The sequence below is a fragment of the Pituophis catenifer genome, unplaced genomic scaffold (genome assembly GCF_029215685.1).
Source record: "Pituophis catenifer annectens isolate HBS135680 unplaced genomic scaffold, rPitCat1.0.hap2 SCAF_5, whole genome shotgun sequence".
In the NCBI taxonomy this organism is placed as follows: Eukaryota; Metazoa; Chordata; class Lepidosauria; order Squamata; family Colubridae; genus Pituophis; species Pituophis catenifer.
The window spans coordinates 64,798,699-64,859,646 of NW_027256885.1; the positions used below are offsets into that span (position 1 = coordinate 64,798,699).

General features: G+C 41.3%; 1 protein-coding gene across 1 annotated transcript; it reads right to left on the minus strand.

Moving 5' to 3' along the window:
- Window positions 1–30,962: 30,962 nt before the first annotated feature.
- On the minus strand, window positions 30,963–60,066 carry MSL1 (MSL complex subunit 1). Its single transcript, XM_070944404.1, has 8 exons — window positions 59,264–60,066; window positions 48,284–48,507; window positions 45,958–46,334; window positions 39,695–39,759; window positions 34,595–34,662; window positions 33,141–33,265; window positions 32,924–32,996; window positions 30,963–31,190 (listed from the first exon to the last, which is right to left on the minus strand). The coding sequence occupies exons 1-8, from the start codon at window positions 59,939–59,941 to the stop codon at window positions 31,100–31,102; spliced, it is 1,701 nt and encodes a 566-aa protein (XP_070800505.1). The 5' UTR covers window positions 59,942–60,066; the 3' UTR covers window positions 30,963–31,099.
- Between the last annotated feature and the right edge of the window lie 882 nt (window positions 60,067–60,948).

The window sequence follows — 60,948 nt, forward strand, 5'->3', positions numbered from 1 at the left end:
GTTACCTTTTCGCCTGATGCAATGGCCCAACAAATTTGGGCCCAATTGGAAAATTGCTACAGGCCTGTCTCAATTGAGTCTTCACGTTTGCTCATGTCTAAATTCCATGGTTCAAGATTGAAACCTGGTGAACAAATTGGAGGACATTTGACCAAACTGAAAAGACTGAGAAGAGAATTGAGAGAAAGAGGCTATAATATTGATGATATTCAAATGATCAGCATTATCATTAATTCTTTGAACTATGAATGGAAAGATGCCATTACAAAGATTAATCAAGTCCCTATTGCTCAATGCACAGTGGACAATGTATGCAGACTTTTAATTGAAGAAGAAGCACTCATGCTAGCTACTCCACACTTGAGAGGACCACCCGCATCAAGAGCTCCAGCTAGGCGCCCCTTCCGAGGAAGGACCTATGCTCCAAGGATGCCAAGATGCTACATCTGTAACCGTGTGGGACATGACACCCGGGATTGTCCCCAACGAGTTCCAGCTCCCGTCACGTACCAGCCCAGAGGAACAGACTCCAGAGGCAGAGGCAGAGGCGGAAAATAAGGTTGTCGTGGTCCCCGGCGTGATCCGCAAGCTTACTCGCCACATTGGCTTTAACCAATGATCCACAACCTCAACCAGAGTACGACAGACGGCTCCTGTGGACTTTGGACAGTGGTGCAGCATTGCATGTTACCTACAGAAAGGAACTTTTCACAGAGATGCACGAGCCTGAACCTGAACTACGTGGACTTTATTCTTTTTCAAATCATCCTTGTCAGGTCAAAGGAAAAGGAACTGTTTATGTTGAAGAGCTCGATGCATTCATTCCTGATGTTTATTACATACCAACAGCAACCAGTAATTTGCTTAGTCAGTGTCACTTGTCTAGAGCATTAAAATTCCAGGTTCACCACCTTGAAAAAGCAAGTTACACAGTTAAAGATGGAGATATTGTTGCTGAAACCATATTAATTGGTGGTGTTTATTACTTAAAGCCAAAGCCTAAACCGCAAACACAGGCAAGTATACAAACTCCAAAAAGGGAGAGCACAGGCCCAGAGAGAGATGCTCCAGTGAGAGATCCTGTTGCTGCTCCAAAGGCTCCTAAAGCCAACAAAAAGAAAATTGGGAAACAGGTTGCTCAGAGCAAGCCTGAGGTTCCTCATAAAACTGTTAATGTTGAGAATTCACTAACTGGTAAACCTTTGCATTCTAGGTGTATCCATAAGTGGCATAGAAGATTGGGGCATGCCGGTTTCCGTGTTTTTAGGAAGATGCCGGAGTTCGCAAAAGGTTTGGATCTAAAGGGGTGTAAGGTGTTTTTGGATTGTGCTGTCTGCAAAAAGGCCAAATCCAAAGCAGCAGCCATTCCCAAACGCGCTACACGCCTGTCAACACGCATTTTTGATTTGGTTCACACTGACATAGTTGGTCCTTTTCCGCCATCATTTGGTGGTAGAAAATATTTTCTAACAATTGTTGATAATTACTCTAGATATGGATATGTATATCCTATGAAAGAAAAATCTGAGACTTTTCAGATCTTTAAAGACTTTGCAGCCCTTGTTTCTACCCAACACCAAGTTCGCATCGCCAGAATCCAGAGTGATCGTGGTGCTGAATTCATGTCTCAGCATTTCCAGGACTGGATGCGTAAGAATGGAATTATTCATCAGACGTCGGCTCCTTACACACCGGCTCATAATGGGGTCGTAGAGAGAAGACAAGGACTACTACAAACCATGATGCGTTGTCTCCTAGAAGACGCCAACCTTGGTATGATATACTGGGGTGAAGCTATCAAATATGCAAATTACATTGTCAACCGTACTTGGAGCAGTGTAATGAATCAGACTCCTTTCTTCATGTTGTATGGCTACAAGCCCGATCTTAAAAACATCCATATTTTTGGTTCATATGCTATGGTGAACATTCCCTTAGCTCAAAGAAGGAAAGGCGGTCCAGCAGTAAAGAGACTGAGATTTATGGGTATTGATGATAATTCAAAATGGAGCAAATTTATTGACTCTAAACATGTAATTGTGATTTCCCAATCTGCTAATTTTGAGGAAGATGTTGACTGGTCCAGGATTCATTCCAATGATCCTGGTGTTTATTTTCCTAGAGATGATACTGCTGATGCCACGCAGATTGATGATCAAGATTCCACTGGTTCTTCTCAACCCGATGTTCCGTCTTCGCAAGCCGTGGATGCTGACACTAGCGACGAATGTGAGGATGAGGACGAAGCAGAAGAAGACTGGACAGTTGCTCTGAGACGTTCCAAGAGGGACACAAAAGGAATCCCTCCACAACGATATTCTTGGCAACTGACAAAAGCACCCTTGCCTTTGATTTGCAATGTTACACTTCCACCTGATAATTTCACACAAATCAAGCAGCTCCCTGATTCAGAGCAAGACAAATGGTATGAAGCAATGCAGGTTGAAATGGACAGTCTAAAGAAACTTAAAGTGTTTACACCTGCAAAACCTCCAGCAAACAAAAAGGTCATTGGCACTCGATGGGTCTACAGAATCAAAAAGAAGCCAAATGGTGAGTCATTGTACAAGGCCAGACTTGTAGCTCATGGTTTCGCTCAACGTTATCCTGAGGACTACACAAATACCTATTCACCGACAGTCAGAACTGAGAGTGTAAAAATTGCTTTAGCAACTGCAACTATCCTTGGTTTAGAAGTTTTCCAGTTTGATGTTGACATGGCTTATCTACATGCAGACCTAGATGAAGAGATCTACGTGAGAAGTCCTCCAGGATTCCGACAGCAAGAAGGGGATACCTGTTTTCTAAACAAAAGTCTTTATGGTCTGAAACAGTCTGGTTTAATGTGGTACTTATGTCTTACTGACAAACTAAATTCAATGGGCTTTATTAAGTCCGAAACTGATGAGTGCGTGTTCACAAAAAGATCTAACAATGCATATGAGATAGTTCTTGTTTATGTTGATGATATTGTTTATATTGGTCCAAATAAGCAAATGAGTGAAATTTTTGCCAAAGCTTTGCAGAGATACTTCACATTGAAATCATTAGGTCATATTAGCACTTATTTAGGTGTTCAGATTGAAAAAACACAGAAGGGGTTCAGTCTTTCACAAGAGGATAAAATTGAACAAATTTTGCATCATTGCAACATGAAAGATGCTAACACAACAAAGACACCCATGCAAACAGATTTTCATAACTTGACACAAGAAGCAAGTCCTGAGTTCGAGGATCAAACACTTTATCGTTCAGTTATTGGGTCACTGTTGTACATTAGTAGTTGGACCAGACCCGACATTGCACTTAGTGTTAATCTCTTGTCTCGACACGTAGGTAAGGCAAAACAGTTTCATTGGACATGTGTTAAGAAATTATTGAGATACCTAAAATAAACTAAACACATGAAGTTATTGTTAGAACCAACACATACTGATTATGCAGAATTATGTTGTTATGCAGATTCTGATTGGGCAAGTGATAAGAAATCACGTAAAAGTACTTCAGGTTATAAGATGTTCTTAAATGGCTGTCCTGTTTATTGGCAAGTGCGTAAACAGAATTTTGTTTCTTGTTCATCTACTGAAGCTGAATATGCTTGTGTTTCAGATGCATGTAATTCTCTAACTTGGTTTGATGCTTTAGTCACAGATATCTGGACACACCCGATCCGACCGATCACCATGATGGAAGACAATGAATCGGTGGTTTATATTTCTGAATCACATTTCACAGGTTCTAGGTCCAGACACATTGACATCCGTTATCAAAACATAAAACATTTAGTGAAAAAAGGTTTTGTTAAAATGCTGTATGTATCTACACATGATCAGATTGCAGACATGCTCAACAAACCACTTCCAGCAGCTCAACACGAGTATCTGCGTAAGAAGATGTGCCTTATTTGATGATGTACCTGATGTTCGCACAACTGGCAAAAGAAGGGGATTGTCACTGCGTTCTTTTATTTACCAGCTGAGCTCATTATTTCTTGACTATCAGACTTTCCGTAGCTTGCCAAGAATCCTTATCAGTAAGCTAAACTGCGCATGTCCACCCACATTTTTTCTTCACACACTCTTTCCTTTCTTCTCTTGCCAAGAAAGGTCCGGCTGAGAAATAGCCGGCACGAACTTTTTCAAAAATGTAACTAATTAGATCAGTTAGATGTTTTATTTTCTTTATAACAAATAAATGAGTTTTCTTAGAAGAAATATCTTCGGGTTTTGTTTTCTTAAAGTATGCTTGCAAGGAAAAGTCTCGATCCACTCCTCTTAATCAAGGTGCGATTATCCCAAAGGCAGAATGGGATTAATCAGCGCCCTGACAGGCAGTAAATGAAGAGGAGCGGCGAACCTATTTTGGATTGATTTTATTTTTCCTAAGTATATATTTTAAAAGACTTGAAATTACCTAATTGTCTTATTTCCGTTTTGGATAACTGGACTGGTTTGAAAGCAGGAAAGCAGTATTGGGACACTTTTGAAATCTTTGGAACTTGTGGATCTTGGTTTATAATATCTCCTGAGTTGATGCATTTGGACTGGGACCATTTTTTTTTATTTTTGGGCTATTTAAAAGAAAGTTTTTTCTCTCTTTCCTTTTTTTCCCCCCTTCCCTTATAAGGATAGGAGAATTAGGGGAGTGTGTAGTGCTGCCACCCACTGGAAGAGAAATTTTGTTGCAGAAGAAAGGATATATTGTAGTCAAAACAAATACAGAGACTGAAGAGTTACTGAACGCTGTTTACACAGGTGCTCTTCTATTTAAATTGTTAAAGCCTGGGAATAGACTGGAAGGCCCTGAATTTGTTTTCTATTTTCTTTTTATTTCTTCGTTGAGTAACTATCTTAACTCCAGTGAGATGTGTGGCTTGGAAAGAGGCAAAAGGAAAAATCACTCCCTGTAGATTCTCTGGACATAAAGGATTTGAAGAACTAATTTTTTTTCCCTTTGTTGCTGTACAAATATTGGATTAAGGCACTCAAGAGCCTGAAGAATTATTGTTAATTGTTAATTTTTATTTTTATTTTTTTATTTTTGGCTTTTTATTTGGAGGAGCATTTCAAATATATATATATATATATATATATATATATATATATGTTTTTCTTCTAGCCAGGTTTTCCCTACGTAGCCAAGGTTTTTTTTTTTTTTTTTTTTTTTTTGTAGCTCCAGCTCAGTAGAATCTCATCTACTCGGTTCTGGGCTTTTTTCTTTTCTAACACCTAGCAAGCTCTCACTGCTAGGTGGGAGACCTAAATAGATCCATTTCTAGCTCGTTAGCTGTCATCAGTAGGCCACACCCATATCCTCCCTGTAAAGGCACAGTATCAATTTTCTTACTTCTTCGTAGGGTTTATGTGTGTTTTTCTTCTAGCCAGGTTTTCCCTACGTAGCCAAGGTTTTTTTTTTTTTGTAGCTCCAGCTCAGTAGAATCTCATCTACTCGGTTCTGGGCTTTTTTCTTTTCTAACACCTAGCAAGCTCTCACTGCTAGGTGGGAGACCTAAATAGATCCATTTCTAGCTCGTTAGCTGTCATCAGTAGGCCACACCCATATCCTCCCTGTAAAGGCACAGTATCAATTTTCTTACTTCTTCGTAGGGTTTATGTGTGTTTTTCTTCTAGCCAGGTTTTCCCTACGTAGCCAAGGGTTTTTTTTTTTTTTTTTTTGTAGCTCCAGCTCAGTAGAATGTCATCTACTCGGTTCTGGGCTTTTTTCTTTTCTAACACCTAGCAAGCTCTCACTGCTAGGTGGGAGACCTAAATAGATCCATTTCTAGCTCCTTAGCTGTCATCAGTAGGCCACACCCATATCCTCCCTGTAAAGGCACAGTATCAATTTTCTTACTTCTTCGTAGGGTTTATGTGTGTTTTTCTTCTAGCCAGGTTTTCCCTACGTAGCCAAGGTTTTTTTTTTTTTTTTTTTTTTTTGTAGCTCCAGCTCAGTAGAATGTCATCTACTCGGTTCTGGGCTTTTTTCTTTTCTACCACCTAGCAAGCTCTCACTGCTAGGTGGGAGACCTAAATAGATCCATTTCTAGCTCGTTAGCTGTCATCAGTAGGCCACACCCATATCCTCCCTGTAAAGGCACAGTATCAATTTTCTTACTTCTTCGTAGGGTTTATGTGTGTTTTTCTTCTAGCCAGGTTTTCCCTACGTAGCCAAGGTTTTTTTTTTTTTTTTTTTTTTTGTAGCTCCAGCTCAGTAGAATCTCATCTACTCGGTTCTGGGCTTTTTTCTTTTCTAACACCTAGCAAGCTCTCACTGCTAGGTGGGAGACCTAAATAGATCCATTTCTAGCTCGTTAGCTGTCATCAGTAGGCCACACCCATATCCTCCCTGTAAAGGCACAGTATCAATTTTCTTACTTCTTCGTAGGGTTTATGTGTGTTTTTCTTCTAGCCAGGTTTTCCCTACGTAGCCAAGGTTTTTTTTTTTTTTTTTTTTTGTAGCTCCAGCTCAGTAGAATCTCATCTACTTGGTTCTGGGCTTTTTTCTTTTCTAACACCTAGCAAGCTCTCACTGCTAGGTGGGAGACCTAAATAGATCCATTTCTAGCTCGTTAGCTGTCATCAGTAGGCCACACCCATATCCTCCCTGTAAAGGCACAGTATCAATTTTCTTACTTCTTCGTAGGGTTTATGTGTGTTTTTCTTCTAGCCAGGTTTTCCCTACGTAGCCAAGGGTTTTGTTTTTTTTTTTTTTGTAGCTCCAGCTCAGTAGAATGTCATCTACTCGGTTCTGGGCTTTTTTCTTTTCTAACACCTAGCAAGCTCTCACTGCTAGGTGGGAGACCTAAATAGATCCATTTCTAGCTCCTTAGCTGTCATCAGTAGGCCACACCCATATCCTCCCTGTAAAGGCACAGTATCAATTTTCTTACTTCTTCGTAGGGTTTATGTGTGTTTTTCTTCTAGCCAGGTTTTCCCTACGTAGCCAAGGTTTTTTTTTTTTTTTTTTTGTAGCTCCAGCTCAGTAGAATCTCATCTACTCGGTTCTGGGCTTTTTTCTTTTCTAACACCTAGCAAGCTCTCACTGCTAGGTGGGAGACCTAAATAGATCCATTTCTAGCTCGTTAGCTGTCATCAGTAGGCCACACCCATATCCTCCCTGTAAAGGCACAGTATCAATTTTCTTACTTCTTCGTAGGGTTTATGTGTGTTTTTCTTCTAGCCAGGTTTTCCCTACGTAGCCAAGGTTTTTTTTTTTTTTTTTTTTTTTTTTTTTGTAGCTCCAGCTCAGTAGAATCTCATCTACTCGGTTCTGGGCTTTTTTCTTTTCTAACACCTAGCAAGCTCTCACTGCTAGGTGGGAGACCTAAATAGATCCATTTCTAGCTCGTTAGCTGTCATCAGTAGGCCACACCCATATCCTCCCTGTAAAGGCACAGTATCAATTTTCTTACTTCTTCGTAGGGTTTATGTGTGTTTTTCTTCTAGCCAGGTTTTCCCTACGTAGCCAAGGTTTTTTTTTTTTTTTTTGTAGCTCCAGCTCAGTAGAATCTCATCTACTCGGTTCTGGGCTTTTTTCTTTTCTAACACCTAGCAAGCTCTCACTGCTAGGTGGGAGACCTAAATAGATCCATTTTTAGCTCGTTAGCTGTCATCAGTAGGCCACACCCATATCCTCCCTGTAAAGGCACAGTATCAATTTTCTTACTTCTTCGTAGGGTTTATGTGTGTTTTTCTTCTAGCCAGGTTTTCCCTACGTAGCCAAGGTTTTTTTTTTTTTTTTTTGTAGCTCCAGCTCAGTAGAATCTCATCTACTCGGTTCTGGGCTTTTTTCTTTTCTAACACCTAGCAAGCTCTCACTGCTAGGTGGGAGACCTAAATAGATCCATTTCTAGCTCGTTAGCTGTCATCAGTAGGCCACACCCATATCCTCCCTGTAAAGGCACAGTATCAATTTTCTTACTTCTTCGTAGGGTTTATGTGTGTTTTTCTTCTAGCCAGGTTTTCCCTACGTAGCCAAGGGTTTTTTTTTTTTTTTTTTTTTTTGTAGCTCCAGCTCAGTAGAATGTCATCTACTCGGTTCTGGGCTTTTTTCTTTTCTAACACCTAGCAAGCTCTCACTGCTAGGTGGGAGACCTAAATAGATCCATTTCTAGCTCGTTAGCTGTCATCAGTAGGCCACACCCATATCCTCCCTGTAAAGGCACAGTATCAATTTTCTTACTTCTTCGTAGGGTTTATGTGTGTTTTTCTTCTAGCCAGGTTTTCCCTACGTAGCCAAGGTTTTTTTTTTTTTTTTTTTTGTAGCTCCAGCTCAGTAGAATCTCATCTACTCGGTTCTGGGCTTTTTTCTTTTCTAACACCTAGCAAGCTCTCACTGCTAGGTGGGAGACCTAAATAGATCCATTTCTAGCTCGTTAGCTGTCATCAGTAGGCCACACCCATATCCTCCCTGTAAAGGCACAGTATCAATTTTCTTACTTCTTCGTAGGGTTTATGTGTGTTTTTCTTCTAGCCAGGTTTTCCCTACGTAGCCAAGGTTTTTTTTTTTTTTTTTTTTTGTAGCTCCAGCTCAGTAGAATCTCATCTACTCGGTTCTGGGCTTTTTTCTTTTCTAACACCTAGCAAGCTCTCACTGCTAGGTGGGAGACCTAAATAGATCCATTTCTAGCTCGTTAGCTGTCATCAGTAGGCCACACCCATATCCTCCCTGTAAAGGCACAGTATCAATTTTCTTACTTCTTCGTAGGGTTTATGTGTGTTTTTCTTCTAGCCAGGTTTTCCCTACGTAGCCAAGGTTTTTTTTTTTTTTTTTTTTTTTTGTAGCTCCAGCTCAGTAGAATCTCATCTACTTGGTTCTGGGCTTTTTTCTTTTCTAACACCTAGCAAGCTCTCACTGCTAGGTGGGAGACCTAAATAGATCCATTTCTAGCTCGTTAGCTGTCATCAGTAGGCCACACCCATATCCTCCCTGTAAAGGCACAGTATCAATTTTCTTACTTCTTCGTAGGGTTTATGTGTGTTTTTCTTCTAGCCAGGTTTTCCCTACGTAGCCAAGGTTTTTTTTTTTTTTTTTTTGTAGCTCCAGCTCAGTAGAATCTCATCTACTCGGTTCTGGGCTTTTTTCTTTTCTAACACCTAGCAAGCTCTCACTGCTAGGTGGGAGACCTAAATAGATCCATTTCTAGCTCGTTAGCTGTCATCAGTAGGCCACACCCATATCCTCCCTGTAAAGGCACAGTATCAATTTTCTTACTTCTTCGTAGGGTTTATGTGTGTTTTTCTTCTAGCCAGGTTTTCCCTACGTAGCCAAGGTTTTTTTTTTTTTTTTTTTTTTTTGTAGCTCCAGCTCAGTAGAATCTCATCTACTCGGTTCTGGGCTTTTTTCTTTTCTAACACCTAGCAAGCTCTCACTGCTAGGTGGGAGACCTAAATAGATCCATTTCTAGCTCGTTAGCTGTCATCAGTAGGCCACACCCATATCCTCCCTGTAAAGGCACAGTATCAATTTTCTTACTTCTTCGTAGGGTTTATGTGTGTTTTTCTTCTAGCCAGGTTTTCCCTACGTAGCCAAGGTTTTTTTTTTTTTTTTTTTTTTTTTTGTAGCTCCAGCTCAGTAGAATCTCATCTACTCGGTTCTGGGCTTTTTTCTTTTCTAACACCTAGCAAGCTCTCACTGCTAGGTGGGAGACCTAAATAGATCCATTTCTAGCTCGTTAGCTGTCATCAGTAGGCCACACCCATATCCCCGCTAGAAGAAAAACACACATAAACCCTACGAAGAAGTAAGAAAATTGATACTGTGCCTTTACAGGGAGGATATGTTTGTTCATGCTGTGTGGGCGTTTTTCTATCTCGATGGCTTCTCTGATTATTCTGTTGTTAAAGTGTTCAGTTTTGGCGATAGTTCTGGTCTTTTTAAAGTCAATATCATGTCCTGTGGCTTTAAGGTGTTGGACCAGGGAAGAAGTTGGTTCCTCTTTTCTGACTGAGTTCTTGTGTTCTTCTATGCGTGCACTTATTCATCTGTTGGTTTGTCCGATGTATGTGGTGGGGCAGGCGGTGCATGGGATTTCATATACTCCTTGATTTTCTAACTCAATTTTGTCTTTGGGGTTCCTTAGGATGGTGGATATTTTTCGGTTTGTGCAGAATGCTGTCTTGATGTTATGTTTGTGGAGGATTTTGCTTATTCTGTCTGTGGTGCCTTTTATGTATGGGAGGAGGGCTTTGCCGTTTTCTTGTTCTCTGTCTTGGATTTTAGTGGGGGTTTCTTTTTGGATTAGGTTGGTGATCTTATTTCTTTGGAATCCATTGGATGTTAGTACGTTAGTGAGAGTGTGTAGTTCGGTTTTTAGGTGTTGTTCGTCAGCTAAGCGTTTTGTTCTGGAAATGAGTGTCTTGGCTACAGAGTTGATCTGGGCAGGGTGGTGGTGTGAGAGTGTGTGCAGATAGCGGTTTGTGTGTGTTTTCTTCTGGTAGATAGTGTGTCCTAGGGAGCCATTGGATTTTCTGTAGACTAAGACATCCTTAAATTCCATAAATTAGAAAAATTAAAATTTGATATAATTTGTTTACAGGAAGTGCATATTAAAAAGCAACACGAACAATTACTGATTCAACGAAAACTTGGTAAAACTTTTCTATCATTGGCGCAAAGTAAAAAAAGAGGTGTTGCTCTGTATATTAGAAACACATTTACGGCTGAACAGAAGTATGCTGATCCAGAAGGCAGAATTTTGATGGTGGAATTAATTGATAACAATACAAGGAAGGATTAGCACAAAAAATAAGAATTGCTAAATAGAATTATTTTGAAAATGCAAATAAATCTGGCAGATGGTTAGCATATAAATTGAAAAAAGAAAGAGAATCAAGGAAAATAACGCAATTAATTGATCATCAAGGACAAAGTAGATTTGGAAACAAAGAGATGGGGGAAATAATACAGGAATACTATACACAACTGTACAAGAAAGACACGATAGAAGAGGATAAAGTGGCAAGGTATTTACAAAAAGCTAAATTACCAAAAATTCCCAAAGAGGTTGAGGAGTTATTGGATGGAAATATAACGATGATGGAGCTAACTGAGGCAATTAAGAAACAAAAGAATGGAAAGGCACCAGGCCCAGATGGACTGCCAGCCGAATATTATAGAACTCTACAAGATTCACTATTGATCCCAATGCTGGAGGTTATGAATGAAGTAATGATAAAAAAAGAAATATCCAAGACATGGACCGAGGCATACATCACTTTGATTCATAAGGAAGAGACAGACCCACAACAAATCAAAAACTATAGGCCAATATCCCTGCTAAACGCAGATTATAAAATCTTTGCTATGATATTGGCAGAAAGATTTAAGAGATACTTGAATAATTTTATACACTCCGATCAAAATGGATTCTTACCTAAAAGACAAATCCGAGACAATATAAGAATAATCTTGGACACTTTAGAATACTACGAAGTGCACCCTGAAAATCAGATGGCCTTGATATTCTTAGATGCACAAAAAGCCTTTGACAATGTCAATTGGCGGTTTATGATGTTACAGATGGAGGAGATGGGCTTTGGGAAAACATTTCTTCAGGCAATTGAAGCTATATATTCAAAACAAAAGGCTAAGGTCATGATAAATGGAGAATTGTCTGAATATATTGAAATAGAGAAAGGCACTAGACAAGGATGCCCACTGTCCCCATTATTGTTTATATTGACATTGGAAGTGCTAAAGAGAAATATTAGAGAAGAAAAGGAGATAAAAGGTATGAAAATTCGGAAAGAGGAATATAAATTACAAGCTTTTGCAGACGATTTGGTTTTTATCATGGAAGAACCCTTAACATCTATAAATAAATTGCTAGAAAAAATTGGAGAGTTCGGAGAAGTGGCTGGTCTAAAAATTAATAAAGAAAAGACAAAGATAATGACTAAAAATACTGTATGTTGAAAAAGCAAAGAGAAGAATTGATGGAGATTTCAAATATACAGGTTACGAATAAGGTAAAATATTTGGGGATACAATTGACAGCAAAGTGTAGTTCTCTTAAGGAAAATAATTATAATAAGGTTAAATGACAGATAGGACAAGATTTGGAAAAATGGGGAAACTTGCAACTATTAAGATGAATATTTTGCCTAGAATGTTGTATTTGTTTCAGACAATTCCGATAAAGTTGGACAAGGATTTTTTTACAGATTTGAATAAAATGATATTGAAATACATTTGGCAAGGGAAAAAGGCAAGAATAAAAATTAAGTTGTTACAAGATGCTAAAGCGAGGGGTGGCTTTGGTTTACCTAACTTTGAATTATATCATCAAGCAGCTAGTTTAATGTGGAATAAAGAATGGGTAACACTGAAAAATACTAGACTATTGAATTTGGAGGGACATGATTTGCTGATGGGGTGGCATGCCTTTTTATGGTACAAAGGAACTAAAATACAGGGGTATTTTAGAAGACATCAGATACATGAAGCGTTGCTTTTGAATTGGGAGAGGATTAAAAAATACCATTATTTGAAGATTCCAGTCTGGGTATCTACAATAGAAGCTTTTTCATATCCAGTGATATTCAAAAGGGAACAAATTGTTAGATATAGTGAATTATTGGATGTAAAGGGTGAACTTAAATTAAAGCAAGACTTAGAAGATCAGGGATTTAAGATGGATTGGTTTTCATATATGCAAATATTTTCTAGATATCGAGAAGATCTCAAACAAGAAGGTTTTTATAATGCTTTGACTACCTTAGATAAGATACTCATGGGCTCTGATGACCATGTAATTAAAAAGTTATATGGACACTTGCTAGAGGCAAAATTGGAAGAAGAACAAGTTAAAGAGTCAATGATAGCATGGGGGAAAAATTTTGGTTATAGTATTGATTTAGAGAAATGGCAAAAATTGTGGTCACATAATTATAAAATGACAATGTCTACAGCATATAAGGAGAATTTGTATAAGATGTTTTACAGGTGGCATTTACCCCCGACGAGGATAGCCAGAATGTTCAAGAACAAATCGGAGAAGTGCTGGAAGTGCCATCAGATCCCAGGATCCTATTACCATATGTGGTGGACATGCGTAGAAGCAAAGAGATTTTGGACTAAGATACACACATGGTTGGAAAAAATGACAAAGAGACATATTGACCTTAAACCAGAGATATTTTTTATTAGGGATCTTACCAGAGACATTTAATAAAGAATTACAATATTTGATTGTGAATATATTAACAGCGGCTAGAATTGTATTTGCAAAAAACTGGAAAGGAGAGAAGATGATTACCGATGAAATTATTAAGAAAATGTTGGACTGTGCTGAAATGAGTAGATTGACATTTGAAATAAGAGAACAGGAAGATAAACAATATTATTTGATATGGGAACTATTTTATCAATGGATAGATAATAAAGCATGGAGATGAAATATTATATATGAAATGAAATTTGGATAAAATGTTTAAGCACTTGTTTTTTTTTCTGTTAGAGGTAAGAATATCTGTCATATAATGAGAGTTTGAAAATTTTGAGAGCACGAAATAATTTTCACCGATCAAAATACTGTCTGTAAGCGTTTGGAAAGTTGATGTTTTTATGTTGTTTTTGTTTAAAAAATAAAAAACTTTTTGAAAAAAAAAAGGAATCAACCATCTAAGACAACACTGCGCTTCACTAATATTAGCAGGAATATAATTAAAGGTTTCTTGACCACATGTAAAAAACCACCCTTGCAGTAGCCAAACATGAGCAAAATTAAAGGAAGCCTCTTCAAAAGCTGTACAGTTTAAAACAGGTGAACTAATGCGAAGACAGTGAGGATTTTTGCTTGAAGAAGTACAATTAACCATTTTTACACATGTTACATTTTCAGGGACCGCCACCACTGGAGTATGCAAATCAATTGCATTAGGAGGTGGATAATATGCAGCTACCCCCCAACTAGCTATAGTCTTATAGTTATAGTGCCCTTCTAACAAATACCTACCCAAGCCAGTAAGGTTCTGAATTACTGTAGTAGGGGTACAGACAGGGATTAAACATGTAGAAAGCAAATTTTCCATATCATAAGCTTCAGACAAACAAAAGGCATCAGTTTTTGTGATGTTTGCAAGCTGCACCATTAAGTTTTGTTTCAAGCGAATGTTTGGGTGATATGGCAGCTGCTGATGCCAAAGTACAGTTATTAACAATCAAACACAAACAAATTATGACTAAGGAATTGGCAGTTAAAACCGCAAAAATGGCAGCACACAAATTCTCGGGTGTTTCTTCCACTTGTTGCTGCTGCAGCACTTCCTGTGCTTTGGTGGTCAAATTCTTCACATCTCCCCATGTCACTGGATGACTGGCACGATGGGATCAGATTGGTCGCTGCACCATCTGTAGAGTCACCCTTGCCATCTCTGGGATAGGGTTCAGGGGTTGGTGCCACGACATCCTTGGCGTACTGGAACCCACAAAGGTCCTGTAGGTGTAAACACAGAAGCATAGCCACGCCTCCAAGTAATTAAAGGGACCAGTCCTAACCATGTTTTATCTGGTAATGCTCTATAATATACCAGAGCAGGAGGCAAACTTGTTTTTTGTTGAAAATGCCTCTGATAAGCGGTCGAATTAGAAATTGAAAAATTCAATTGATTCAAAGTAAATAAAACTTTTGTAACCTGTTGTGTTACCCATGACAAATTTGGTACCCGAGAGCCCTCTTTTTTGTTTGTGAAGGCAGTCCTTAAAGGACCTATTAGCACGTTCCACAATGGCTTGACCGGTGGAATTATAGGGAAGACCATGAGTAAGAACAATATTCCAGGTTGTACAAAATTGCAAAAAAGCCTGTGAAGAATAGGCAGGCCCATTATCTGTTTTTAAAGAAGAGGGCTTGCCCAGAGCTGTAATGGCCAAAAAAAGATGAGAAATAACATGATTAGCTGTTTCCCCTCATTGAGGCGTAGCCCAAATCGCTCCAGAATAGGTATCAATAGATAAATGAATATATTTCCAAGGAGCCAAAGAAGGAACATGGGTAACATCCATTAGCCATAATTGATTAGAGGTGAGACCACAGGGATTAACTCCCATGTCCCCTGAGGGGGATGCCTCAGAACATTGGGGACAGGATGAAACAATTTGCTTAGCTTGCTCTAGTGGAATGTGGCAAGCTTGTGCCAGCCCCGTGACATTTTGATGGAAAAAAGAATGACTAAAAAATGGATCTGTAAACAAAGTAGGTAAAACATGAACAGCAGCATCAGCATGACTGTTGCCTTCAGAAAGAGGCCCAGGAAGGGATGAATGACTGCGTATCAGGGGTGAAATGCTCCCGGTGTCGAGTGTCAAACAACCCCTTGACACAATATCCTGGGGAATATGAAACACCTGAACATGAGCATCTGTGCAGATCCAGAATGAGATGGAACAGACCCGGAAGAACACACACGGTGGAGGGGGTGTTATAGCGTATAGGATGGCACGGTGATATTAGGTGATGGACGGTATAAGGGAAAAGGAGGGGGGGAATAAATCCATCAACGTCAAACAGATCCCAGTGACAGGAGAAGATAGTAAAAACCCGGAAGTAAGGGCGACCTGTAGGTAGCCAGAATGGGATAAGCAGCGCGGTTACTTTAAATTTGTAATAGAGCAAAGGAGGGGCGCTTGAAGGGCATAGCCAGAATGGGATAAGCAGCGTGGTTACTTTAAATTTGTAATAGAGCAAAGGAGGGGCGCTTGAAGGGCGTTCTATAAAGCTGGAGGCACGGGAGAAACAGCCGTCTCCGACTTTGCTTCACACCAAAGAACTTCAGCGCTTACTGTTTGACCATCGTGTAAGCTATGATTAAACCAGATAGATTCCTCCTCTGAGCGTGAGTGTGTGTGTTTATCTGGTGCAGCACAGGTGGTTCCAAGTGGGGCTGACACCTGGTTCGGACCGGCTCGGGCGACTAAGTAGCGATGGCGGTGGGCAGTTCGGAGAACCGGTAGCAAAAATCCCTTCCCCCCCAGCCTCCAGCTTGCTTACCTTCGCACGCCTGCCTTGCTTCGCTTGCTGTAATCCCTGCAATCCATTGCATCAGCAAGCAACTGAATCTCCCTGCCTGCAATCAAGCTCATCGGTGAGCAGCTCTTTCTGCCTGCCTGCCTGCCTGCCTGCCTGCCTGTAAGTTTTTTTCCACTTTGGGAGCTTTAAAAAATAGTTAATTGGGTTTTTTTTAGTTGTTCTTTTTTTAGACCTAGCCATTTAAAGTTTAGGAAGTTTTAAATTTAGCTGCTTTTATATAAAAATAAAAATAAAATAAAATAAAATAAAATAAAATGTTTGTGCAGCTTTCTGAGATTTTGTGTGTTTCTGTAGTGTTTCACTCTAACTACACAAACACACAAAATCTCACAAAGCTGTATGTGGAATTTTGTGTGTGTAAAGTGTGAAAGTTGGATTTTTGGACTTTTTGTGGCTGTGTGAGGTTCCTGATTGTTGCAGGGTCCATTTTGGGTCTAGCACAGCTGCTTTTACATTGTGGGTGAGCCTGTTGTGTTGTGTTGTGTTGTGTGTGTGTAAAGTGTGAAAGTTGGTTTTTTGGGCTTTTTGTGCCCGTGTGAGGTTCCTGCTTGTTGCAGGGGCCATTTTGGGTCTAGCACAGCTGCTTTTACATTGTGGGTGAGCCAGTTGTGTTGTGTTGTGTTTTGTAGGTTTAAAAAGGGCAAAGAAGTGACATCAACTTGGCCACACCCACCTGACCAACAAGCCACTCTGTCAAGCTTCGTTGTTATCTCCAAATAAATGAATTTCCAAACGCCCGATCTTTGAGGAAATTTTTCTCTTTATTGAGCATAACGAACTGACCCTGACTCAATGCACAGTTAGCACTGAACTTTGGCCCCCCCAAAACCTCTTTCCGGTTCCCAATTCTCTGCGTCTCATTGGCCATCTTCCAAGTCACTCTTCTCATCCCATCTCCGTCAGTTCACAGGAATGTCCCCCCCCATCCCATCTCCATGGAGACAGTTATTCAGGGGAATTAAGTAGGTGAAAGTTCAAGTCTCTCCTCTCCGTCCTTATGGCAGCTTGGAAGCTGACACCCACCCACCCAGTCACCTGACCACTAAGCCCCGCCCACAGAACCGGTAGCGAAAATTTTTAGATTTCATCCCTGCTGCGTATGTGTTGTGGCCCGTCAGCGGCCTGTGCAGGTAGTAGCTGATTCCGACAGTGAGGAGGCTGGTGTGGTGCTGCACCAGCAGCCTGTGCAGCTGGCACTCGAGTCGGACAGTGAGGAGGCTGCAGAAGATGTGGTGCCAGAGGTGGGGATTCAACCAGGGCCTTCAGAACCTCCAGAAGCTTCCATGGGTGAAGAGGAAGAAGAGGAGGAGCCTCTTCTGGATGCACGGGTGCGCAGAGCTGCCAAAAGGTAGGCGTGGCTCCTCAGGAGGAGGTCTTCTTGAGAGTAAGGCTTGGGGCTAATTGGCCACTCCCTTAGCCTATTTAAGGAAGGACGACAACTGAGGCAATTTGCAGGGAACAACTTAGTTCACTCTCCTTCGCGTCTTGATCTTAGTTCTCTGCAAATTGCTTCTGGGCTTTCTGCCAACCTTTCTGCGTTCTTTGGGGTCTGTAGCTGGGGCAGAACAGTATGTGAGAGACAAAGTGCAAATATTTCCAGTCTTGTAGTAATTGCTGTAAAGTGAGAAATAGGGCCATAAGATTGGAGTCAATCCTAGGTGTGATATAAGCACCTGGAAGATTAAAAATAAGTTGACACACATACTGAGAGTCAGAGATCAAATTAAAAGGCCGTTGAGAAAAAGTGTGGAAAGCTAAGATAGCAGCAGACAATTCTGAGCATTGAGGTGAAGACTGCCCTGCAGTGTAGGAAACTTTCCAGATGTCATCATGAGGATCCTTGTAAGCAATTGCTCCTCTCGTTCGTCCTCCATCAGAAAAAACAGTAAGAGCTTGTGATAGTGGAGAAGTAGAAAGTAATGAGCGAACAGGAAAGGAGGAAGTCATTAAACAAGTAAACCTAGGATCTTTAGGCAGATGATATGAAATACAACCTACATAGTCAGTTAGAGCACACTGAAGAGATAAATTATTCTGAAAATAAAAGTGAAAGTCAGATTTTGAAATAGAAAGAACAATATTATTTAAACCAGTCCCATTTCTACGACAAGCTCGAGTGTGCCCCAAGGTTATAATTTAAGCAATGGCTTGGATAAAAGGCAAAACATTTTGGAATGGTGTATGAGGCAAATAAACCATTCAATACAATATACTTTTTGCTGTTCTAAAACAGCCAATACTCCTGTGGGCAGTTTACTAGTAGGAAATATTAAAAGAGATAACTGACAATCTCTATGAGGGATTCGATCCACAAACTGAGTACTCAAGATGTTATTAATTTTCTCAACTGTAGCAAATACTACAGATGGAACTATAATGAAATCTCCTGGCTTTTTTCCTTTAGTCAATAACTCAAATAATGGACTAAGTAAATGTGTAGGCAAAGAAAAATATGGGCGGACCCAATTAATAGTACCCAGCAATTGTTGCAAATTTACTAAGGAAATAACTTTGGGTAACTTTAAATGAGGAAAAGCCGGAGCAGAAAAAGACTGCAACATTTTATGTTCTAAATACAGATAAGGAGCATGCAGCTGTATTTTTTCCGGGGCAATTTGCAATCCATAGACACATAAATCATTTTGTATTTCAGAAAGCCAGTTAGATTGTATTTTTGGTGCTCCAATTAAAATGTCATCCATATAATGATATACCAAAACCAATGGATGACGTTTGCGAAAAGGGGCTAATGCCTCAGCAACATAAAATTGACCTAATGTGGGACTATTCAACATTCCCTGTGGTAAAACCGTCCAGTGATAGCGTTTATTGGGTTCTGAATGGTTCACCGCAGGTACTGTAAATGCAAACTTTTCCTGATCAGAGGGACATAAAGGAATGGAAAAGAAACAATCCTTTAAGTCGATGACCATCACCTCATGATCTTGGGGAATCAGATTAGGATTTGGTGTCCTGCAATGCAAGGGGCCCATAGGTTGAATACATGCATTCACGGCTCGAAGATCATGTAAAAAACGCCATTTGCCACTTTTCTTTTTTATCACAAACACAGGTGTATTCCATGGACTAGTGGATGGCACAACATGACCCACAAGCAGCTGATCTTGTACTAACAGGTGGAGAGCCGTTAATTTTTTGTGTGACATGGGCCATTGATCAATCCACACCAGCTCTTTAACCATCCAAGTCAGCGGGAGGGCACTAGTTTCAGTCCTCTAAAGTGAGGGTGGCCCCCAATTTACTGAGCAGGTCGCGCCCCCAAAGGCTGACATAAATATCTAATACAGTAGCTGGACTACTGTAATGCTCTCTACATGGGGCTCCCCTTGAAGAGCACTCGGAAGCTCCAACTGGTCCAGAATGCAGCCGCGCGGGTGGTTATGGGCACGACTCGTTGCGCCCACGTGACACCTCTCCTGCGCGAGCTGCACTGGCTCCCAGTGGTCTTCCAGGTGCGATTCAAGGTGTTGGTTACCACCTTTAAAGCACTCCATGGCTTAGGACCTGGGTACCTTCGAGACCGACTTCTGCCACCAATAGCCTCCCACCGGCCAATTCGCTCCCACAGAGAGGGATTCCTCAGGGTGCCATCGGCCAAGTTATGTCGGCTGGCGACACCCAGGGGAAGGGCCTTCTCTGTGGGAGCTCCTGCCCTATGGAACGAACTGCCCCCGGAAATACGCAAGATCTCCGACCTCCGTGTGTTTCGCTGTGCCCTTAAGACCCTGCTGTTCCGCCAGGCATGGCTATCTATGTAAATGATTTTAAATTGGGTGTTTAAAATTTTGGGTTTTAAATTCGGGCTGAAATTGTTTAATACTTTTAACTATTTTAAAACTGTTGTTTGTGTTTTTAATTGGCTGTACACCGCCCCGAGTCCTTCGGGAGAAGGGCGGTATATAAATTAAATTATAAATAAATAAATAAATAAATAAATAAATAAATAAATAAATAAATAAAAGGGCGGACCTGAATGACCAAATCTGAATTAGGCAAGTGAGCTGAAATAAATTCTGTACTTTGATGTGCACTTTGATGACCCCCCACACACTTGGGCAGGGCTCAGTTGGACAGGCAGCAGGCCACTGCTTGGCAGAGATCACTGAAACATCTGCTCCTGTGTCCAAAATCCCCTCAAAGGGCTTACCCTGCAACACAATGATCTGACGGGGGCGTTGGGATGTTATCGGGGTAGTGATGGCAGCTATGATAGAAGTGGCTGGGTCAGTAGAACCAAAGCCACCTGTCTCTCTCTCCTTTTGCTCTCCCCCTGCCGGGACAAAATAAGGCAAAAGCAGGAGTTGAGCAGGGCTAGTATATATGGGCAAAATTTGGGGCAAATTGGTCCACAATTGAACATAAATAATCCCAGTGTAGTCCGAATCTATCACTCCAGGAATAACAAAAATACCTTTTTTACCCATGCTTGATTGTGGGAGGACAAGTCCTACATAATTTTCTGTTAAAGGGCCTGATAATTGGGATGGAATTACTTGAACCTCCCCAGGAAATTTAAAATTCACTTCCTCCTGCAGGATTAAATCAATACCAGCACTACCTTTTGTAGCTGCAGGAGTATTTTCTATTGTTGATTTATTGTCTCTGTTTGGACTGGGGCCAGAGACCGGCCCGGCCGGCCAGGTCCAGATCCATACAATTGATCAGGAATAAATGCTCCTCCCGAGTGGAGGGCACGCATGGCACATTGATGTTTAAATTCACTATCCCAAACTACATATTACGCTGGAGTAAGCAACATGCGAAAGGTAGTTTTCCAATCTTCAGGTACTAAAATATGATTTCTCATCAAGGCTTCTAACATCCCCTGCATATAGGGTTCGCCTGATTCGCCAGTTGCGACCCTTTCTTGATCGGGATTCCATGTGCACGGTCACTCATGCCCTCGTCACCTCTCGCCTGGACTACTGCAATGCTCTCTACATGGGGCTCCCCTTGAAGAGCACCCAGAGGCTCCAACTGGTCCAGAATGCTGCATGGCGCTCCCACATAACACCGCTCCTGCGCGAGCTGCACTGGCTCCCAGTGGTCTTCCAGGTGCGCTTCAAGGTGTTGGTTACCACCTTTAAAGTGCTCCATGGCATAAGACCGCCTGCTGCTACCGACAACCTCCCATCGACCCGTGCGCTCCCACAGAGAGGGCCTCCTCGGGGTGCCATCAGCCAAACAATGTAGGCTGGTGACCCCCAGGGGGAGGGCCTTCTCTGTGGGGGCACCTACCTTATGGAACCAGCTGCCCCCATAGATAAGGAGAATCCAAGACCTCGGTGCCTTCCACCGTGCCCTTAAAACTTTCTTTTTTCAACAAGCCGGGCTGTCTTAACATATTTTTAAATTTTAAATTTTTAATTGGTTTGTCATTTTAAACTGGGGCCAAATTAATATATATTCTCTTAATTGTTTTTAATGTTTGTATTGTATGTTTTTATCTGGCTGTACACCGCCCTGAGTCCCTTGGGAGAAGGTGCGGTATATAAATTCGAAATAAAATAAAAATAAATAAATAAAATAAGTACTTCCCAACCCCATATCTCTAATTCCTTTTCTAAGTTCTGTTAAAATTGCATAAGACAAAGGACGATATTCCACTATTTGAGCCCCATTCTGATCTACTTGTCCCGCAACATGCACTGGACAAACAGAAAGCATATCAGCAATTTCTTCTATATTCCCCCCCCCCCCCCTTTGTCTGTTTCTCTAAAACAGTGGTTCTCAACCTTCCTAATGCCACGACCCTTTAATACAGTTCCTCATGTTGTGGTGACCCCCAACCAGGGGTGGGTTCTAAATTTTTTTTACTACCGGTTCTGTGGGTGTGGCTTATTTTGTGGGCATGGCTTGGAGGTCATGTGACTGAGTGGGTGTGGCTAGCTGGTCATGTGACCGGGTGGCCATGGCTATGTGTATAGGGACTACTCAGAGGGCTGAAAAAAGTCATTTCTGACAGGTCCTCGCACTTTTGACTGGTCCTCACACTTATGACCATCCTCACATTTATGCCTGTGCAGCATTCTTAACAACCATGTCACTCATTTCACAACTGCTTCTCTTCACCATGGTGACAAGATAGGGCAAAAACGTAAATTGTGAGGACAGTCGTATGTTCGAGGACTGGTCAAAAGTGCGAGGACCAGTCAAAAATAACTTTTTCAGCCCTCTGAGTAGTCCATATGCATAAAAGGATACAGCAATAGAGAGGGATGAAGGAAGGGAAGGGAAATTAGAGTAGGAGTGAAGGTAAGAGAGGGAGGAAGAGAGGAGGAGAAGGAGAAAGAAAGAGGAAGTAGGGAGAAGAAGGGGGGGGAAGAGAAAGTACGAAAGAAAGAAAAGACAGAGGTGGTAGGTTTGAGGAGAAAGATTGCTGTACAATAAAAAAGATGAAAGGGAAGAAAGCCAATCCCAAACAAATATTAAGATATTAAGATAAAGAATGAATTGTTAAACTTTAAAGAATAAAAGAGAACAAATAGCAATAATTAGAAACACACATACAAACATACAACGTATTTTATTTGAACAGAGTATTTGGCCGGTTCACAAATTTAAACAGTTGTAGGAGGTTAGCACCCACCCCTTTCCTAGAAGAATGAAATATTTTGGGAAATATTAAAAAGGCAGAATATTATATTTCCCTACCTGGATGAGAAATGGAGAAGCATATTTTACAGACCAAGCAACTCTCACCTTCCTGCCCCCCACCCTTTGTTAATGGGCCAGAGGCAGAAAGTCAATCCTTTGTCAAAGGACATTTTCAACACAATAGCAACAGAAACTAACACAATGGGCCTCATCAAGCCATGTGATCCTGTCCACCATTAAACCATCTTTCCAAGCAGTCTCCATGTTTTCAGTGTCTTTTTACCCACTTGGAGCAGAACCCAGGATATTTCTTCCAACACAGTATTTAGTCATTTCAATTAAATTTACAATTTTTATATTTCCTTTTTACCATATTTATTCCTCATCTATTTTTTTAAAAAACCAATATTACCCTTCATCCTCATCTCTAATCTTAATCAAATTCAATTTTTCCCTTCTATTCTATATTATACCCCTTCCCATTGTCATCTATTTTTATATCCATCCTCACATTGGTTAATTATGTAATACAGTTGTTTAATACAAATTCAACATTTTAATATAAATCAATTAGTTATATAACTACCTTTTTTGTATATTAATCAATATGAACATGAATATTCCAATTATTTCCATGCAATCCAATTTCTTACAAATCAATTAATTATATTTACCAATAATAATAAACCAAATAATTTCCCCCATATATTCCTCCAAACCACAACTTAACCATTTCTGCTTTCAACACAATATGCAATTAATAGTATCTCAATTATTACAATTCCCTAGTTAAATAGAGCTTTTTTTCTTCTGTGTTTTAAAATCTTGAACCTCCTCTTGCCCTAAATTTCCCATTGTTTGCAGTTTGCACCTACCTTTTTTGGTGAGGAAAAAGAAAAAGAAATCTCTCTGCCTCATTTTGTCAGGTTGCAGCCAAGACCCTGCTTACTTTCAATTTCGCTTTTTCACCATAGCTAGGGGGAAAAAATCTACTCCAGAAATTTACCTCTTTGCAGCTAGCTAGCAACAGAGCCCTCTTTGAAGCCCCGCGGCAAGAATTTAAAGTTTTTTTTCCCTCTAGCCATCAGCTGGGACTCCGGAGGCAGCAATAGATTGGGAGTGGGCGGGGTAAGTGAATGGCGACCGGGCGATCCAGCAGAGGCAGAGAGTGAGTGAAGGCGTGGGGGGAGGGCGAGAGAGGGCTTTGGCGACCCCTGGGAAATGGCCGTTCGACCCCCAAAGGGGTCGCGACCCCCAGGTTGAGAACCGCTGCTCTAAAATCTGCCTAATGGGGGTGTACAGTGGCCGTGGGGATGCAATATAACTAGCTCCTTCAGAAGGAGCTGATGGTTCAATTAAAGATGGTTTTGGGGTGACAATTTTAACTTTATCATAATCAGGTGGAGGGCTTGTAGTTAACTGTTGCCCTTCCAAAGCATCAGAGCCATATTTTTCTATTGCTTGACAGCATTGATACCATTGATGTAATATTTGCACAGGAGCCCGAGGTTCAAGATGTAACGTACAGGTGAAACTCGAAAAATTAGAATATCGTGCAAAAGTTCATTTTTTCAGTAATGCAACTTAAAAGGTGAAACTAATATATGAGATAGACTCATTACATGCAAAGCGAGATAGTTCAAGCCTTGATTTGTCATACTTTTGATGATTATGGCTTACAGCTCATGAAAACCCCACATTCACAATCTCAGAAAATTAGAATATTGTGAAAAGGTTCCATATTCTAGGCTCAAAGTGTCCCACTCTAATCAGCTAATTAAGCCATAACACCTGCAAAGGGTTCCTGAGCCTTTAAATGGTCTCTCAGTCTGGTTCAGTAGGAATCACAATCATGGGAAAGACTGCTGACCTGACAGTTGTGCAGAAAACCATCATTGACACCCTCCATAAGGAGGGAAAGCCTCAAAAGGTAATTGCAAAAGAAGTTGGATATTCCCAAAGTGCTGTATCAAAGCACATTAATAGAAAGTTATGTGGAAGGGAAAAGTGTGGAAGAAAAAGGTGCACAAGCAGCAGGGATGACCGCAGCCTGGAGAGGATTGTCAGGAAAAGGCCATTCAAAAGTGTTGGGGACTTTCACAAAAAGTGAACAGAGACTGGAGTCAGTGCATCAATAGCCACCACACACAGACGGATCCTGGACATGGGCTTCAAATGTCGTATTCTTCGTCAAGCCGCTCCTGAACAACAAACAACGTCAGAAACGTCTTACCTGGGCTAAAGAAAAAAAGAACTGGTCTGTTGCTCAGTGGTCCAAAGTCCTCTTTTCTGATGAGAGCAGCTTTTGCATCTCATTTGGAAACCAAGGACCCAGAGTCTGGAGGAAGAATGGAGAGGCACACACTGCAAGATGCTTGAAGTCCAGTGTGAAGTTTCCACAGTCTGTGTTGATTTGGGGAGCCATGTCATCTGCTGGTGTTGGTCCATTGTGCTTCATTAAGTCCAGGGTCAACGCAGCCATCTACCAGGAGATTTTGGAGCACTCCATGCTTCCTTCCGCAGACGAGCTTTATGGGGATGCTGACTTCATTTTCCAGCAGGACTTGGCACCTGCCCACACTGCCAAAAGTACCAAAACCTGGTTCAATGACCATGGGATTACTGTGCTTGATTGGCCAGCAAACTCGCCTGACCTGAACCCCATAGAGAATCTATGGGACATTGCCAAGAGAAAGATGAGAGACATGAGACCGAACAATGCAGAAGAGCTGAAGGCTGCTATTGAAGCATCCTGGTCTTCCATAACACCTCAGCAGTGCCACAGGCTGATAGCATCCATGCCACGCCGCATTGAGGCAGTAATTGATGCAAAAGGGGCCCAAACCAAGTACTGAGTACATATTCATGCTTATACTTTTCAGAGGTCCGATATTGTTCTATGTACAATCCTTGTTTTATTGATTTCATGTAATATTCTAATTTTCTGAGATTGTGAACTTGGGGTTTTCATGAGCTGTAAGCCATAATCATCAAAAGTATGACAAATCAAGGCTTGAACTATCTCACTTTGCATGTAATGAGTCTATCTCATATATTAGTTTCACCTTTTAAGTTGCATTACTGAAATAAATGAACTTTTGCACGATATTCTAATTTTTCGAGTTTCACCTGTATGTCCTATCTTTGTCCAGTCCCGTAAACGAAGCGACCCCCGTTCTGGGTACCAGGGACGTTTTCCTATCTCAACTACCAGTTTCCTTGTCAGTCTCACACGTCGTGATGCCAGACTTGTGCAAAAGGAATGAGTTCCTGCACATACGTTTGCTGCTATTGAGACAGATTGCAACACATACTTACCACTGAGGGATCTCGAAAGATGAAGGGTGCACCAGGGGTCTATTCCAGACAATGATAAGTATGTTAAAGAGTGTTGCTGCCCACGGAGGTTGTCCCTGCTTCGGGTGCCAGATGTAGAAAATCAATGTCCAGTCATTTGCTCTGATCAAAGATGTCTTTCCCGCTCTCACAGAGAGCTTTATTTTTTATACAGTTTTTACAGGCAGACAAAAAGGTAGGCAAGCAACAGCGTCCTAATTGGTAGAAACTATTCACCCCCCTCTCAAGATGCCATCCTCTGAAGGCAAGGTGAGATAATGCAGATCAAAGCTAAAATGAGATCATACAAGCAGGCAAGATCCACAGCGCATGAGCTAAGGCAGTGTGCTGCTCTCAGCCTGGCACAATGACCTTTGACCTACCTCTACACATTCTGATAATAAAGGGTCCCTTTCTCATCTATTAGTTGATGTATCAATTTTTTCCCCTCTCTCTTTTCAGTTTATATGCCAACCATCTTCCTGGTTTATTCGCATTTTCAAAAAAGTTTTGTTTTGCACTTTTGATTTTTTTTGCCAGTTCATCTTTTTCCAAGCCTATTAGTAGCCAGTGTAGGGTCTACAACACTGTGTAACATACTCCAAATCAGCACATGGACTGAACCAACGGCAGCCTCATGAACATCACACTGCAGTAGTCTATGATGCTGGTGACAGGTATGAGTCACTATAGCAAGTTCCTCTCACCCCAGTAGGGGCACAACTGGCACATCTGGCAAAGCTGGGAAAAGGCCTCCCAGCCAGTCTCCATGTGCTCTTCCAGTAGGAGCTGCAAGTCCAGAAGAAGCCCCAAGAGGTGAGCTTGCTCCTTCAGTGGTACTGCTGTAATAAGACACCCCTACAGCAGAGAACTCCGATGGAAAAACTCCAATTCCATTTTGCAAGTATTTAGTTTAAGCTTATTTTCTCCTATCCATCAGACCCTCACAGACTCCAGGAATTGGTACAAGACTTCAGTGATAACCATCCGTCTGGCCTGGGGTAGCAAAGTTTGATATCACATTAATGATATTGATCCCCAAACTGCCAGATGATGTCTCCCAGTAACTTCATGTAATGTTAAACAGATGGGAGAAAACTGACCCCTGCAGCACCCCACAAAGGAATAGCCATTGGGCTAATCTCTCTTGCCCCAATACTGAGTGGAACTGCCTACCCGTGGAAGGAGCAGAGCAGCACCATCTTCCCAATCCCTGCAGACAGTCCATGAAAATACCATGATTGATAGCCTCAGAAACTGCTGGGAGGTCAACAGATGAGAATGGGAATACTGTACTTCCCCCACTCAGGTCTCAACAAAGCTCATTTACTACACAATCTGTTCCAAGACCAGATAATTTCCTGTAGGCACGGGTGTCAAACTTGCTGCGTCACATTGCCGTCACGTGATGTATCGCGACGGATACATCCATCACAAGCTGGGGTGGGTGTGGCGCATCTGGCCCTCAATTACCCACCACAATTGGGATTGGCAGCTCTGTCATTAACCAAAAACTCCACTGCCCTTTGGAATGCTTATCCCAGCACTGAGTAGCCCACTGGCAGTTGCTGCCTGCAATTAACAAGACTGATCAGTTTCACATACTAGGCCTTTATTTGCCTCCTAAGAATTTTACTTCAGCTTTCCTTTTTCCAACTCCTTTGCTCTTTGGAATACTCACTCCAGTGCTCAGATAATTAGTAAGAAGGGAATTAATGTTTTATATTCATTGGAGTGGAAGGGATTACAAGAGTAAAAGCAGCCACACAATAGGGACTACACATCAAAAGGAACATGGTGGCACTGGCAGCCACAAGTGCGCTGTGCAAACAGTTTAGACTAGATTATATGTATTCTGCAGCATTTTCATCAGGTTATCTCTACCACCTTCTCAACAACCTTCCCCCCAAAGAGGGAAGGTTGGAGACTCTTCGGTAGTTATCAAAATTTGTTTGATTCAAGGATAGCCTCTTAAGGAGGGAGTGCCAGCCTCTTTCAAGACTGGAAGTAACACCCCCTACCTCAAGAGAGACTGACACCACAGCATAGACCTAACCACGGGTCACCTTCTTGGCCACTTTTAAGATTCCAAGAGGCCCAGATCCAATAAACAGGTGGTTGAGCTGACAGCACAGAGAACCCTGTCCATCCCTAGCAATAGTCAGATGACTCTTTTTTAATGGATGACAGGAAAAACACAGAATTTCAGAACTGTATCTAGTCTGTCAAATGAGACTGCATGACAAAACTATTAATATTCTTTTCATTTTATTATAAAAAAATTATTTCAATTTTGTTTAAACATACAAGCAGTAATTTTCTTTTAATACCCCTTGTTAACACTGGTAAAAATGAACCAAAGCAAAACAATTTTAAAAACAAAAAAATATTAACAAACACAAATTTGGTATTTATAAGCTTTTTTCCTTTATATAAGACAATTGATTTTACATATTTAAAATGATATAAAAAAGGGTGCATTTGCAGACAACCACATTTGAAAAGGTAGAAAAACAAGGGGAAGGGAATTATAGTGTTTTTAGAACGACCATAAACTTGGTTAAAGAAAATGTTTTTTTTAAAAAAAATCAGTTTAATTTCATTGGCTTTTCCCATTAACACAATTTTCAAATGTTGAACTCCCTACAGGTTGGGAAACTATTTTTTCCAGCCCATTCCCAGCTAATATCCACTGCAAACTCTACAAATCCTACCTACTTCTGTATACCTATTAATCTTTTTATGATGTACATGTTATAACTGATTCTAAGTCTTTCTGAAAGAGTCAACATTCTGTTCATTGAGGGGAGGGAAAAGACAATATGCAATTTGATTCAGAACACAAATAGAATTATTTCTGATAAGAGTCTTATTTTGGGCCAAGCAGAAACAATGTCTTCTGAAAATGGAATCTAGATTCAAGAACTGAATTTGTGACCCATTTCCAATTACTTTAGAAAAAGCAAGATCAAGTTCCAAAATCAACATTGCCTTCAAGAAGTTTCTACCAAAAGTCTGCTTCTTTGAAACATCCACCCTTGTACTTGTAGGGGATAAAAAACAAGCACTTATGCATACATGCTGGCATGCTAAGAAGCAAAAAATCCAAATACAGTTTTATTCAAAACAAAATCAGCCAAACATTTTGCATGACTTTAACTACAATAGACTACATGGCAGAAGACAGGTTCTTTTGTCATTTTAATTTGAAGTCATAGAATATAACTTTCAACAATGCTCATACTAAGTGTGCTACCTTTGGTGGGAAAATAGTATTTTAAATTCCCAGGGGAAATTACCCAGAAGTGGGACTGCAACTGTTCTGAAACATCTGGAAATTAAAATGGAAAAATGAAAGTTTTTTTTAGTGTCCTGTGAAAATAACCTAAATTAGGGTTTGTTTGTTTTTTAATCCAGGAAACTGAAACGTTTTGCCACATTTATCTACAAATTTTAGTGATTGCAAAAAATAAAATAAAAAAAAAATAAAAAAAAATCAGTATTCTCCTAAGCAGGCAATACACAAAGGCAGCTTCCAAAAATTATGTAGCTTAGGCAGGACATGCAGGTTTACAAAGGAATTCCTTATTCTCAAGGAAGGATGGAAGTTTTTACTTCCACATACTGTAAAAGTTACAGGATTATGATTGGCTTTAAAAAGTGTCAAACTTTAAAACAATCACAAATTAAAGTTTCAGCTACTACTCAGTATTTCTATTGGGAAACCCAAACAGTTCAAATTAAAAAAACCAACAACAATTGTTGCAGTTTTGATAGGGTATCTGGCAAAACAAAACAGGAAAACATCTAGAGACAAACTAGCATTATGGTTAATTTTGGATTTTGCCAAATTATCAGAACTGTGACAAAGTTTTGAAGGCATGTAGCCCTTCATTACCAGAACTACCTGCATTCAATATTACAAATTCAAGACCTGATTAGTAATTGATCAGAAGGCATGAAGGAACCCATAAAAAGGCCTTGAAAAGCCAATGGAGAAGGGGAAAATACATGAATCAATATGTGGACCCTAACCCCCAAATTTTCAAGGCCCTTAATTAGCAAGCTAATTATTCCTAAGAAATATATGTCAGCATTCTGATGCTGCCATAAAAAGACGAGGCTTGACTTTTCACCTACTTATTTCTTTGTAGATAATATCCCCTAGGAGATGGGATGGTGGGGGGAACATTCCTATGGGGTGAAGTCAGAAACTGAGGAGACTGACTTGGAAGATGGCCAATGAGAAGATGAGAATTGGGGAATGGAAAGGGAAGGGTTTGGGGGTCAGAGGGTTAGTATCGGCTACGATTAAGTCGGGGCCAGATCTGTCGTACTCAATAAATGGAATACTTCAGCAAAGATTGTTTGGGAGTGCAATTTATTTGAGATGACATCGAAACCTGACAATATACACATGTACTGTGCACACACAGAGATACACACATACGCACGCACACACGTGTGTGTGTATGTGTAAAAATCAGAGGTGGATTTCATGTTTGTGAGGAACTCAGAAATGGGAAATGTTTCATTATATGCTTGTCCACCTTTCATAGCTTCTCAGTGGATTGTGTTTGTTTCAGCTATCCAATACAGTGCAACAGAGGCATACCATAAATTGCTAACCTTATTCTCTCAACACAAGCCTCCAATACTTTCTACCAAGCAAAAGGGAAAAAAAAGAAAAACAACTGAAAAAAATTCCAGGGGAAAAAGAAAAAAAAAGGATAAGCATAAAAATATACTGCTCAAAAAAATAAAGGGAACACAAGCAGAAGACATCTGAGATCTGAATGAATGAAATAGCCTTATTAAATACTTTGTTCTTTACATACAGTAGTTTATACACTGCTCAAACAACTAAAGGAAACACAAAACTACTGTATGTAACAAACAAAGTATTTAATAAGACTATTTCATTCATTCAGATCTCGGATGTCTTCTGCTTGTGTTCCCTTTATTTTTTTGAGCAGTGTATTTATAGTGGACAACAGTGTACATCATGGAGGATGGTAGAAGAAAGTGACACAACAAAACATATATAGTTCTCTGTCATTCGTAGCAAATAGCACAGGCCAACCATCAAGACAGATTTCTCCTAGTTTGACATGCTTATTTCCTGCACGTTCGATGAGCTGTCTTTTTCTTCTGCATCTCTAGCCGGCAACGACTTCGTTCATCCAGCCATGGCAGTTTGAAGTTCCTCCCAGACAGAAAGTGGTCCACAGAAAATTGTTAGTGATGGTGAAGAGAAGAAAGGGGTTAGCAGTTATGTCTACATTTGTGTAACTCGGCTGCAAGCCTACATGCCTGGTGGCAAAAATCATACTAGAAATTAAAGACAAACTAAAAACAATTTCTAGAAAATTTGCATAACATTTGAATATAGATGATATTGAACTTTAGCTACTGAAAAGTGTTTCATCAATAGCATTCTTCTACAATATTGGGTGCTGTTAAATCATGTTTGCTAAATAAGCCACAATTTGGTGAGTTCACACCACCTACTATCCCTTAAGCAACAGATTACAAGCTGTAACAAATGCATCCACACAACACGCTAAGATGAAACCTCAACAACCACATTATGACTTTTCTGTGGGAAAGGGTCTCTCTCTCTCTCTCTCTCTCTTGTCTCTCCCTCTCATCTGTCTCATCTCCCTCTCCCTCTCATCGCTCATCTTTCTCTCTCTCCATCTCCCTCTCATCTCTCTCTCCAATCTCTCTCCCTCTCATCTGTCCTTCTCTTTCTCATCTCTGTCTTTCTCTCATCTCTCCCTCTCATCTCTTTTTCTCCCTCTCCTCTCTCTCTTGTGTGTGTGTTTCCTCTTGAAATATTTCCAAAAACAGGCGAGGGTTGGTTTTTTTTTTTTTTTTTTTGCTGATGGTTCTTTCTTCTTCTTTGGGTGCTTTTTACCATATGATTTAAATCAAGAGTCATTTCAGGTTCCCAGATAAATGAAGCTCTTTCGTCCCCTCCCAGTCACTCCTCACCTGAGAAGGTAAGGGCAATGGCGGCGGATGGAGACTCGCTCCATATTCCAGAGCGGGAGCGAAACACCCCTGTACTTGCCTCTTCTTCCGGCCCTTGTTGGTGCTGCACGCACCTCGGTCGCTCAGGGAGACGCGGAACTTTCTCTCCGCCCCGAGACACTGGCCTGTGCTCTTGCCACCTCCATGGCCTGCTCGCTGCTCTTGCAGCACCTTGTGCAGCACACTTAAATTTAGCGCACTTCACAATGGGGGAGATGGCGTCCCCTGCTCCTCCTGGAGTCCATTACAACGCAAAGCATCGGCTGCAGCCAGGCTGGACCAGCGTCTCGGGGCAGAGAGAAAGTCGCACATCTCCACGAGCGACCAATGCTCTGTATCATAACCAATTTTCCTCAATTATTTTCAAAGTATTTTATCAATACATTTTCACCTCCTTACCTTTGCAATATGAAAGAAAGTAAACCACGACTTCAACAATGTAAGTAATAAGGCCACAGAAATGTGATTTCTATGATACCATTACGATGGGAGAATCCATCAACAAAATTAGAAAGTGGAAGATTTTTAAAAAGGGAACAATTCAGTGTTCTCCCTTGTAAAATGATAAACATCATCTTTTATAAACAATAGTATATTTCTCTGAGATAGGATTGATAGTGACAAGTATTTCTTTTCTTAATCTGTGAACAAGCAACTTCTGAGACTCAGGATTAACAAATGAGCCTCCCAACCTTTTCCATATTTCCTAAAGGTAAATTGGTTAAATGCTATTTAATAAAGTATTGAATTGGCATTCTCTCATCACAGTGAAACCCAAGTCTGTCTACAAAATAAACAAGCAAACAAAACTCTGCTTAAGCAGAAACAAAATAGCTCTCCCACAACTTTTACAAAATACATTCTACCTTAATGCAGCTATATATACTAGATTGGTATACTTACTGTGGGGTTAATTTTGGTAATGGTTGACCAAATGCTACAACAGGCAAATATGGGGTGATCAGCAGACTTTCAACTAAAAGAGGAAATGGAAGAGAGAGGAACATTATATATTTAGCTACAATGTTCATTCACATACTTATTTGAAAATATATGTTTTACAATAGAATCATCCAAGATTCTCTATGCATAAGATATGAGAATTTTGATAACCACTTACCATCATCTGACTCTGGGAAAAACGAGGCAACTTCAGGTTCAGATTCCTGAATTCCTTTTTTTTTATACATTCTAAGTTGCAGTCGTTGTAAGATTCTTTGTTCCCGGATACGCTGAATATCCCACCTGTGAGTGGAGGAGTCAAAGGAACAACAACAGAAAATTCTCAAAATTTCATTTGTGGGCAAATCTGAGTGTTTTAGAAAACCAACATTTCACAAAGTCAAGAGTAACGCACCTCTTTGTATTAAACATGTTTCTCAATTTCTATAGGTTCTCCCAAGTTCTTGTATTACAGCCAAATCATAAAATATGCTCTTGCTTAATACCTTGCTAGATGGAATTGCTACTCATGCTTTCTTCAACTAAATAACAACAAAGTCCCAATCCAAAGCCACTCAGCACACAGTAAAAGGCATACAGGTAGTACTCAACTTACGACCGGTTGCTTAGCAACTGTTCAAAGTTACAACAGACCACCCCAAAAGGTACTGATGACCCAGTTTCAAAGTTATGGCCACTACAGTGCCCTCATCATTTTTCATCCTTTAAGACCAACCGCAGGAACACTACAGCCCCTCCCACCTCCCCCACCCATCTCCCCAGGTCTTGGCCTGCTCCCAAACTGGTCACTCAGCCAGACAAGGGAGCCTAAATCTGGTCAGCAGTCTTGCAAGAAGTACTACTTGCGAGGAGAATAGCATGAGGTTGCCATGAGGCTGACAGCCTCTGTAAGAAAGCTGAGCCTTGCATTAGCCCTCCGTGTGCTGGTTCTGCTGACCATCTTTAGGCTCCCTTGCCTGGCTCAATAGCTGTCTTGGGAGCAGGCTGAGGCCTGGGGAATCCTGAGAGGCTGGGGGAGGCCCTTGGGTGGCCAGATGGGAAGTAGGCCTCAGGCTACAGGCTGTAACTGCCCTCTGTGTGCCGGTTGCTTCTGCTGACTGGCTTTAGGCTCCCTTGCCTGGCTCAATAGCCATCTTGGGAGCAGGACGAGGCCTGGGGAACCCTGGGGGACAGGGAGCAGAGCACAGGGTGCTTCACAGGTCGGGGAGGCCTTGGGAGGCCCAGGGCAGGTGGGCCTGGGCCTACACTAGGCCTCCAAGGGCCTGCCCCACCTGAGGCACCCCGTGTTCCACTTAACCCACACATTTGTTTAACGATTGCATTGGGGTGAGCAGGGGTGGAGAGGTCATTAAGTCAGGTGCTTCACTTAACGGCTGTCATGACATGTGACCGTAATGGGCAGGCTCCATTACGCTTGTAAGTCAAGGACTATCTGTAATGGTAGAAGATTTAAGATGTACCAACTTCACAAACCCTTTCATATTATTACACACCCCATTGTTAACTGTTTGCAATCAATACAACTTCTATGTACTGTTAATTGTTAAATGTTTAAATAAAAGTGGCTGCTGAAGTTTCTGACATGTAAAACAGCTTTATTTCATCACTCACCTTTTCCTCCTTTTCTCATCCAACTCCAACTTTGCATGTCGTTTGGAGAAGACGTTGTCTTCTAAGTTCTGTGAAAAGTTTAATATACAGTGCATTCAGAAAGTATTCAGACCCCCTTCACTTTTGTCAATTTTGTTATGCTGCAGCCTGATTCTACAGTTGTTGAAATTCATTTTTTTCCTCATTCAGCTACACTCAGTACCGCATAATGACAAAGTGAAAACAGAATTTTAGAAATGTCTGTAAATTAATTAAAAAGAAAAAACTAAAATATCACATTGGCATAAGTATTCAGACCCTTCACTCAGTACTTTGTTGAACCACCTTTCACAGCAATTACAGCCTGGAGTCTTTTTGGGTATGACGCGACAAGCTTTGCACACTTGGATTGGGGGATTTTCTGCCATTCTTCCTTGCAAATCCTCTCAAGCTCAGTCAGGTTGGATGGCGACTGTTGGTGGACAGCCATTTTCAGGTCCCTCCAGAGATGTTCAATAGGGTTCAAGTCAGGGCTCTGGCTGGGCCACTCTAGGACATTCAGTGTTTCCCTAAGCCACTCCTGTGTTGTCTTGGCTGTGTGCTTAGGATCGGTGCCATGTTGGAAAGTGAACCTTCAACCCAGTCTGAGGTCCTGAGTGCTGTGGAACAGGTTTTCATTGAGGATATCCCTGTACTTTGCTCCATTCATTTTCCCCTCAACCCTGACCAGTCTCCCAGTCCCTGCTGCTGAAAAACACCCCCACAGCATGATGCTGCCACCACTGTGCTTTACTATTGGGATATTGGGCAGGTGATGAGCGGTGCCTGGTTTCCTCCAGACATAACATTTAGAATTGAGGTCAAACAGTTCAATCTTGGTTTCACCAGACCAGAGAATCTTGTTCCTCACAGTCCGAGAGTCCCTCAGGTGCTTTTTTGCACACTCCAAGCAGGCTTTCATGTGTTTTGCACTGAAGAGAGGCTTCCATCTAGTCACTCTGCCATAAAGCCCAGATTGGTGGAGGGCTGCAGTGATGGTTGTCCTTCTAGAACTCTGTCCCATCTCCACACAGTGTCAGGTTTCAATGTCGTCTCAAATAAAATAAATTGCATTTCCAAACAGATAGTCTTTGAAGAAATCTTTCATTTTATTAAGCATGACAATCTGGCCCCGATCGTGGCATAGCCAACTCTGACTTCCTGACCCCAAACCTTCCCTTTCCGTTCCCCAATTCTCTGCGTCTCATTGGCCTTCTTCCAAATCACTCTCCCCATATCTACTACTTAAGCTCCCAGGAATGTCCCCCCTCCCATCTCATCTCCTAGGGGATATTATCTTCAAGGAAAATAAGTAGGTGAAATGTCAAGCGTCCTCTTGCCAGCTGTCCCCTCTTCTCCTTCTTATGTCAGCACTAGAGTAAATGCAGGTTGAAGTGCTGACACACAGGATCTTTGGAGCTCAGTCAGTGTGACCATTGGGTTCTTGGTCACCTCTCTTACTAAGGCCCTTCTCCCCTGATTGCTCAGTTTGACCGGGCAACCGGCTCTTGGAAGAGTCCTGTGCCAAACTTCCATTTGAGAATTATGGAGGCTACCATGCTCTTAGGAACCTTCAATGCAGCAGAAATTTTATTGTAGGCTTCCCCAGATTTGTGCCTTGCAATAATCCTGTCTCTGAGCTCTGCAGGAAGTTTCTTTGACCTCATCGCTTTTGCTCTGCTACAGTATGCATTGTCAGCTGTGAGACCTTCTATGGAGAGGTGTGTGCCTTTCTAAATCATGTCCAATCAATTTATTTTACAACAAGTCAACTCCAATCAAGGTGTAGAAACATGTCAGCAATGATCAAGAGAAATGGGAGGCACCTGAGCTAAATTTCAAATGTTGTTGCAAAGGGTCTGAATACTTATGCCAATGTGATATTTCAGTTTTTTTCTTTTTAATAAATTTACAGGCATTTCTAAAATTCTGTTTTCACTTTGTCATTATGGGGTAGTGAACGTAGATTAATGAGCAAAAAATGAATTTCAACAACTGTAGAATCAGGCTGCAGCATAACAAAAGTGAAGGGGGTCTGAATACTTTCTGAATGCACTGTATACAGGTAACATGTGCTGTATCTGAGTTTCCTCTCTTTCCATTTTCTCATGGAAAGCATTCAAGTCTGCCATGCTATGTGCCATGTGTTCATAAGAGGATTTAAGCTTCATTTTATGATGTGTTATCCTAGGGTAAAAGGAAATGGGAACTGAAGATGTTCAGGAGTGACTGCTAACTTTGCTTTTGGGAGGCCTGATGCGCTCTTTATATCTTTGCAACACCAATGGAAAAATCTATTTATTAAGATATTATTGCTTATTACTTTTCCCATCACTGTTTATAAACACAATACTGTCAAAAAAAAGGACTCATCTAAAGATGTTTGTTCAGGAAGCAAAGTTTGAAAACACAGGAAAATAAGCAAAAGTTAGGTTAGTTGTGGAAATTGGATAAGTTAATTACTGTAAGCAGTTCCAAATATAGATGTTATAAATCTGCAAATCAATCTTTCATTTGACAGTCTATGTTTTATTTAAATGATAGTGGTGAAGCTCCTCATATCACGTCCCTCAAGTGTGAATAAGACACATTGTCACAGGTATTGCTTGAAAAAGAGTACTAGTTGAGGGGCAGGATTGGATTAGTTTTTATCAAAATTGAAATGCTTATATTACTACAGGGATTTTGAAGTTGGTCCTTCTTTCATTTCTCTTTGAAATGCTGTGATGGTATTAGTAGTACATTCATTTTGGTTTTGAAAATTATTGTAGCCAGTCCTTATGGCAACAAAAGGTCCAAAGGCCCACATCCTGCCCCCACCTTTAATGTTGTAGTATCCCTTAAGGTCATTCCACCCAAATTTGACAGTTTTCCATCTTTTCCCTGCAGTCTTTTTAGAAGAAAATAAACAGAAAAAGCCTCAAGTAGAAATAACCAATCAATTGGTTACTTGGACTACTGTAATGCTCTCTACATGGGGCTCCCCTTGAAGAGCACCCGGAGGCTCCAACTGGTCCAGAATGTGGCCGCATGGGTGATTATGGGAGCGACATGGCGCTCCCATGTAACACCTCTCCTGCGCGAGCTGCACTGGCTCCCGGTGGTCTTCCGGGTGCGATTCAAGGTGTTGGTTACTATCTTCAGAGCGCTCCATGGCTTAGGACCTGGGTACTTACGAGATCGCCTTCTGCTACCGATAGCCTCCCACCGGCCAGTACGTTCCCACAGAGAGGGACTCCTCGGGGTGCCGTTGGTCAAACTATGTCGACTGGCGACTCCCAGGGGGAGATCCTTCTCTGTGGGGGCACCTGCCCTCTGGAACGAATTGCCCCAGGATTTACGGATGATCCCTGACCTACGCACCTTTCGTCGTGCCATCAAGACGCTGTTGTTTCAACAAGCTGGGCTGGCCTGAATACCAAGATCAATTTTAAGTTATATGGGTTGTCTTTGTCTTAATTGAAATGGGCCAAATTATTTAATTCCTTTTAAACTGTTTTAAATTTTATATGTGTTCGTTTTTATTTTTGGCTGTGCACCGCCCTGAGTCCTTCGGGAGAAGGGCGGTATAAAAATTAAATAAATAAATAAATAAATTTCATTTTTAAGTTCAACAATTCATTTCAAAAGCTATGTTCACTTCTTTTGGTGATCACAAAGACCCTAATACTTCCAACTCGGTGCTCAGAAATCAAATCTCGCCCCTCCCCTCTGTAGTTACTGGCTAAAAAAAAGGACGGTCAGGCCTGATAAAGAATGAAAACCCACAACAAAAGTGTTTTGCAGAATCACCATTCAATTGCCCACACAAATAGGCAGGGTTGAGACATTGATATATTTTTTTTTTGCACCTGCTTGGCAGGACAAATAAAACCTAAGTAGGATTAAATATTGTAATAAAAATATCATAAAAGATAAAACATGTAGACTGTCAATTAGTATTAGCAACCAAGGCCCTGGAAACTAAATGCTAAAATGTTCTTCATCTACAAGACTCCTCTGGAGAGTTTTCTTTATTTGACAAGTAAAAATAAGAATTGTCTCATCCAACACTATAGCTTGACAATAAACCCTGTGAAATTTTCCTGAAATATCTCCCTTGGGAATCAAGTAGGCTGATGGACAGCTTTGAAAATGAGCCAAGACAAAATGGCTGCTTAACATTCTCATGAAAATGACTCTCAGTACAAGAAACCCTGCTTTGTTCAGATTAGTAAACTACCTGTTTTATACCGAAGGCTAAATGTAATTTGCAAACTCAAAAAACCACCATAACACACTAAAATTCTAAACAGTTTTATTATGTAGAGTACAATGCTTTGTTTTTTAACTATTCTTTGGACTGCAGAGTACATGTCAGCATGACACTAGAGGATATGGATCCAGAATCCTCAGCACTTTCGGAGAAGTATATTTGGGAGCTTATTTAGAGGTGTGCTGAATTTATCAGAGGCTCAATGAATTAATTTTGGTATTTAATTTTAGGTGATAAATTGTGCCATTGTAAATAAACAATTTGCCATCAAGATTTTGTAGGGCTTCAGGGGCCCCTCAAAATTTGTAACCCACAGCCACTATGTTGCCACTCCACAAGAGATAAGCATTACAAAGTTTACCAGAGCATATATATGGCTTAAAATTTTAATGGGCTATTTTATGGGTAAGGGGTTTTAAAATTTGGGGAAGTCAAACTGATTTAATTCTGTTTTAATTTATTTTAATTTTTATACTGTATGTATTTTAATTTTGGCTGTTCACCACCCTGAGTCCTTCGGGAGAAGGGTGGTATACAAATTTAATAAATAAAATAAATAAATAAATAAATAAAATAAATAAACAGAGATTGCCCATTTTGTCCAATATTTCAATGTATGTTTCCATAATAGTTGCAATGAATATCTGGTTAATCTAAGGACAGTGTGGTTTAAAAACACAAAGTCTGTCATAGTTGTTGACAGTTCACTGGCAAATATAGAAACTATACATTTCTTCTTCCATTAACAGCTTCCTAGGCTACCTATTCTACATCAGCAATTATACCTAGTACATGTTGCTCAATTCTTCCTGTAAAGAATTACATACCTCTAAAAGTTCAGAAGGATTCAGTTGTCTCAGGGGCTCTACTGTGTGGTCCCTCCATGATGGAACTAGAAAGGGGAATACATACAATTTTTCAGTATTGTTCATCTGAAGGCTTGAGTTTAACCTGCTGTCAAACTTACTTTGTAAAACTTCCCCACACCGACACAAATGCCCAAGGTGGGTTACATAATGCCTTCTGATTTTATACTCAAGCACCCTTTGACAAAGACAGGGTTTGCTTTAGGTTTCTCAGTCAGATTTGGAGTTCAGCAAGGCTTTAATTTCAGCAATGTTCAAATATTACAATCCAAACTGAGTGCTGTGGAACCATAATTATTCAGTATTAAGAAACCACTTTTACCCTGTTTCCCCCAAAATAAGACATCCCCTGATAATAAGCCCAATCGGACTTTTGAGCGCATGGCAATAAGGCCAAGCGCTTATTTCAGGGTTCAAAAAAATATATGACAGGGTCTTATTTTTGGGAAAACACGGCATATAATTTTATAGATGGTTTTTATTATTTAACACCACCATGTAATCAACCATTTACTATCTTCCAGAGTCAACAATCCAGAGCTGAGCTGCAAGGATCTTCCATCAAATTGTACAATTTGATACAAATAAAAACTCTCTTACAGAATACAGGATGGGTTCCTATATCATACTAAGCAGTAATATGGTTCATCTGATTTTGATTTAGCAAATTACATAATCTAGCCATTGTGGCAAATAAATCATGGTTTATGACAATGTGTTTTGGGAACCAGATAAGCCACTGTATGTGTGTTACTACAACCAATGTTTATTACATATATCTTATATAGTTTAAAGTAGATATTCCAGTTAAAAGTATCTAAGAATTAACTTTAGTCAAACTTTATAAATGAAATTCATAAAAGCCCATTTACCTACACTTACCTATATCACAATGTAATTGATCAGTGTCCTAAAATTACAAGCTAAAATGACAGTCTCAATAAAGAATATCTGTAGCTCAGGGTTGAAATGAGTTGATGCTCTCTGAACTTGGTTGTTTTCTTGCAGTTTCATTACCCAAACCAGTTAACATCATCAGTGCAAGTAAGAAGTGAGGTTTGCTGTTTATATTCTAGTGCAGGGGTGTCAAACTGGCGTCCCGCAGGCCGGATGTGTCACGTGCAGGCCACGCACACCCCAGCTCCACAAAGGGAAAAAAACATCACAAAACGTCACGTGATGGCAATGTGACACTGCAAGTTTGACACCAGTATTCTAGTGGCTTGCCCTGTCAAATGACAGTCTCTTTTAGACTATAAATTTCTCCTTATTTTTCATAAAGCAATTGCCTATTTTACCATCATGTGCTGGCTGTTAAAACAACACTGCATTTTCTACCACACTTGTCAAGTTACCTGGAACATTTTTTGAAAGTTGTCAATCTAACGTTTTGAAGAGATTAACACTCTAAAGATTCTATCAGTTGATCATTTATCTAAAATATTCAGAGGCCTCACAAACTAGGTCTTTATAGCAAATCATTACCAAATCTTCTGGGTTTAAATCAGCTCTAGCTTCACCTGAAGAATTGGCTAAGTATCACAAGATCCTGCAAGAGACATTGGGCTCAATATTTTTTAAAAAGAGAAATGGATTCATGAATGCTTATTATCCTTGAGAATTACAAATGAAAATTTTCAGAATATTTGAGGCACATGACCAGGTAGCTATTTTCATTGTTCCTGACATCTGAACTGCCTAAAGTAACAAACTGGCTGCAGATGGAAATAAGCTGCTGGACTTAATGAACCTTTAAACAAATAGCAAGGCAATTATTAAGACACAAGCCCTTATTACATTAGCAAAAACAATCAAATAGACAAGGGCAAAGCCAAAGACACAAAGAGATATCAGGACCTCAATTTGTTATTGTTCTACTATACAATTACAACCCAGCATTAAGAAAAAGCTAATTTAGAAGAGGAACAGGTGTCCATAATCTGATGTGAGAGAAAAAAAACTCGCCCAACCTTCAAAAGGAAATTACTTCACAGCTTCTCCAATAAATATATTGTCTTTGCCATTTTGTAAGACTCTGTAAAAAGAATAGCAAAATAGCTTATTTCTGTTCAGGTTCAAACTGATGGGATGAAATCAAACAAAAGTCCTAGATACTTGTGGCTATCCTCTATCTACTGAAACTGCATAATGCCCCTCCTCTGAAATAAGGACATGTATATTAAGATGCTCATCTGTAAATACAGCTAGTCCTCAAATTCCATTCATTTAGTGACCATTTGAAGTTACAACAGCACAGGAACTTCCGGTTGACGTCGCAGCGGGATCAGACACACAAGTGGGTCTCCACGCTCCTGTGCCGAATTCTTCCTGCTTGTGGGCTCCGGAGGGAGCCAAAGCCGCCCTGTAGGGGTGGTGAAGCAAAGAGGGGCAACCTGTGAGGTCAGGGAGAGTCGCAGCTCTCCTGTCTGGCCCAGGGTTTTTTCTCCCTCTCAGCCACAGCAAGAAGCAGCAGCAGCAGCCTAAAGATGGCTGCTACAAAGCTGGGACAACCGAAGAACAACAGCTTAGACTGGTGCTGGAGAAAAGAAGGTGAGCCGTGTTGGAACTGGGAGAGAGGATTTTTCTTTTGCTCTAAATCTAACCCCATGAAGTTACAACAGCACTGAAGTGACTTACGTTTTTCACAGTTACGACTGTTGCAGCATCCCTGTGGACATAAGATCAAAATTCAGACACTTGGCAACTACTGTGTTTCCCCGAAAATAAGACCCAGTCTTATGTGTTTTGAGGCTCCAAAATAAGCACTAGGGGTTATTTTCAGGGAAACATGATTTCAGGGTGATCAGCCCAGCTGGGCGTCCCACCTCCCCGGTGCGCACACAAAAGGAGGTGAGAGTGCAGGGGCCAATGTCTGGCCCCTTGGTCAGCGCACTCTGGGGCTGCGCAGCCTGCGCAGCGCATGAGTTGATTACCTGTCCAAGCAGCAGATGGTGGCAGAGGCGCGGGGGGAGGCATGCAATCCAGACACACCGCACGGGACGCAGGCAAGCCGAGACGGTGGGATGGACTGGGCCACCAGCTGCAGGAGGCTCATCTTCGCGTCTCTTGGCTTGCCTGCAGCCCGCGCAGTGTCCAGATCGCTTGCCCCCCCCCACCTGCTGCTTGGACAGGTAATCAATTCACCTGCGCTGCACAGGCTGCTGCCAGACACCATTGGCCCGCCACCTCCAGTGCTGGCCACGCCCCCCCGGCTGATGACAATCTTCACTAGGGCTTATTTTTGGGATAGGGCTTATATTAGGTGCATGCTTCAAGATCAGGCTAGGACTTATTTTCGGGAAAACACAGTAGCATGTATTTATGATGGTTGCAGTGTCCTGGGGTCATACGACCACCTTTTGCGACCTTCTGACAAGTCAGTAAGGAAGCCAGATTCACTTAACCACCATGTTACTAACTTAACTGCCGTGATTCATTTAACAAGTGTGGCAAGAAAGGTCATAAAATGAAGCAAAACTCACTTAACAAGTGTCTTACTTAACAAGTGTCTTGCTTAGCAACATAATTTTGGGTTCAATTGTGGTCATAAGTTGAGGACTACCTGTACTTCTTTCCATGTCCCAAATTTAGTTCTCATGTATAAAGATATGAAAGTATGCTGAAAGTATGCTTTCAATTATTTAAAGCCCCAGACATTATGCTAGAACAGTGTTTCTCAACCTTGGCAACTTTGAAGATGTGTGGACTTCAACTCCCAGAATTCCCCAGCCAGCAACTGCTGGCTGGGGAATTCTGGGAGTTGAAGTCCACACATCTTCAAAGTTGTCAAGGTTGAGAAACACTGTGCTAGAAGATCCTTTCAATTGCCTACACTATAAAGATAAACCAACTTAACTATCATGGCTTCTCTTTAGAAAACCTGAAAACTGTAGTTCAATTAAAAAATGATGTGATTTCAAATGATTCAATATTTTGAGAAGACTGGAACCTACAAGGTCAATGAACAATTTTTTTTATCCTTCATCTTTCCAAAATTTCAGCTCATGATCTTGTCAGCTACAATGCTTTCCTTGCTATGTAAAGTCAAGGCTCAATTCAGTAAAATTATGTAAATATTACTTTTTATCATATATTTTATGTAAGAAATTTGGAATATTAAATTTGGAAAACTTTTTAATAATGCAGAGTAGAGAGTACAGTATTCCTAGCAGCTAGGAATGCTGATTCCTACAAGAGTCTAGGCCACAGTGCAGATAAATTCTGGATAGCTCTGGATAACCTATTATTCACAGTCTCTCATTGTCTAATTACTTATACAAACATACTATCATTCAAAGGTTATCAGCCTGTCTTCTATTACCAGCACCATTTATACACACAGCTAAACAAACATACCTACATGTTTTACAAAACATTTTAGCAATTTTTAACCTATGCAATCAGAATTAAAAATAAGAACATGTACACATTAATTTACATAATTGAATTTGATCTTGTCTGCATATCACAGTAGGCCTGAATGTCTGCAAACATTGGCTTACTGTGAATCAGGCTGCATAACCACAAACACTGCTCAGTCTGCTCCCAGGAACAGATACACAAGCTGTCAAATCTCTTTCCATGGCTAAATTATGATGACACCATACCTAGGATCTATAGTTCGTGCTCTTATCAATCTAGTACTAGAAGTCATGCTTTGTTCATGTTTCTGACTCTTGGCTTGTAAGAGGCAAGACAAGGATCCCGGTTTAGAGAACAATCTGATTAAAGGCTTTCATTTATCCATTCCCACTTATACAAGGAGTTAATTGGCAGCAATTCAGTGGTGGGTTCCAACCGGTATTACCACCGGTTCTCTTCATGCACGCGCTTTGCATGCAATCGCAGCGCAAATGCTTGCTTTGCTCACACGTGCCGAACTTGCACTCTGTGCAAGCACATTAGATTTCTGCCCAGCTGAGGCGAAGCAATCCTACCAGCTGGGCTAAAAAACAACAAATAAAGGTACGTATAACGCAGGGGTGGGTGGGAGGGCCCACCTCACAGTCATAGAGAACCGGTTCGCTGACATCACATCATCACCACTACCAGCTCGCCCAAACCGGGCCAAACTGGGAGCAACCCACCACTGCAGCAATTGAATAGTGTGTGGCAGCACATTAGCTCAGAATTCTAGAACACTTGGCTCATTGTGATGTGTGAACCCTTCCATACTTTGTTCCAATGTAAAGTACAACTGGAATTTTGCAACATCTTAACAATGCTACACTATAGGTATAATTTTGACTTAATAAACTTTACACTGTATCTTAGCATTTTGTTACATCAGAACTTTTGCAATTGTCTTTATCCTTTTTTAAAATAGTCTGATCAGATGACCTTAATCAGGGCTGTTTGCTAATCCACCTCTTCTAATCCACAGCAGGGCCAACTTTTATACCCAATCTGTAACACGAAGGCCATTTTAATCACACTTATTTTTTTGCCTCCTCCTTTATTTCTACTGCTCCACTTTCAGTCTTTTTCTTCATTTAAAGATAGAGTAGCTACTGATTGAATGTATACCTCAGTTCAGAATGTTACTCTAGTTTGGATATTGATTCAGGCAGGTGGATTTCAAAACTTAACTATCTTGTCCCACAGGGTGACAATGCTACAGCAGCACCCTCATAAACCTAGGATAAACAATTGCCACAAAAACTTTGTGATATTGTACAGCCAAAATAGCTTATAACCTAGGAGTTGTCTAGGAAGGAAGGGGGAGAGAGACCTAACCTATTACCTTGGAAAGCTCCAGCACTACCAGACTTCTCATTTACACAAACAAGTCCACTTTTCTCTTAGGTAACTTTAGCTAATTTTCAACTGACAATTAGCTGATATACTTCATTTCATGTGTACAACCAACCCCTCCCCCATCATGAAATATCATGAAAGGGAGCAGATGGTGACAGAAAGGGGTGTTTATTGCATATACTGTGAGAACACTGAGACATAAATGTCACTGTTATTCATATATATCACCACAGGTCACTAAATAAGGGTGGTTGATCTTCATAAACTGCTCACAGTGTCTACAGCAGGGTTTCAAAGGCTTTGATAATCCAGACCCAGCATCAGCATCACTTGCAAATGGACTGTTGCTCTCTAGCTGTCTTCAAGTGTTCAAAAGACTCTTAAGGAGCCCCCCAATGAATGAGTTCCATGCCCCCTCCAACCCAACATCAAACCAATCACCACAAAGGCACAAGCAAGCCTCTTACTTGCTACAGTCTCCTCCTTCTTGGGAGAAGGCTCTCGCAACAGGGAAGGGGGTGGCTGGTGCCAGCGACACAAGTACATTTCAGTGGTGGAAAGATATGGCAAATCTTCTATTTCACTGCAGGAGCCTTTGTCCTTTGAATGGCACACAGGTCCTTTTGATGGAGTTGAAGACTTCAATTGTGCATCCACCAATAATTGAGTTGTCTCTGAAGTCTCCTGACTTCGCAGTTCACGTCTACTTATTGACTCCATTAAAGAACTACTGGGTTCCTCCTTTAATGCAGCCGCCTCTGGAATTTTACATTTGACTTTTGAGAATTCAGCTACCAGCTTCTTCACTGGAGTTTTCCTTTCGGCACTTCCAAACACAGATTTTCTGCAAAAGGACAGGGAAAGGAGCTAATAGCAGCAAATAGAAAAAGGCTGTAAAGAACCTATCAGCTCTTATCATCAACCTAATTAAAAATTAGAAATCAAAATCCAACAATTTCTCAGATCTCAAATTTAAAGGGAATTCACATATGGGTTTAAGAAGAGATTTGAAGAAGTCACAAGAATTAGTTCAGCACAACTATCAGGATCTCAGAACTCAGAATCATGACAAATCAACAAAAGTACTATCTTATAGCTGCCAACCAGCTAGAGATACTTTATCACATATCAATAAAAACCCTACTTGAATGAAGTGCTTATCTCAAAACCAGCATCAATAGATTGTGAATTAGCAGCAGTATAAGTCATGAGCTCTCTATCTGAAATCTCACCTCACCATCACTCCATCTGTAAATGTGGGGGAGATGTAATAGCATTAATATTCCTTTACAGTAAAGTTGTAGGGTTTACTGAAAGTGTGCATAAAGCATTTTCAATGCTAAAAAGTAGAGTACTAATTAACATTTTAATCATTGATCTTACCTCCAAAATTCTTCTGTGGAAGATTTTTTTACCATCAAAGCATGTTAAATTATAAAAAAAATAAAAGGCAACTGATTATAGACATGATGGTAATAAGGATGGACTGCAAGTCTAGAAAGGTATGTAGAAATACAGTAAATTGTATTGATATAAACCAATTATAGTGGTTTCCTTTTCTTTTTCCTATCTCTTGTCTTTAATTTCTTTGGCCTACTACTTCATATTTCCTTTCTGCACTCTGCATAAAGTTGTTAACTCTGAAAGAAAATAGTAAGATGGGTATATAAGACACACTGTGCCCTCTTTTTTTCCCTTGGCAAAAGGGAGGAACAAAGGCATATCAAACATTAACATATAAACTTAAGATACCATGATGCTCATGCAGATGATCGCTGAAAGTACTGTTTCCTGCAAGTAATCCTACTTAGAAGACAACTATAATTGAGAGTGCCCCATTTGACTCATGATTTGGCTCTGAAGTGAGATTCATGTCCTCCATTGACTAGCAGGGGAAAGCAGAAATGGCTACAACTCTTTAAAAAATAACAGTATACAATTTTAAAGTTATAGGCAAAGTAAAACTATTCCAGCATACAGCTAGTTATACAAAGGGTTTCCCCACTTAAATTTGAGATGTTAAAAAAAAATGAATCAACCCCTCCATTGTTTGGTGAATAACTGCAGATATTAGATTCATTTTGGCACAACTTGTATAATTTTAAAAAAGCAAGCACACAAGCTTTGAACCAAGGTTTCTTTAAATTCTGATTAAATTCAGTTCAGTTTGAGATACTTTGTGGGGTTCCTGTTTCACCTCAGTGAGAATAGGAATTAGAACTCAATAATTGAATTTGATTCAGCCACAGTAATGTATATCCCTAGTGCAGTGGTGAAATCTGAACCGGTTTGCCACCAGTTTGCTGGCCGTGCATCAAACGTACGCTCTGCGCACGTGCATGCACAGTACGCACCAAAAGGAGGCTTGGGAATGTAAGTAGAGCAGCGAGGGGGGGGATCAGCTGTGCTGCATGATTTAGATTCACTAGAAAGCAGGATTTCCTGCTTTCTAGAGATTTTAAATCACGTGGCACAGCTGATCATTGGAAATACCGGTTCGGAGGAACCAGTAGCTTTTTTTTAACTACTGGTTCACCTGAACCGGTAGTTTTTATCACTACCGGTTTGCTTGAACCAATGCGAACCGGTAGCATTTCACCACTGCCCTAGTGAATATTTTTGAAACTAGGTTTAACCACTGACAGTTTCTCCAAGAAATTAGTTTTTGCAGGACATTAGGATTTCTTCGTAAGCAATGGATAGCTATTTCATAGAAGAAAAAAATTCAGGGTTCATTGATAGAAATCTTAGCAGAATACGTTTAAAAACATAACTGCAGCTTTCTAGCTTTACCGTTTGTGCCCCTTTCCATTCCTTCCATATGGGAAATGTTTCAAAGGCCGCAGCTGAGAGGTCTCCAGGAGCTCTTGTGGTGGGCATTCTATAGGCAGCTTCTCTGGTACTTCAGGGTCAACCTTCTCTCTTTCATACTCTTGAAATATTTTGCATCTCTCACGCTCGTTGTCCTTCTTCACCAGTTGCATCCTCCTTTCCATACGCTCAATTCGAGCAAGGAGCTAAGAACACAACATTGCAATTTGGCATTAAAGGAGTATTCCATTAACTAAATATGAGGTTCCTATTAACTAAAACTCACTCTACCTTGACATTAGATGGAAACAAAGTGTAAGTTCTATACAAGCTGTACTATTTTCATATTGCTAAGCCTTCAGTGCTTACCAGTATACTATATAATGATTTGTTTAAAATAATTCTTGTCAAGACTGACACCATTTGGATTTACTGTGAGGAAAAAGATTCTACATTAGCACCCTTTTTCAGCTAAATGACAAGCAACAGTAATCCTTTCTACAATGAATATACACACTATGTTTGAACTGTTGTATGCCAGTGTTATTACACTAGCCCAGTGATGGCTAACCTTTTCCGGACCGAGTGTCCAAAGTGTGCACACATGCAACCTCCCCAAAATGCAATGCATGTGCAGCCCGTCCATGTGCCCCACCCCCATGCAAGCGCAGCCCCTGCCTGTGCCCCACCCCCTCATGCATGCGCCCATGGCCCCCCGCACGTGCCCCGCCCCTGTGCACGTGCCTGTCCCCACACCTCGCCCCCACGCATGCGTGTGCGCCCCCCCCACGCATGCACGGCAGAGACCCGAGGACCAGCTGGCGGGAGGCTGAACTGGGGTGATGGCTCATGTGCCACGATAGAGGGCGCTGCATGCCACCTAGCCAATGATGCATCTCTTTGCCCTGATACAGTTTTTGTATTTTTAAAAAAGTGTACTTCCTTTTTATGAGGAAACACCATGGAGGTTTCTTCTAGTACATGTAAACCACCACAGAGAATAATTTTTAGAGCTGTTAGTGTTATGGATTCAAAGGCAAAAAGGTGCATTTGAGCATGCAAGGGTATGCATATAGCAACTCATTAAACCATACTCAACTTTTCTTGAAACAGTATGGCAGCTTCAAAGAGCAACTGTGTGATCTAGGAAAATGTTTACTTTAAAGCTTTAAAAAAATGGAAGCAGTGCATATTTACCCATGTAGTCTAAAGCATCTTTTTGCATTTGAAACAGCTCTAATAATGTAGGGGTTCAATTTCCAAATCAGTGGATACAATTACTTCTATGAAACAAAGGTGAAATTTCTACTATAATAAATAAGAATTTAGAGGAGCAGCCCTTGCAGCTATATCTTATGTTACTCCCCTTTGTTAATATGAGCTGGAACTATGTATAAGTAGTCCTTGACTTAACTTTGGTCACTAAATGACCAATCTTAAGATTGACCTCCATGAGGGTACTTATGACCTGGATTTGAAGTTCAGACAGCTACCCCCCTCCACAGTGCTGTGACTTCACTTCAGGCGCTTAGCAACTGGCCTGCATTTATGGCCATTTACAGCATCCCATGATCACATGACCACGGTTTCCAATGGTTTTTCAGAAAACTGGAAATTACTTCTTTTTTGGGCAAAACTGGTCCATAGCAAACCATTGGTTCACTTAATGACCACTGCAAAAAAAAAGTCGTAAAATTGGGTTGGTCACATGGGTGATCCAATTTACAAACATCACAACTTCAAGAATCACTTTACCTTATTAAAAACACAAAGGATGGTTAATGTTTTCTACTAGTTCATAGCTCACATTCATCCACTAGGAACAGACTCTGTCTCCATGGTTCTCAAAGCATATACTCAGAAATCAATACCATAGCTTTAAAAGCAATGCACATACAACTACAAGCTCTCTATCTAGTAAGGGTATCTTAATTCTGAAGCAGCACTGCAGAAATCAAATATAGAGCAATTTATGACAGCTTTATTGGCTGAAAACTCCATTTAGCTGTGAATGCTACATAAGATTTTGTCAAGTTCCCCTTTTATTTAAGCTGTCAATTTGTAAAGCAGGAGCTAACAGTGGCCTATTTAATAAGATTATCAGACTTTTTCATTTTAGGCACACGCTATCAAAAATCTAACTTATCTGTTTCTCTTTGCCTGTTTCTTTTATGCAAATTGCAATATTATATTATCTAAAGTACTTGGCACATTGCATGCAGCCCAGGGTGGATAAAAATCAATGATTTTTTAAAAAAAATAAAAAAAATCAAGATTTTTTTTATTTAAATTGGATTTTTTTAATTTAAATTGGATTTTTTTTATTTAAATCAGATTTTTTTTAAATAAAATGCTTTTTGAGGAAAATATATTACCATCCAAAGGTTATTCCATCATGAAATAAAGATTAGTTTTTTAATTATGTAGAATAAGGCTGTATGTGTTTAATTTTTTTGGTAAATAAATTCCATTAATCCATTCACAATGTCATGCTCTTCCAGAGGTTTTTGTAAGATTATTGGGCAGTTTCTCTGCCTACAAGATATTATCACAGATGCTTGGTTTACTTTTGCAGTTCTCAAAACTGAATTTGACTCAGCAGAGATCACATGCCTCTTCTTCACAGCAAAAATGTTATAACATGAACAGAGTTGAGAAAAAGACCTTAATCCTATTGTTCTACAAACCTATGAATACAGAATCAACCCCTTCAGTGCTAAGTTTCAAGAAGTTCAGTGAATAGAATAGAAACAATATTTTTCTGATTGTTTGGAGTGGAATAGATCTGCACAAGAAGAAAGTGAAACTAAGTGTGAAGAGGAAGGGGCAAGCAGACAAGCAGTACAAAATGAAAGTGAAACTTTCTGAGCACAATACTGCACAGCCACAGACAGACAAGTCTTTGGATCTTTTTGTGTGTATGACCTGAGGTTTATCACATTCTTTCCTTGGAGGAAAAAACCTATAATGGCAGCAGGCCATAAAAGAGACCCAGTTTGGCAATATTTTAATGAAGTTCCTTTACCTATCGGTAAGGCAGGCATGCGTGCAAACTGCAAACACTGCAACAAAGAAATGCAAGGCCTGGTGGCCCGAATGAGGCAACATCATGAGAAGTGCTGTGATGAAGATGACCAAAGAAACACATTTGAACAGGCAGGATCTTCAGGTTGGTAAACATTTTTATTGAATCATATTTCTAAAGACTGCCTTGAACTGTCATGTTTGAGCAAAATTATATTTCTTATTATTACTGCATGTTACTGTCATTTGGTACAGTTATGAAGAAAAGCAAATATTCCTTTTGGGGCAGTGCTGTGTAAAATAAGCAGAAATTGTATAAACAATAAAATAACAGCATTGACTTTTTTGTTTAGGGGAATTCATGGATTTTGGAAACTATATACCTTCAAGATCACCATCCTCCTGTTCTACAGTTTCAGAGTTATCCATCCAGGATAGTGCTTCATTAGCATCATCATCATCAGACACCCACAGCCACATATCACTATCACCTAAAAGAAAGAAAAAACCCTTCCCTCCTGGAACCACCATAGATAAGTTTGTGATAAAAACTAGCAGATTAGAAAAAGAGTTAATTGATGAAAAAATTGCCCAGTTTGTTTATGCAACGAACTCTTCTTTCCGTCTGACTGAGAACCCACATTTCATTAATATGGTTCAGTCACTGAGACCAGGATACAGTCCACCCAGCAGAGCAGATGTTGCAGGGAAACTGCTGGATAAAGTGTATGACAGAGAAATGGAGCAATGTGCAACAGCTCTGGAGGGTAGAATTGTTAACCTAAGTATTGATGGGTGGAGTAATGTCCACAATGATCCTATTGTATGTGCTTGTATAACAACAGAAGGGAAAGTCTTCCTTGCACAAACAATTGATACGTCAGGAAATGCACACACAGCAGAATACTTACAAGAAGTGGCAGTAAAAGCTATAACAACATGTGAACAAAAATTCAAATGTCTAGTACGCAGTTTGGTCACAGACAATGCTGCAAATGTATCCAAGATGAGAAGAAATTTAGAAGAGCAGGAAGGGAATACAAAGCTAATAACATATGGTTGCAGTGCTCATTTGCTGCACCTCTTAGCCAAAGACTTAAGTGTTCCAGAAATAAAGACTAATGTTGTTGAAATTGCTAAATACTTCCGTAACAATCATTTTGCTGCAGCAGCTCTGAAAAGGATGGGTGGAACCAAGCTAACGCTCCCACAAGATGTTAGATGGAACTCTGTGGTGGACTGTTTTGAGCAGTATATCAAGAACTGGCCTATTCTGATGACAGTTTGTGAAGAAAATCGAGATAAAATAGATGGCACTGTCACGGCCAAAATCCTCAACATTGGGCTTAAGAGAAATGTTGAACATATGCTGAGCATCCTGAAACCCATCTCTGAAGCTTTAAACAAAATACAGAAAAATAGCTGTTTTATTGCTGATGCTGTTGAAATTTGGAAGGAACTGAGTGAACACTTAAAAACAGAACTACACATGGACAGAATTAAATTACAAGCATTAAAAAAACGAATGGGACAAGTACTGTCTCCAGCTCATTTTTTGGCAAATATTGTCAATATCCAGTATCAGGGTCAAAACTTAAGTGCTGAGGAAGAGGAATTAGCTATGACATGGGTATCCAGCAATCATCCATCTGTAATGCCAACTATAATAAACTTCAAAGCTAAGGGGGAACCATTCAAGAAATATATGTTTGCTGAAGATATTTTAAAGAAAGTCACACCAGTGAACTGGTGTAAGTCACTTAAGCACTTGGATTTAGAGACTGTTCAAGTAATGATTTCACTTTTAACAGCAGTAGCTTCTTCTGCAGGCGTTGAAAGAATATTCTCTTCCTTTGGACTCATTCATTCTAAATTGAGAAATCGTTTGGGACCCGATAAAGCAGGAAAGCTTGTTTTTCTTTTCCAGATTATGAACGAAGAAGAAGATGAAGATGACGAGTGAGCTACAGAGGACAGTATTTAAGTTTTTCATGTGTAGGCTGGGCTGACAGTCTAAGTTTCTTAAAATATATATATTTTGTTTAGCCAAATTAGTTAACAAACATGGATGTTTGTTTAAGCAAATAACATATGCTGTAATGTTATTGTTTCAGTTGAATAAATCTATTTAAATTGTTATTATTAAGGTAATGATTATTTTTCTCCTTCCTAAGTACAACAGAAAAGTTGTCCAAATATGAATGATTAACCTATTAAACTGGGGATAAAAAAAACTAATATGAAAAGTTGTTATTCTAAAAATCTTCATCTACTTGCATATTAAAGTTATACCAGCAAGAATTAGTCTTTATGTAGAAAACTATGATTTAAATCAAGCCTTACTGACTAGTGATTTAAATCGTGATTTAAATCGTGATTTAAATCAGTTTGATTTAAATCAAATCCACCCTGATGCAGCCACTAAATAAAATTTTGAGAATCCTCCCTTAGGCTCAGAAGCTGGCTAGGTGATTGTCCCAGTCACTGTCCCTCAGCCAAACCCACTTCACAGAATTGTGAGGAAAACTGGATCATGATATATGCCATCTTCAACTCCTGTTACAAAAAGCAAGATATAAATCTAATATAAATAAATGCAAAGTATTTGGAATGTTGGAATGTTAAAATAGAATTTTAAAAAATTATCAGGTGAACACCAATAACTAAACAGGAACACAAGTGAAATTATGCTATATCCAGAGCCCCTCAACTGTATGACAAACCAAGAACAGTAATGTTTTAAGTACTTTGCACCATACTGACTTGCTTTTAATTAAAAGAATGAAAAAATAAATTCAGATGGACCAAGGAGCCTGCCAGATTCCAAGGAAAATACTGCTAGGCATAACAAGGGCCGACATGTGTCAGTTAAATCTATATATATATAAAAAAACGAAAACCACTCACGCCGTAATCACGAAATCTCCAGAATCATAAAGCCTAAAAACTTGAAATTTGCCACTCTTGGCTTCTAGGTATTCACTAAGAAAGGATTTTTCGAAATGACCATCCAGAGCATTAGTATTTCCTATATTATTATTAACACACTCTGATGCTAATGAGTTCTACTCCCCCTCCCCACCTGAAAAGAAATCTGTTCCAAATGCAAAACACAACCAGAGGAGTTTCACTTTCAGTTTTACTTTCACAGCAGCAAGCAGCTTTACTACAGAACAGTTGAGCTAAGCCACGCCCAGCCTCCTTCTTGCTCACACAGCAAATACTGTTTGAGTTTCTAAACACCCCTCAACTCTCTCACAGACTGACAGGATCCTAGCCAGATGAATACCGATGGATGCTGCGGGCTGGGACATTCTACTCCCCTTCCCCTGTGTTCCAATTGCCGGTTGCATTATATTAACACACTCTGATGCTACGGAGTTACACATTCTACATTAAGTTTCAGGCTGTGTCAATTTATCAAGCCCGAGAACATAGTTTCGTAACGAAGCACGGGCGTCCAGCTAGTAATGTATATTTTGTTCCAACCTCTTTACCCCTTCCCCATTTCAGTCACTGCTATAGCACATAAGATTGATTTAAAGCATTGTGAAAAGTTCCTGATGGCATGAAATCATTCCACTTCCTTAGCTTTCAGTTGGAATAATGGCTTGACAGCCAGGCAGCTTCACACAGCTACGAAAACTCATCCCCCCCCATGACCAGACAAATGTAAACAATATGTACAAAAAATATTGCTGGAGGAGGGTATGAGCAGTTCTTTTCAGTGGGGGTTGGAGGTCATAGAACAGTGATGTCCAGGGGGGAGAGAGTAAAAAAAATCCAGACTGTGGTCAAGCCCTTATTTATTGAATTACCCAGATGGTAATTCTTAGAACTATACAATTGAAAACCAATTTCCACAAAGCTTCTCTTTTAAACATTACTGTAGACAACATGTAAGAGAGGCTAGTGATATGAAAGATGATATTCTGGTATTTGTACAACTGAAAAGATGCACCTCCCCATAGGAAGAAGGGGTGGAACACAGAATGAGAATGAGAAAGAGAATCAGTACAGATACCTTATAAATCTGCAATTAGCTAATGCAGCATCAATTAAGCCAGCAGTTCTAGTATCCACCTAACTCGCAAACTTTCATTTATCTGTTCTGTATATATTCTGTATATATTCTAGCTCTGTGATGGCGAACCTATGGCATGCGTGCCAGAAGTGGCACACAGAGCCATCTCTCCCAGCATGCAGAGCCGTCGCCTGTTGCTATTCTGGGTTCCGGCCAGCTGGTTTTCATGTGCACGGGCACGCCGGAAACTGGAAGAGCAGCTGCCCATTGCGCATGCACGCTCCAGAAAGATGATCTTCCTGTTTCCAGCGTGTGCATGCGCGTTGGCCACTTGGTCTACTGGTTTCAGGTGCGCATGAAGACCAGCAAACGCAAGAGCAACAGGCGTGTGTGCCAAAAGACGTGGAGAGGGGATCCTGGCAGTCCCTTTCTAGGAAAGCAGAGCTGTTGGCCAGGACGGGCGGGCCGGGGCTTCCCTCTCCCCCACCTGAGTAGGCTTCTGGCGCTGCCCCAGGCGATCCGGAGCACCTGGCCAGCTTGGGTGCCCCAGAAGAGCCAGCTGGCCGGCCCCCGCACAGTTCCCCTGCCATTTCTACGAAGGAAGCGCGACCGCTTCCCGGCTGGTGCGCTGTCTCCGGTATTCCTCCTCCGCAGCCTCGCTGCCCCAGAAGAGCAGCAACAGAGGTACTGCAGGGGGAAGGGCAAGAATGACCGGCTGGCTCGGGCGCACGGAGCAGCAGGGCAGCATTTGCTGGCTGGGCAGCTAAATGAAGCGCACGGAGCAGCAGGGCAGCATTTGCTGGCTGGGCAGCTAAATGAAAACAAACAGGGTAAGCAAGTGTGGTTGGGGGCAAGCAAGTTGGCCGGGTTCAATGTCAGAGGGAGAAAAAGAAGTACGAGGTAGCGACAGCGGCGGCTCTCCTCTTTCACCGCTGGGCATTCCGTTCTTCACGCCCTTGGTTTTCGGCGCGGCACATTAACTGGCCCCAGTTAAGAGAAGGGTTTGGAATCCTCGTACACCCGGCTGCTGCCTCTTCTTTACCATCCCCCTCCCTCCACCTAATTTGGTGCGAGTCTGAAGTGGTTCGTGGGGGGGGGGAGAGAGGAAGCAATGCCCCAATGAGCAGCAGTAGCGGCAGCTGCAGGGGGAAGGGCAGGAGCGACCGGCCGGCTCCGGTACACAGGGCGGGGAGGGAGGGAAGCCCCAGCCCCCCCCCCCGTCCTTGCCATTGACACCCCCTTGCCCCCAGCAGTGGCAGCTGTTGCGCTGCCGCTTTCAGCTGGGATGCTGGAGCAGCCAGGAGAAGAAGTGAATGGCCCGCTGCCGCTGTGGCTGCTCCTCTTCCTGCCAGCCTCGCACTCCAGGGAGCATCCAGCATGGCTGGAATGGCTTTGCAGGCCGTTCGTGCTGGCAAAGGTTGGTCCAGGCGGATTTCCAGGCGCAAAACGGGGCACGGGGGTGTGTGCACAAGGGTGGGGGAAGTGTGCATGCGCGGGATGCATGCGTGGGGGAGCATGTGGGGGCATGCACGTATGTGCAGGGGGCGCACATTGCATTATGGGTGCTGGCATGTGTGCACGCTGTTGCGAGCGCACGCACTTTCAGCATGCAACAACAAAAAGGTTAGCCATCACTGTTCTAGCTCCTCCTGGTGTGTATGTTTATGGTTTTTTTTTAAGCCTGTGCAGGAGCATGCTACCATAACTACTCAGTTGGCTATCATAACACCCTTGACTGCAAAATGGCAGCCAACACCTTCATAGTGCTTAACTTTGCACAGGCCTGATAGATTCTATTGTTGGAACAGTTTTCTGCTATAAGCAGTAAAATATTAAATACATATGCTAGTTCTGAAACCTGATGCTAATGCTACTTCCCTACCCCACATGCACTTTGAACACAGACCCTGAAGATTATGACTAAAGTATTTTTCTTAGTAATAATGGGTGCAGCAGCTGCAGGAACTGGGAAGAGGGCTATTTCTAGGCTGCAGATGTGTCATGCATACAGGCCAGGATTAAAATCCTTTCTGGCGATTTAGAGACAAGAGTTGGGGGGGGAGTTAAAATGATAACCAAACAGCTGTTTCTAAGACTACATCTAAGAAATGTACATTATGCACTATTTGCTTCAGATACTCTAGATGCCCTTGTTTCAATAAGAGATGGACTGCAAATAAATAAAAACAGCAAAATAAACAAAGCAAACTTCATTTGCAGCTGATCCACACTCTCTTCCCAATCTTCAGCACATACCCCATTTACCTCTTACAGAAACAAGGTACAAAGCTTTTGTATGGAAAGGCAGTATTAACAATAGTTGTCATGCTGCAAGTTCATAGGTTCTGAACAGCTGAATTTTACATCATTTACTAAGGTGAGGGGAAGACAAGATAGGGTATGTTGGGTCCAGGCAAAGGTAGAAATGAATACCTAATCAGAGTGGCATATACTGGTTTTTTTTTCAGTATTCATAATTAAAAAGATTGGTATTTCTGGAAAATGAGAGGAAGGAAATCACAGAAAGATAGCACTAAACCTACATCTGTAATAATCCTTGAAAACATACCAGTTAAAAGGCCCTCCCTCTCCCCTCTTGGTGTCCATGGCATAAACTGATTTTTGCTGCCCCAAACAGTCCCCTTTAAATTAACTCATCTTGTGCCACATACTTCCCCAAAGAATATGCCTGCTGCTTTACATTAACCCCATTTGTTGCCAATGCCTTCCTGCCCTCGGGCCATATACCCTCCTAGACAGCTGCAATCCCTCCAAAATCCATGCCCAAATATTACTATCTGGGCTGTACTACTGTTCTTAACCATACCTCCGGGTGCCGTCAGCCAAACAGTGTCGGCTGGCGGCCCCTAGGGGGAGAGCCTTCTCTGTGGGGGCACCTACCATCTGGAATGAGTTCCCCCCAGAGATACGGAGGATCCCGGATCTGCGCACCTTCCGCCGCGCTGTGAAGACCTTTTTATTCCATCAAGCGGGCTTGGCCTAATCTCCTCCCTCTTTTAATATGTAAATTTTAATCTCTTTTTAAATTATTGGGGTGTTTTAATCTGTCCGGGCCAAAATGATTTAATTTGATTTTATCTAGTTTTTAAATTTTGTGTATTTATGTATTTTATTGCTTGGCTGTTCACCGCCCTGAGTCCTTCGGGAGTAGGGCGGTATACAAATCAAATAAACTAAACTAAACTAAACTAAACTAAACTACCGGTATAGCCAAATTGGTATGACCAAATAATCCAACAGGCTTCTTGATTTAACTCCTAGGCTACTAACCCTATGGGTTGCTTAACCTGACACATACCAATATTACAGGTCCAATTAAGTACCAAGCTATAACACTTTAGGTACATCTTGAATTGCTGGGGCTTGTCGTACTGTACTGTAGTTTACTATGGCTATATAGAAAGCAGAACTCCATTTTTGAATTTTAAAGCTCTAATTTCCTTGCCACAGTTAATCTCTCTCATACTGTTTCTATATTTGATTCCATTTCAGGAGCCAATCCCCAATTACGCTAATCTCTTTACCAACTCTTCTACTCATGCACACTATTCTGATTGGTGGGGGATATTTCTGTTCAACTCTTAATCCTTCTTGCTTAACTCTCCCTGTATCTACAGGAACTCATTCCCAGAAATAGGTGCCGAAATCATATACTGTACTCTCATCCCTTTAGCCTTTAATCAGTGCCAATTCACCCATCTCATCTTTTTACACAGCCACTCTCCCTAAGCAGGTGCATCCCCTTCATTAGACAACATGCTTTACATTAACCCTTCCCACTGTTAACACCAGGATCCCGAAGTTAACCCTTGGAAAAATCTGCGCACACATCCAATATTAAACAACTTGAACGTTAACCCCTTCTACCCCACATTTCCCAACACCCAACTCACTGTGTCCCTCTCGGCTTTGACTTCTTCGATCTCCTTTTCCTTGACCTGCAATTGTTGCTGCTGCTGCTCGATAAGGTCCAACTGGAGGAGCAGGATCTGCTTGATGCAGGCCGCCTGGCTGGAGTTGCCCCCGCCGGCCCCCATGGGGCTCTTCCGAAGGCTGCTCCCGCCGCCACTCCCTGTGTTGTCACTACTACTACCACTTTTCCACTTGCCGCTGGCTTCCGATGAAACCGGAGAACCCCCCGCTGCCACTGCTGGGGGTGGAGGAGGCTGCCAGGGTTCGATCGCAGTGGAAATCGACGACGCTGGAGCTTCTCCAGGCCCGGCGTGGGAGGTTCCGCGCTTGGCGGCGGCAGTATGTCCGGGTAGCACTGCCTGGTACTTGGAGGGGCGGGAACTACCGGCGGCATCGCCCACGCCTAATTGCCGAGTACTGCCTGTCGGGCACGGCGAAGGCACTAGGCCGCCCCAACAGCAGCCACTGTCGCCGCCTTCCTGTTGTCCGGGAGCCGCAGCCACCGAAACGATAGACCGGGCCTTGGGGCCTTTCCGGTTCTGCCGGGGAGGCGGAGGCTGGTGAAGATGCAGCGGCAGCTCCTCCTCTTCCTTCGGGCCCGGCTCCAGTAAGTCCGGCCCCGTCGTTGTCGCGGATGCTTTGCAGACGGTCGATTTCATGGCGATGCAGCACCTTCATGCTCCTCCGCCTCCCCCTTCTCTCCGCTGCCGGTCCAAATTTCCCACCTGGACGCCTTGGGGGGCGCCGCTGCCACCACCTGCCCCACTCAGACCCATTGCCTCCCTTTCTTCCTACGCCACCTTCCCCCGGCCGGTCCTCTCGACTCACCAACCTTCACTGCTCCGTGTCGCTAGTGCAAGAACCATCTCTTTGCTTTTCTTGCTCCTCTTTTTTCAGATTACAGGAGTGCCAGCCCTGCTCATGTAGGAAAAGCGAAGCGGAGCCCCTGCTGGCTCTCCAGAATGGAGGGGCCGCTTCCTAATAAATGCGGATGATCCACTTAGATCAGTCTTAGATTCTTCCGCAAGGAATGGGAGGAGGGGCGTGTTTAGTTCACCCTTCCACCCACCACAAGGTTTTTTTGGAGGCACGTGAACGGTGGCTTTTGGTTTCTTTCCTTCTAACGGACACAGCGGTGCTCAGTGGGTATTGGGGGGGCACAAATCGGGAAAGGGGATTACGTCTTTCCTCGCCTTCCTAGCAAGAATAAGAGAGGAAGTGTGTGGGGTGACCAGCCTAGCTTCCAAATCAATCTGCCCAAATGAACAGCAAGCGAACACTCTTATCTAGCGGATCCCTCTCACTGGGAAGCAACCTCCCCCAAGAACGTGGAAAAGGTTACCGATGTCCCCCTTTGCCACAGTCTACAGCAGGGAGCCGTCTACAACACATGCTGTGTCTTTTACTCTGGAAATGGGAAGCTAATGGTTTCCCTCCAGAGTATCTCGCTTGCCTACCAGCCTTTCCCAGACACTTTCTGTGAATAAGGTAGCCCCATATCCAGACAGCACAGTTGAAATTAAGGGGTTTCTTCTACCCACTCTATTAACAAAACGATTAAGGTGGAAAAAGTATTACGGTAAAGAAGGGCTACTTTTACAAGCAAGATTGAAACTTCCCTCAGTATTAGCGGGGGTGAGGTGGGGGGGGTAAATATAGGTTCTGC

Bases quoted from the DNA above. Each gene is read 5' to 3' on its own strand.
- MSL1 (XM_070944404.1), bottom strand. From the start codon at position 59,941: ATGAAATCGACCGTCTGCAAAGCATCCGCGACAACGACGGGGCCGGAC. The intron at 46,335-48,283 runs GTAAAGCTAGAA...GTCCTTTTGCAG, and splicing joins AATGGAAAGGGGCACAAACG to AAAATCTGTGTTTGGAAGTG. The intron at 34,663-39,694 runs GTATGTAATTCT...AACTTTTCACAG, and splicing joins ATCCTTCTGAACTTTTAGAG to AACTTAGAAGACAACGTCTT.